Raw genomic sequence first — 72,089 nt, forward strand, 5'->3', positions numbered from 1 at the left:
GCCTCACTATGTTAAATTTAATAAAGATGTCTTTTCATATTTTCAGATTCTGTGCCAAGTTCTTGTTATATTAGTAAGTATTCCCTGAGATTAAAAATTACAGTTCTTCAGTGCGCGATACAAACCTGCAAATAAATAGATAAATAAATAAATAAACGCCTCCTATATGAACTGGCTGAATACACAAGGCAGAACCTTCTCGAAATAAACACCCAAAAAACAAAGATCATGGTAATAACTCGTCAACGCAAAGCACCACCGCTTTTTTTCCTAGACAATAAGAAACTGGAAGTAGTGGATAGCTATAAGTACTTGGGAATACAACTGGACAGACGCCTTAACTTCTCCCAGCATTTCGATGCCATTGAAAAAAAGGGAATGGCCCAGTTACATGCATTCAATAGTATTTCCAAGAAGCTAAAAGGCCCCTTGTTTAATCCACTTCTGACAGTTATCAAAGCCAAGCTTCTCCCTACTATAGCCGACGGCAGTGTGTTATATCATGGGAGAAGTGCGCAGCTTTTAGACAAAATCCAAACTAGAGTCTACAAGCGGTTATTCAGTTTACCGGGTGATGTCTCTCCGGCACAGGTCCGACTCGAGTTTGGTCTACAATCCCAAGAACTGCAAAAATGCAAAACAAATACGAGACCATTAAATTCTGGTATAACGTCTGGATGCACAGGGAAACAGAAATCAACTCTGCCACGTGGGAGCCAATGCAAAACTATCCCAACTCCCAGTACACCAAGTTTTTGAAATCATCTCTCCCCACTACTGAACTCGTTTCATTATGGCAAACTAAACTCCCCGTACCTTCATTCAAGCAAGTTGTCAAAAAGGCTACAAACAGGCATTCGTTGATCAACGACAAGTCTACTCTTAGTCACTGTGCTCATGCCTGGATGATAGTACAATCCTATAACACGTCCAAACCTGCACCCTACCTCGGCTTCTCCTTCTCCCATATGTCAAACTGAAATACCTCAGCTTAAGGATGGGTAACCTGCCAACAAATGCAGATCAACCAGATTGGAGAAAATTAGACTCCAGGGAGTGTGAATTATGTGGGGCCGCAAAACAAGATCTCATCCACCTATTTTGCATTTGTCCAGCACTGGACCAGGAACGTCGTCACTGGTTAAAGGCAAAGTATAATGAACATGGAATACCGACTTGTCGCTCAGCCATTATACAAGTCCTGTGTACGGCAGACCCACAATTAATCTGTAGATAAGTTAAGTTTGTTCTGAAGTTCGAGAACAAAAAGAAGTGTCAAGGTAGAGCCGTGAAACATTCTGATAACTTTATAACTTAACGCAGCTATAAGAATTCGATATGTGCAATCATGTAAGAAGATTATGAGGTAACAAAAAGAAGCAATAAGAACTTTGTACTCTCAATCACTCAATAAGCCAGATAAGGGATCTATTTAAATCAAGATTAACTCTGTGAAAAAGTGACATTTTATGCTTAGAACTAACACAATGTTGGATTATGTAGTTCAGTGATAATTTCCCCAATATGTATTTTATTAGTATTTTTATATTAAAATTGTGCACGCATATTAATCGACGTATTTTTACTTTTTGTAATGGTTTTTATTAACTATACAATAAAAGTGTGAGTACTTCCACTGAGAGGAAGAGTGGAGAATGGCTATTATGTGCCAGGGGTTAAGGACCAATGATATCTGGATGGCCTGGTCCTGGCAGTGGACAACTAGGGAGTACCAGTGGGGTAGCCTAGTTGGGCCTGAGAGTTTTTTTTTCAGAGGGAACCATGTGGGTTCAGAGAGGTGTAGAACCGGAGGGTGTCCCTGCAGTGCGGGCCCACGTCCGTGTTCTATCGCCCGAAGTAGGGAAGCCCATCAACGTAGTGATTGGTCTACCCTGCATTTTGTTTGGAAGGGGGTTGTGTTGGAGTTGGCTCTTTTTGCAGGTTCACCCCTAAACTTTTAGCATTTCTCCCAGCCCTTTTCTCTGTGTAGTGTTAGTGGTTTAAGGCCGCTGGGCACTTTAACCCTGTGGTCCAGTGTAAAGTGCGTGCGCTCTCTGTTACATTTAGTGGGAGTGGGAGTGGCCTGCCTTCCCATAGGAATGCATGGGGGATTCGCTGCTCAGTGTGTGTCAGTGGTAAATCCTGTTATGAGAGGAGCAGTATGGTCAAGTCTGGTATGTATGAAATTGTGAGAATAAATGCTGCTCAATGGTGTGCGGAGATTTATTATGACTATGTAAGTAATGCCACTTTTAGAAGTTAGCATTTCTGTGTGCTGTGTCCACCTGCCTGATGTGAATTGCATGTCTGGTTTTGGAGGGACAGGGCAGGCTGAGCCAGACGTGGGTTGAATAGAGAGATCTGCAGTTGGAGTATGGGGAGGGGTGACCCTTTAATCTTTGCAGGGCTGTGCCTGGTAAGGTGAATGATGGATCCACCTTCCACTGTGCGGCTGATGGCAGACCCCCTCTTCCTCAAAGGCAGGATGCAGCCTTGTAAACAAAGTTCTCCAGGACCACACCGAACTGGTTCTGGCTTGCTTCAGTGACTTGTGACTTTTGAGAAAGTCTTTTGGTGGTATAAGTAAAGGGGCTGTGACCCCATGAAAGTGTTCAGTTCTATGGTGCTCTTCTAGGATGATGTGCTGCTCCTGATCCTGCTGGGGCATGCTGCTGCTGGGGCCCAGGAACTGCCACGAGGGCTTGCCTCCCTGGCCCCTGCATTGCCCCCTTGATTGCAGAGGGCTTTTTCTTTTGGAGATATGGCTCCTTGCACCCTGTGAGCAATATATTTTAATTCTTTCCTGGAGGAAGAACGTGTTACTTCTGGATGCCAAGACGAACCTCTGTCCGAATAACTAGAGGGAAAGGACGTTGAAACTTTCATCCATCTTGCTGAAGTAACTACCAAAGGGCCTGATTTGAGCTTGCCTCCTGCTGAAGTCTCAGGGACATTAGACTTCACCCATCAGCCGTCCGGATTCCTATTTGAGGGGAATTCTCCTCGCAGGTGAGGCCTCTGTTGAGAATTCCAAAGCCTCTGTTTCTACTGTGGGGAATGCGGGCTGAAAGTCATCGTTATCACTATTGTGGGCCGCCACAGCTGAGGAGCTGTTGCCGCTGAGAGCCCGCATTTGCCTGTGTTACCAAAGTCATTGTTATCGCTATTGTGGGCCACTGCAGCTGAGGAGCTGTTGCCGCTGAGCGCCCGCATTTGCCTGTGTTGCCAAAGTCATCTTTTATCGCTATTATGGGCCGCCGCATCTGAGGAGCTGTTGCCGCTGAGAGCCCGCATTTGCCTGTGTTACGAAAGTCATAGTTATCACCATTGTGGGCTGTCGCATCAGAGGAGCTGTTGCCACTGAGAGCCCGCATTTGCCTGTGTTACCAAAGTCATCGTTATCGCTATTGTGGGCCGCCGCAGCTGAGGAGCTGTTGCCTCTGAGTGCCCGTGTTAGACCTGGCATCTTTGGCGTGGTTTCCCCCTATCTTTTTGCCTCTACCTCCTGTATTTTTGATGCTGTACTGGATTTCGTTTTTGCTGGTTTAGATGCTTTGGACACTCTGCCACTGCTGATCAGTGCCAGAGAGTAAGTGCTCCCTATGTAAATTGTTATTATGATTGGATATACATGATTGGCATATTTGTATCACCATGAAGTCCCTCCCTTGTCATCACAAGCCAGGGCTGGTGATGACAAATGCTACTAGTGGGCCTGCAGCACTGATTGTGCCACCCACATGAGTAGCCCTAAAATGGTGTCTCAGGCCTGCCACCGCAGTGCCTGCATGCAGTCTATGAACTGCCATGTCCTCCTGGTCAGTGTCCCCACTGACCAGGCCTAACCCTTCCCTTTTTGTGCACATTGGTCACCCCTATGGAAGGCCCAAGGTACCCCCTGGGCAGGGTGCAGTGTATGTGAAAGGTAGAGCATGTACTGGTGCAGGTGCATGCTCTGGTAGTGAATGACAGCCATTTTAGTTTTTCACTATTGTAAGGCTATCTTGCTCCATAGATTAACATGGGGGATGCTGGCTACAGTGGCTACCAGCATTTCTTCTCATAGGAACAAGATAGGACAAAAGAGTCTAGTATCCCTGAACTCAGAATTTAATAACACATCTTTTAGAAAGGTTGTTTTTAAATCCTGTGTTTGAGAACAGCACTTTTAGAAAGTTGCTGTTCTCTTGTCTGACTCTTCTGTGTGCCTTGGGCTGTTTGTGTATTGACTGTCTGGTTTGAGAGTGACAGGGGCTGGGGATTCCCCAGGAGGCTGGCTGAGTCAGCCCTAGGCTGAATGACTGCATTTGCAACTTGAGTGGTGGGAGGAGATAGCACCTGGGCCTGAATAGGGCTGTGCCTGCCTTCCACAAGGCTGGCTCCACCTCCTGCTGGGCGGCTGACGACCCTGCCCCTCACTCTGAAAGGAAAGGAGAAGCCAGGAAAACAAAGTGCTCAAGCAACACCCAGAACTGGTTCAGACCGGGCTCAGGGCCCACTTGTATAAGTACAGGACCCCTGACAACCGAAAATTAGATCATCCTGGAATCAAGAAGGAACCTCTGCCAAGGAGAAAGCTGAAACTGAAGAAGGAAGATTGTCCAGCTGTTGCTCTGCTGGATTGCCCTGCTGTTGCTTTGCTGCCTAGGCGAGGGGAAGGACTTTGCTTTGTGCTGTGTCCCCTTGCTTGAAGGAATCTCCAAGAGCTTGAGAAGAGCTGGTTCCCTGTTCTGAAGTCCCAGGAACAAAAGGACTTCAACCCCAGCTTCCCCTGAGCTCTACTGAGAGAGTCCTGTCCTTCCTGGAGTGCTTGGCCCATGTGTGGTACCTGTGTTGGGAAGCTGGAAACTAAGCTTGAGAGACTTTGCTAAAGAAAAGTTATCGCATCGCTCGCTGCGGAGCGCATCACCAACAGTGCGAGAAGATTCCCGCTGCTGCGAAGGTCAAGATCGTCACAGCGCCTGTTGCCACTGTCAGAGCCGTTGCATCCTTCGTTTGCGGGACGCACCCGATCGGTGCGGGAAGTCTAACATCGCTGCGAGTGTCGTCGCAGAGCCTGTCGTCACTGGGTGAGATCGCCGCACCGCCTGCTTGCGGACTGCATCATGTCGCTGCGAGAGTCTTCGCCGAAGCCAACGCATCGAGGAGCTGCGAGAGAGAAGATCACCTCTGGTCCGCGCATCGTCGCCCCGGAGATCGTCGCACCTCCAAAGATCGTCACATCGTGCCTTTGCGAGAACAAACTTCCTACGGAACCTACGCACCGGAATCCATACAAGTGTCCTTCCTCCCCATACAGACCGTATTCGTCGCAACACGCCCGCTGCTGCAGCGGGGCTGTCGCAAACGCCTCCCCAGGGTCTCAGAAGCAACGCATCGCTTGTTTTCCACCGCACCAGCTTCTGCTTTTGGAACTTTGTCGCAGTTAAAGGTACTGTGAGCTAAACGTGATGCAACTGTGAACTTTTCACGTAACTGTGGATTATTTTATCGCAACCTAAAGAATTTCAACGCAACCTGAAGAATTTTTTATCGCAACCTTAAGAACTCTTTTGAAACCAAATTCTTGAACTGTGTATGTTGGATTTTTGTTGTTTTGGTCTTGTGTAGTTTAGATTAAATACCTTTATTTTTCTAAACTGTTGTGGAGTCAGTTTGTGGGGTTTTCACTGTGTTACTGTGAGTGTTGGTACAAATACTTTACACATTGCCTCTGGTTAGCCTAGACTGCTCGTGCCAAGCTACCTAGAGGGTGAGCAGGGGTTATCTCAGAGGGTTTCCTCCTTGCCCTGACTAGAAGCAAGGGTCCCTATTTGGACAGTGGTACCTACCTCTGCCAACTAGAGACCCCGTCCTACGAGAATCATCGCTATCACTATTGTGGGCCACTGCAGCTGAGGAGCTGTGGCCGCTGAGTGCCCGCATTTGCCGTCCTATGAGAATCATTGCTATCGCGGGCCGTTACAGCTGAGGAGCTGTGCCGCTAAGTGCCCGCATTTGCCATATTAGGAGAATCATCGCTACAGCTAGTGTGGGCCGCTGCAGCTGAGGAGCTGTGCCGCTGAGTGCCCGCCTTTGCCATACTACAAAAATCATCGCTAGCAATGTTGTGGGCCGCTGCAGCTGAGGAGATGTGCCTCTGAGTTCCCACCTTTAAGCCCCGTACTTGCACAGCTGTGAATCACTCAGTGCTAGCTGCATCGTCTAGGTCTGCGCAAATGCGCATATGGATTCTGCTGCATTGGCAGCTGCCCTGACACTTTGGACATAGGGCATTTTGAACCCCTTTGAGAAGGCCGGTTGGCCAGAGCGACTGTCAGGTTTGTAGGGCGCCAGGCCCTAATGTGATGGATGTGGTGCTAGGAAATGTGATTTATGTAGTATGATTTACACACCCTGTTTTATGCCTCTAAATGTGGTTTAGGATTGTGAGGTTTTGCATACTGTATTTATGTTTGAGTTATCCTCTACTGTGGTTTATGCTAGTGAGATTATTTCCTAAGGTGAGTTATGCTTAGGAGGTTATGGTCTAATATGTTTAGGCTTATGAGGTTGGCGCAGGATATATTTCACGCCTAATGTGATACAGTGGATAATATGATTTATGTTGCAGGATGATGCTGAGTCCAGTGTTTGCCATTAATTGCTGGTTGTGTTCCAAGCTTATTATATGTTCTCCGTTTACTAGATGGTTCTGACAGTGGTCCAAGTGGCCCTGTCATGTGTATATAATCCCCTGTAAATATTGCCTAGTGCCAGTCGGCACAGTGTATATTGTGTGATTACTATTCTAATGTATTTTATGATAATACAAAGGCTATTTTGTATATAACCTTGTGTGGAGTGCCTTTTGTGGTGTGCCTAGTATGTTGTTGCTTTGTGGGTTGCGCAAATGCTTTACACATGGCCTCCGGGATAAGCCTGACTGCTAGTGCCAAGCTACCAAGGGGGTGAGCAGGGGTTATCTTTGGCGTGTAACTTCCCTGCTCTGACTAGAGTTTCTGCCTGGATAAGGCTCAAGTCCTAGCCAACCTGAAATCCCATTTCTAACAAGTCTCATCTAAGGGCTCAATTGACATCCACCAGCTGGTTGGAGTCACGTGTTGGGAGCCTTCACTAAATATTCAGTGATGACAAAATAATCGTATTTCTTCCGGGAGCAGCGCACGTCCGTCTGACAGCTTCTTAGACGAGCAAACGTAAGACATTAAGTCCGAAATCATGGTAAGGTAGAAAAAGACAAAAAGCACACACTTCTTGGCAGCAGGGATGTCAGAGGTATATCACTGGATGTGATAAAATCTCTATTATAAATGCTGCAATCTTCCAACAAATGCTTGAACCATCCCTAGGAATGTGGCAAAGATAACTTAACAAACAGAAAAGTAAAGATGGGAGTTGGAATGTCAGCTGATCCAGTGTGAACAGGAAAGTATTGTCAAGAAGAGTGTGAATGGAGCTGCATTTGTTATATACTTCCTGAAGTGTTACCTTTATTACATACATCTTGAAGAGTTTCCTTTTTCATATACTTCCTGAAGAGTTACAGTTGTTATACACTTTGTAAAACTGAAGTGACAGCAGCATATCCTGATCATTTCTTTTTCCACAATGTCTTCTTGTTTAAATGAAATCTTGACTGTGCGTCTTCCTAAAGCTACACCTCTAGCGAATGGGTGTTCCGTGAGTGCCCTTTCTTTACTAAGTTATCACCTCCTTTTCTGAATTAAGATGTGGCATGCGCAATAGAACATTCAGTTAAATATCTGTGTATTGTGAAATATCTCTTGGTTACTTTAAAAAATGGTAAAGAAGAGATGGCTTTTACAAATAGTTAAATATTGTGTATTTACATTCTCTTACATTTCCATTTAGTGATTTTAAATCTCTTTACATCCAACAGGAAACCAACCTTGAATGCACAAATGATTGTGAATAATGACTTTAATCGTGTAAATGTGCAAAAAGCGGTCAGAAAAATTAGCTCCAATATTCAGGTAAAGAGCTGCACAGTCAGAGACTGAGGAACCTGAACATAAACTGATAGATCCTGGAAGAAGCAGTCACGAGCAATTCAGTGGATTTAAGAGTCTGAGCTGTGCACCTCTACGCCACAAGACGAAGAAATGACCTCTAGAAAATTAACGCAACAACAATAACTAACCACTGCCTGTATAAACAAGTCTCCAAGATTTAATGATTGGATCGGTGTGAGGTGGATACAGCATTGCTCTGTTTCCTGTAATGATGGTAGACCACCATTCAGTGTGCTACGCATATTGTAAACAATTTCTGGCTAAACCACAGGAGCAAGAGAAAAGCATAATGGAGTAGAGCCAGACAACTGAAGGATCTACTGATCTACTAGACTGTCCCAATTTGCATCGACCTGAAGGAAGACTAATCTTCACTCGTAAACATGCAAAACCATTATACAATCTAAAGACATAACCACATACAAAGAAGTTTTACTTGCCACAAGTATAATATATGTAATTGGTGAGTCTTGCATTTCGTTGTAAAATCTGAAATCAAGCATCCAAAATATCACACACATACAGGGAATGTGAGAATAACACAAGTGCTTTATCAACCGTGTTAGCTCCTCAGAAAACGCAGTACTCTGATGCAGACAAATATAAACCTGACCCAGAGACACTACCCAAGAAAGAAAAATCATTCAAAAGCAGCAAGAGCTTTAGTTTGTCATCACTACTAAAGAGCCATCAGCAAACACACACAGGAAAAGCAACGTGCAATTGCAATGAATGTGTGAAGAACTTTAGTCAGTTAGCACTCCTAAAAGATCATCAGCGGACACAAATGGGGGACAAACCATACCATTGCACTGAATGTGTGAAGAGCTTTCGTTGGTTATCACAACTCCAAATACATCAGCGAACACACACAGGGGAAAAACCGTACCATTGCAATGAATGTGTGAAGAAGTTCAGACAGTTATCAAATCTACGAACACATTTGCAAACACACACTGGGGAAAAACCATACCATTGCAATGAATCTGGAACTCGTTTTAGTGATTCCTCAACTCTCAGGATTCATCAGCGAACACACACAGGGGACAAACCATACGATTGCAGTGAATGTGTGAAGAGCTTTAGTGGGTTATCACATCTTAAGAGACATCAGCGAACACACACTGGGGAAAAACCATACCATTGCACTGAATGTGTGAAGAGCTTTAGTGAGTTATCACATCTACAAGTACATCAGCGAACACACACTGGGGAAAAACCATACCATTGCAGTGAATGTGGACGTAGTTTTAGTCATTCCTCAACTCTCAGGATTCATCAGCGAACACACACAGGGGAAAAACCATACCATTGCAATGAATGTGTGAAGAGCTTCAGTCGGTTATCACATCTACAAGAACATCAGCGAACACATACTGGGGAAAAACCATACCATTGCAATGAATGTGGAAGTAGTTTTAGTCAATCCTCAACTCTCAGGAAACATCAGCGAAAACACACGGGAAAAACCATCCCAGTGCAATGAATGTTTCAAGAGCTTCAGTCGGGTATCGAATCTCCAAAGACATCACAACACACACAGTTGAGAAATCAGTGAATGTTTGAAGAACTTCAGTCGTTTATCACACCTCAAAATACATCAGCGATCGCACACAGGGGAGAAACCATTCCATTGTAGCGAATGTGGAAGTAGTTGTAAGAAATCTTCAACATTATGGAATCCTCAGCGAACACACACTGGAGAAAAGCCATTCAAGTGCAGTGAGTGTGTGAAGTGCTTTAGTCAATTATCAGACCTACAAAGACATCAACGAACACACACAGGTGAAAATCCCTAACACTGCAATGAATGTGGAAGTAGTTTTGGTGACCCTTCAACATTAAGAAATCCTCAGCGAACACACTTAGGGGAAAAGCCATTCAAGTGCACTGAATGTGCGAAGAGCTTTAGTCGATTACCAATTCTACGAGGACATCAGCAAAAACATACAGGGGAGAAACCATACCATTGCAGTGGATTTGGAAGTAGTTGTGGAAAGGATTTTCAGCTAACTACTGGGATTAGTAATAAAACCTATAAACACAACACACTTGAATACGTTTAACGAGCAAAGACTGGAGAATATTTGTAGCTGGCTTTGGTGTTCGGCCATTTTGTACAACAACTGGTTCATTGACCGCTGCTAGAGAACAACGTCCAAAGGCACAAGAAGTCAAAGTAGGAAAATGTGACCTGTAACTCTGAGAGTTAATGCTTGCAGTGCACAACGTTTATCCGAAGCCCTGACGCGGGGAAAAAGGATGCTCATTTCGATCATCACATAGGTAAAAGCACCCACCATAGTGGCACATCCCCAGAGGTGTCCAATATCAAGCTGGTCCCTTGGGAAATTTGCTGGCTCACCACTGACTATGTAAATTATTTACAGTGAAATTAATTGTATATGAATATATTTTAGACGTGTCTTATTTACAGAGAATCACCCAACCAACTCTTAACTGGTGAAAGGACAGAATCTGTGCATGATGGCAAAATTATTGATCGGAGAGAGAACTGTTGAAAAGTTTAGTTCTGAATAGGTTTCTGAAAGGTTGAGAGTTAGGTAAAGATTGAATCTTGAGCAGTAAAAAATTCCAGCTCTTAGAGTCTTCAACTATCGACTCCCTGCTTTACATTTCTTGAACCTTGGCTCTGGGGAAAAAAATCTGGATTCAGGAGTAAAGGAACACAAAAGATACTGAATTTTGACACAAATGATATTCAGGTTTGTTTTTACATGTAAAAAGAAACTCTTGTTTTATAAACCGCCGGTGAATGAATGGGCATAAAAAGTGCTGCCTCGTGAGAAAACAGTGAAACTTTGTGATGCAGTTGGGACGTCTTCAGACCACAAATAAGATAGATCGTAGCATTCTGACTCATCTCTAATGTGCTTTTGTGTTGCTGGAGCTGACAAATAAACAGTGCTCTCATAGCCCAGCCTTGTGTAGAGTAAGGAGTTCACCAATATAATATGCATATCAGAAGAAAGGATACATCTTCAGTAGCTCCAGATAGTAGAAACTAATGCTTTCCACCGAGGTCATTTTAACAAAGTGCTGAGTCCGGGAAGTTCTTCCTGCTGCCGAGTATCATCACTACCGCCACCACCCAGCCAGTGAGGAACAGCAACAAGACTGCTGTTCATCATACCCATGCTTATACATAACACACTAGAGGGGTTTGCTCCAGGTTCAAACTCACTTTACTTTCATGTTAACAGCAACAAGTTCTAAACTGAACAAATTATATTTACGAACAAGTAGTTTGTACGGCCATTAGTGCCATAATACATTCTAAACCCAATACTTTATGAATCGGTATTAATGATACATAACCAAACATCTAAACACCACCTATGTATGGACATCCAAGAGCCTTTAAAAACCACACTACAGAGGTGTGTACCAGGATTAAATTCAATTTACTGTAACGTTAACATGAACTAAATTATGATACAGCATGAACAATCATGAGACTATTAAATGTACACAATGATGACTAGATTTTAAATATTTCTCACAAGTGTATGTTTTGATTTGTAATAAAACAAAAAATGTATTTGAATTCATGGTATTTGACTGCTGATTGCATGGAAAGAGATGTTAAATGTGATTTCTTCCCTAAACTATAAAGATAATTTGTGATGTCAGCAAGGAGCCTAGTTTATTTGGCAATAGAGGGGTCAAACCTCCATAGCATGACTGCTTTCAGCTGGGAGTCTAGCGCAGGTGGTATCAGAGTGGACTATTCTCCCCAGTGTGCCTTCTCTCAGAGTGAGAGGCAGTTCTTTGCTTGCGACGGTACCACCTCTGCATCTGTGTTAATGAAGAGAGAAGTGCTACCTGTAATACTGAGATCTGGGCTTCACTCCTGTGTTAGGAACTTAAGTCAGTCGTTTTTACCCAATAAATACCAGATTTATTTTGGAAAACGTAAAATGTGTGTATAGTGGCATTCCTCTGGTTAATAATCCATAAAAATGCTACCGAATGATGAGTACTTGAAAGCATACTCCCATACGAGGGATTTAAATATGCATTTGTCACATGCAAAATTGACTTACATTTTTATTTGAAGGTTCTTATATAGCGCTTCTTTATCTAATAATGCCTGATGGGTTTTCTCCGAGAGCCCCTTCTCCTTAGGAAGAAGTTTTTTTTTCGTTCACAGACCCAATGTGATCTCCAATAGAAAGATGACAGTCTCTCCAACTCTAAACCGGGCTGGTGGGAGGACCGGTGGTTTGGCTGGTACAACGCTAGGTTGTATTTTTGATAGAGTGCTCTGTCTGCCACAACCTGAATCCTGCCTGTCTTTCTTTAGTGATTTTTAGGTCATTTACAATACCAATAGCTCAAACTTTCCTAATGCGAGACCTATTGCATTGCAAATGCTTGTTCTATTTTGAGTTACATTTGAAGACTGTCCCCCTCATGTATAGTTTGACAATGTGTCCACGGTCTGCCAGAGGAGCATGTTTACCAACTTCCACTACACCATTACACTAGCGTCCCCCATGTTTAGCGACCTCCACCAACCTGGCCATCCCTGTGACTTCAGAGGAGCAACAGGAGCTCCTCTAAAAGCACGTAAAGTTTGCTGAGTGGCTGCCATGTTTCACACGGGTGCCCAGCAGACTTTTTTGTTTTACTCCTAAAGTGAGAGTTTGTTTTTTGGAAAAATAATGTGCTTGCTACACTGAGAGCTTTCCACAAGGGAGTCTGGGTCATATTTCCTAGGTTTTTTTGTTTGAGACTGCCTATCTTTTCATAGTGTTCCTGGAGAGAAAGAAGTAGGTCAGAATGCCTACCATTTGTAGGGCAGACGGTCTTCCATTATTGTTTCCTGAAAGAGCCTTATTTGTGCAGTTTCTCGTAATTTGTAAAAACCGTTATATCTGAAGGTTCTCCTTCGAGACCTTGGTTGGAAGCTTGCAGCATTGTGCCAGCTGTTGTGTACAAATGTTGTGTAAAATCAATGCGCCACCCTCCGAGCCTGTGCTGTTGAATTGAATGATATCTAAAAGTAGTGTGCAGCCCTCTTAGACTGCATATGGCTTGTGCAAACCCATTGTGTCTCCAAACACTTGCTGCTGACTGCGGTGTCTTAGTGTCCATGTTCTACCTGGGATTTTATCTGTTTGTCACCATCATTATGAGACGCAGGAGCTGCAGAAAGAAGGGCATGAGGATTCACTAATTTGTTGTTATTAAAATGTTACAAGATCACAATGCCCATTCGCAATTAGTCAAATTGACACACTCAGTTAAATGCTGTGCTCTGTCTCTATTGTGGCAAATATTTTAAGCTACCTAGCATCTTCATGTAAGTCTTACAGAATGGTGCACACACAGATCGACCATTGTGGACACCTCACTTTATTAATGGGAAACAAGTGCGGGACCATCCATTAATTCGACTATTTAAAATGGAATGAGGATAAGCATACCTCCTTTACTGACATATCAGATGTTATGATGTGGTAACATAGTCTTTATTGTGTTAAATGCCCTATTCAGACCACTGACCTGTGTGAGAGAGTTTGCTGCACACTGAGAGGAGAAGCGCAGGAGCGCTATCACCACCCAACGACCGCCACCGCTACCTCCAGCTGCGCTGCCGCCTCGGGACTACCAATCCCGGCATCCCTTGCGGCGGCGCCTAGCCCTGACGCGTTTGCAGCGTCAGGAGGGGCTTCAAGAGAGCTGTGCCCTCGGTGGAGCGGGGGAACCACTATTCAGACCACTTACCAGTGTGAGAGAATTTGCTGCACACTGAGAGGAGAAGCGCAGGAGCGCTATCACCACCCAACGACCGCCACCGCTACCTTCAGCTGCGCTGCCGCCTCGGGACTAAAAATCCCGGCATCCCTTGCGGCAGCGCCTAGCCCTGACGCGTTTGCAGCGTCAGGAGGGGCTTCAAGAGAGCTGTGCCCTCGGTGGAGCGGGGGAACCACTATTCAGACCACGTACCTGTGTGAGAGAGTTTGCTGCACACTGAGAGGAGAAGCGCAGGAGCGCTATCACCACCCAACGACTGCCACCGCTACCTCCAGCTGCGCTGCCGCCTCGGGACTACCAATCCCGGCATCCCTTGTGGCGGCGCCTAGCCCTGACGCGTTTTCAGCGTCAGGAGGGGCTTCAAGAGAGATGTGCCCTCCGCGTTGCGGGACGCCGGGCGAAGCCCGGGCAAAGGGCGGGCCCTCTACGGCCCTCATCGGCAGGAAGAGTCAGGGACAGGGCCTGGAACGCTGCCCAAAACACCATTTGTGAGTTTGTACCAAATACACCTAACACTGCAATTATAGGAAAGTCATCCTGTGTAACAGTATTGTACGGTATAACTTGGGGGTAACCGGTGTTACAATCTCCTAATATGTCGAAGTCAAAAACGACTCAAGCTATTAATACTCTCGACAATTATATGGTCCAGGTTGTTGCAAAAATAAACAGTGATAGGAGATCCTCACTGGGGTTGAGCCTTTCCCCTGTACTGCCATCACCTGATAATATGCCTCCAGACATACCTGACCTTGATATTAGCAATGAGGTTTTTCAGCAACCTGAGAATAACCCATTAACCCAGCTATTAGTAGCTATAGCTGACTCAGACGCTGAGAGTATACCTGATGAAGACATAGTATTGTTAGAAGAGGAGCCCCCAGCACCGGTACCAGCCCCAAGAGTTGCTAAGGGGGGGGGAAAGAGTCTTCCAAAACGGGGCGGGCTTCGCTCAAGAAAAAAAAACGCTCAGATGTATCCCCACCGAAAAGTACTGGAGAAGATGTAAGGGGAATCTCTGGGGGGAAGTTACTTTTGGACGAAGATCAATTTTAAAAACTGTTAAACGCCCTAGATAATAAAATCAAGACCATAACTAAACCCCTTCTATGCAAAATAGATCACCTCACTGAAGAGGTGAACAGGTTGGGGGGACTTTTGCAAAAATCATTAAAGGAAGCAGCAAAAAATCCTAAGCAGGAAACACTTAGAGTCGAGTAAAAAAAAACACAGACAGCACCCAGGACAGAACCCTTGGAAAATACTCCCCTTATTCCTATGCCATCTAACGATATAGGGGGGGGATCCCAGGAGACTGGGTACTAATATCGGTGATTCTGAAAGGCCAAGGCAATGGGACAGGCTGGTAGACTCCAATATAGAGAAGGGACCAGTAGAATTAATTGTAGAGGCATCTCCCCTAGTACTGGTCCTGGCGAATGTCCCACTCCTAGAATCTGGGCAAGTAGAGAACTCATCATCCCTAATAAATAAATCATTGCACTGGCTAGATAGGAACATGGCCTTTTCTCCGGAGGGCATGGACCAGTTGGCACAAGAAGTTGTGAAGGCTAGAAGAGTAGAATGGATCGGGGGTGGTAATAAAAAATTTAGAGGGGATTGTGTGGTGCTACATTTTTCTGATCCTGAAGTGCTGCCAAACATTCTAGCAAACATATATCCTCCCCAGCGCAGATCTACAGAGATAGTTCCTCTAACGCTAGATTTTTTCTATGCAAAGAAAGGGAACACTCTAAATCCCACAGTACTTAGAACAAAATGGAATCCTGTGGTAAGGAAAGGCAAACCCCTTGGTATAAGAAGTAATTGGGGCATGCCGATGGAAAATAGATACTCTGCCCTTTCTGATCTCAACGAGTGTGACTGACTGAATGGGCGGATGAGTGCAGTCAAGGGAAACATAGTTGGGATCCAAGAGGGGGAAACTGGTATTGCTAAGAAGCTTATTGTCACTAACTCTAGTAATGGGAGGACACCCTGTCGTACGGGGGTTCATTCTTGTACTATGGAGCACTTGGCTCCCACTCCCCGCATTATTGAAAATAGCAGGGCAACTAGCCCCCCTCCTACTCTGGCCCAACCCCTGCATGCCCAATATGTATCACCACCGAACGTGAGGGTTAGCCCGTTGAAGGAAGGTCTTAAATTCCTATCCTGGAATCTGGCGGGAATCTTTAACAAACTAGATTCCCCAGATTGGTGCGAATTTATTGACCTCCATGATGTAATTATGTTCCAGGAAACCTGGGCAGTGATCCCTGCCCATCGTCAGGGTTTTTTAAATTTCTTTGTCCCTGCGAAAAAGCATCCAAAAGGGCAGCCCTCAGGGGGACTAATCACATGGGTACGCCAATCATAACAATGTACCATTAGAGCGAGACCCGTTAATAATTGTGACTTACTGCCAATTGTGATAACCTGGGCTGATGGCCAGGAGATGGCCCTCTATAACATATATGCCAGGGGAACAATAGGGGGTAAAGCTTCAGAGGTGGTAGTAACACTTGATAACGATCTGGAGCATCTACCAACGCATATCACTATCCTAGTGGGGGGAGACATGAACACTACATTCGAACCACTAGGCCAGGGGGATAATGAAATGTCCCTGGAGGAAGATACTAAATGGGGAATTCCCCAATTGGATTTACCCGTGGTAAAGAAATGGTCTGAAGTGGCAGTACAAGTAAAGAGTTTGTGTTTGGCCAGGGGGTTGAGGGCAGCAAATGGCCGCACCCCTTCAGACCTTCAGGGTGTTCATACCTTTGACAACACAAGGGCAAGCAGTCGGATAGATTACATCCTTGTAGATGTCAGAGATTGGCATAAGATGATAGATATGAGAGTGACACCTAGATTGGAGAGTGACCACAACCCGTTGTGCTTGCTCTTCAAATTGGACCAAGGAGTAATATTGCCAAATCCTGAAAGGGGCGTCATGCCACTAGATATTATTTCAACCAACAACCAACGCCATGTCAAATGGGCAACTCTGTTGGACAAGCCAGGGAAAATGCAGGATTTATTGGAGGTTGTTGCAAATGAGGTTAGCAGCTTGCAGGATCATTGTAATGCGCCAAATTTTAATAAATGAATCGAAGAGTCACACGTCAAGTTTTTTTCCAAAATACAGGGGTTCTTTTAAAAAAAAGTTTATCAGGGAAAGGGTGCTTGTCCTCGTAGAAATAAAGGATGGTATGACCATTCTTGTAGAAAGGCACGGCAGAACCTCAGCCAAGCGCTGAGGAGTAAAGAAGGAGTGTTGAAGGCCAGGGACGACTATAGAAAAGCTCAAGCTAGGGCAAAAAGGCTGTGGGACGAAAATCAATGGCTAGATCTAAAAAAAGCCTGCGCAGCTAAACAGCAAAAAGAGTTTTGGGCTATCTTAAAATGGGGTAGGGGGGGAATTGCAGATTGTCCAAACAATTATGTGGCTAAGGAAGCATGGGTGGATTTCTTCAAACCGCAATATGCTGATAACTCGCCTCCGGGCTGCCACCCGCCCCCCAAAATGGTATTCTATAGTTATGAAGTATTCACATTGGGGGATGTAAATGTAGCATTGGACGGGTGACCAGAGGTAGGGCTCCAGGAATTGATGGAATACCGGCAGATGTATTTTTATCCGACCGGGCTAACTGGTGTCAATATTTTGTTTGGCTTGTAAACTCCATCGCTCAAGGAGCTGCGATACCAGTTTCATGGAAGGGCGCAGAGATCATTCCAGTTTTCAAAAAAGGGGACAAGGCCTTACCAAGTAATTATAGACCCATCAGCCTTATCGACTCTGCACAAAAGCTGATGGGTAGAATGATACAAAATAAAATACAAACTTGGATAGATGATAATGATATCCTCTCCCCGTACCAAGCTGACTTCCGCCCCCTAACTAGCTCTGTCGACCAGGTATTCCATTTTTTAACCCTTTACTGGAAAAACGTGACCTTGACAAATGGCCCATTATATGCCGTTTTTGTCGACTTAAAGTCAGCATTTGACTTGGTACCTCGTCAAAAACTATGGATTGTTCTTAGCGAGCTTGGAATCAGCCCGGAATTATTGACATTGTTAGTGCGTATGCACGAAAATAACTACGCCAGGATTAGGTGGGGTGCACAGGGGGACGTCACTGATTCTTTCCCTGTGGAGCGTGGGGTGAGACAGGGATGCGTCATGGCCCCCGCCTTATTCTCCCTTTATATCAACGGCGTAGTAGACCATCTAAAGAAATCACCAACTGATGCCCCTATGCTAAATGGGGAGCGGGTTCCAGTATTAATGTTTGCTGATGACACTTTACTGGTCTCGCGGACCCCTAGCAGATTACAAAAGACAATTGAAGCATTTGGAGATTTCTGTCGGATTCGGGGCCTGGAATTAAACACTACAAAGACCAAGTTCATGAACCTAAATCCTGCTAAGCAATTCAAGGGCAAAATAAATTTTAATGGGTCTGTTCTGGAAGAGGTGAATGCTTTCACTTACCTTGGTATTTCCTTGCAGGGTAGTATGAACTGGAAATCACACATTGATTCTGTGGTCTTAAAGTTCCATCAGCTGGCTGGGGCCATAGCACAAAAATATAAATCTTCGCTAACAAAACCCATCCAGCCTATTATGGAGATTTATAGTATGAAAGTGCTGGGTGCCTGCCTTTATGGATCAGAGCTATGGGGCTTTGCCAATTTGAGTGTCTTGGCTATTGCAGAGAACAAATTCCTTCGCCGGTTGGTTGGTGTCCCGCAGAGCACTCCATCGATCCCACTCCTATATGATCTAGGGAGGAAAAAGATCGAGGATATGGCTCGATTGCGCCCACTTTTATATTGGAGGCGCATAAAGACAACACCTGAACTGGACCATTATGCATCTGCTCTCATGGACATTATTAGCTCTGACCGGTTCCATAAAATAACTTGGCTTAAAGAAATTAGGAACTTGCTACAAAAACTGCATTTAGACCACTTATGGACTACTACTGACCCTTCCGCCTTTCCATCTAAGGTGTTGTTGAAAAAAATGTATTGGGACATGGTACACCAATCGGTTTTAATTTCCAATCAACCCTCTATGTTGACATCCCAGTATTTGGAGACCAAATTAGCCCCAAACTGTGAACAGTACTGGGATCTGATCACAAAACCCTTGGACAGAAAGCTGTATTTTCAGTTCAGAGTTGGTTGCCTACCTCTAAATGTTTTTACTTTAAAATGGTCACCAAGTAATGTTAATACATGTTGCTACTGCAAGGTCCACGTTGAGGATATTCCACACTTTTTGTTTGTATGCCCCCTGTATGCTGCTCCAAGAAGTAGATGGCTAAAACCAGTGTGCAAGAATTTGGGGATAAGAAAATACCTAGAAGCACTGAGAATATTAAGATCAAATTGTGCCCCCAATCTTGCAATTGCCCTAGCCAAATATTTGGGTTGGGCCTGGATCATCCGCACCCGCACTTTAACTGCGATTAATCATGAATGATGAAAAGTTTTTTGTTTTAAGCTAGATTTATCTTTTATGTATTAGACATAGTGACCCTGTACTTTTAAACTGTATAAATTCCTTCTAGAGGAAAGAATTCGCCAGCATTTTGTATTTAATGTGTATCTTAAATTGATCTTAACTTAGTATAGTAATTATTTATGTTTAGAATAGGGATAAAATGCTTTTATGACAATGCTGTCGAATAAAGTATTGAAACTCGGTTAAATGCCTGGCCTGAGAATCCCGATCTCTCTCTGATGGGTCTATCAAGTCTAATTGGCCATGCTTTTGCGTTTCAGACAACAATCCTTTTGGATGTGTTGGCTAGTCAGTGTTCTCCTGGAATGCTGTTCTCAATTTCCAGCTGTACAAAACATTTTTAACACCAGTGGATTATCCTCCCTTTCCTGAGCGACCAAATCTCTGTGTAGCTACATGTCTTAAAGACTAGGAAGCTTGAACATCTGGTCTCAAAATGCTTATTTAATTTAGGAAACTGCATTGTCCTCTATCCTAAAGCACATATATTTCATTAGAACAATCTTCAATCACAAAAATACAAATACATATATTACTAAACATTGTTTACATGATTATATAGTTATCACAAACAATATTATTTTCCCAACCACCACCAGCCGGCAGTGCACGCTTCCACCAGGCACACACACACCACCAGCCGGCAGTGCACACTTCCACCAGGCACACACACACCACCAGCCCAAAGTAACATCAATAAGGTTTTTACCAGGGGCGGGCGCTTCAGGGGTCGAGCGACCGGCCGTGGATTCAATCAGACCTCCAGAAGCTTTGATCAAAGTGGACGTGGCGGAGCCCAGCGATCCAACCTCTACTCCACTCGAAACCGTGGTGGCAGAGGCAGGCAGCACAAGGAAGGGTATTGAGGACAGAAAAACAGCAGCGATGCCTCCTATTCAGGTAAACCTGATTCAGTGTGGAGGTCACAGTGGGAGGCTGGATTGCCTTGTTTCTACACAGGTGGGAGAGTTTAACGAGCGACCCGTGGGTACTTCGGACAGTACAAGGTTTACAGATTGAATGTTTTATGCGGCCCTACAACATACACCAACCTCTAAATTTTTCCAGTGCAGTTACTGCTGGGTAGGTGCGTAATTCAGATGAGACAGGTGTTTGTACACAGTCCTCAGGCCTCCATGTTTTACATGAGGTGTAATGCTTCGCCAACTATGATTCAGAAAGAGTATCATTTTAACCCCAGCGACTGATGTGTTTGTGTTTTTTGGGGCTTTTCATAATCTGGGTAGCTCTGTCTTACTAGAGAGAGTGAGGGATGTGGCAGCCGCTGGTTTAAAGACGAGCGGTTGAATCTGCAGCGGAAAAACCTATTCAACTCCAATCTAACTCCTCAGCTGACACCCATACTACAAATCGTATAAACTAAAGATACAAACCAAGATCAGGCTGCAATAAACAATAGCGTCACTCTGATTGAATGCTGGATGCATCACAACATCGCGGCAGACACTTATTGACTGTAACTCATGCCACGCTTAGGAGGTGAGAGATGAGTGTGTCAGTCCATCGTTCAGGAGGAAGAGAAGGTTGGACTTTGTAGGTACACTTGGGAGAGAAATGAGTCTGTCAATCCATTGTTCATGAGGAAGAGAAGCTTGTACTTTTAGGAGTCTACTTCATAGCCAAGATGCACATGAAGACCTGGAGATGCGTTTTTAAATGTGGTGCATTTTCCTTGTTAGCGCCGGGCGCCGCTTTTAAAAGGTGTGCCAGGTGCAACCCGGGAAAGCGCCTTCTTATGTTCAATGGGCTGCCCCCCGGGGCAGCTGCAAACTCGTGCTGCCTTGGGGGCTTCGCATTCAGTGAAATACAGCGCAGCTTTGAAGCAGCCATCCTGTGTTTCACTAGACAGGTGGCAACCCCCCTGCACTTTTAAGAGGGGAAAGAGACCACCTTGCAGGTGGGTGCAGTGAATGACTGCATCCGCCTGCAAGGGGATGTCTCGGGGGTCCATAAAACCCCCTTTTCCACCCCCCAGAGGGCTACTATCTGGTGGTGTACTGACATTGCACCACCTTTTGGGTGTCTTTAGCTGTCATAGCAACTCCTGACACCTTCTTTGCCTCCGCGCCCGTGTCTATAATCATACGCGGGCTCAGAGCCAAAGAGATTCCCTCATTTGCAAGAAGCCACGCCCCCATGCAAATGAGGGAACGTCCTCTGGTAATTGCACTGGCGCTATATGTGCGTCAGCGCTATCTGTATTACAGAAAGGGCCACCCAAACTTCTGCAGCCATTCCGGTGATGCCAAAGTGCCATAGGCGCGTGCAAAGCCGGGACGCATGCCCATTGAGCCCCCAGGGCACTTTCATAATACGGCACCTGCACGGATACGCTTATCGGAGTTGTGTAAAGAGTTCCTTTTCCCTTCATTCTTTGCTCTTCAAGTTAGAGTTGTATGTTCCAGTTGTGCAGAGCATTGGGGCTTTATGCAGTCAGTCAGCAGATTTCACACTCATGCAGACAGTACATTGAAATGTAAATGTTGTAATTATTTTTTGGTTTGAATTCATTTTAGGCTATGGGACGATGACCAATATAATTTCGGTCGTCATTAAAGAGGAGGAGGAGGAGGAGGAGGAGAGCCATCCCACTACCTATCCGAGGCCAGAGGAAACACAAAACGTCAGTTGTGCTCCAGGTAAGAAATGATGCTTTCCTACATAGAATCACGCGAAGGCTGACAGCTCCAGCTGGTATTACAGTGACACATGCCTCCAGTAAGTGTCTGCCTATCATCAATTCTGGTATTAGGGGAAGAAGAGCATCAACCAAGCACCTGGCCATCTACACTTCCGGGTCCGTATTATGGAAAGTGGCCCAGGGGCACAATGAACAGGGTTGCCCACTTTATGTGCCCCTGGGGCACTTTGGTATTTCTGAAGGGGCCACAGCCGCTTGTGCTGCCCTTTTTGTAATACAGATAGTGCTTGCGCCAATATAGTGCCAATGCTATCACCAGAGTGTGTTCTCTCATTTACATGGGGGCATGGCCCCATGCAAAGGAGGGAATCCCTTTGCATTCTCCCTTTGGAGATGCGGGCGCACAGGCAAAGAAGCTGTCAGGAGGTGTGCTGACAGTGAGCCTCCTGATAGCAGGCCTCTGGGGCGGGAGATGGGTCCCTTGGACCAGTAGGGCCCCCAATGTTGTACATGTGTCACCTCCTGCACTGACTCCTTCCCCCTTCACCCTAAACACAGCAGCACAGCAAGATCCAAACCCCAGGACACTTGGTACACGAACACTCAGACGGATAAATCACCACTGCAAACAACTGGAGAGCAAACAGAGAACGAGCCAGGACAATGCAGACAGGAGCACCTTTCAAATCCATCTTGAGACAAGTCCACCAAAGGAACTAGACCACCAAACGTGCCGCTCCGGTGGATCGCATCAATGCCAGCACCAACAGAAGCAAAGAAATGTTCACCGTTGTGAAGGATTTGACCTCCCAGGCTTCTGCCTTCAACTCAATCACCCCCTCGCAGGAGTTCTGCAACACTTGTTCAGTTCTTCAGCAACATAATCACCACTATCTACAGCAACTTCAACCCTCAAATGGACCGGACGGACCTCTCCAAAGGCCTCCTGATCTTATCCAAATAACTTATGCTCGCGATCACCCCATAAGAACTGCTCCCACCGTGAAGTCAATCAACTCAGGAGCCCAATCAGAACCCTGCCTCACCACACCATCTCCAGAGGACTGAAATCTATCAAGCCATACTCACACACATTCTGAATGCTTCCTCCTCTTCCACAACCTTCCCAGATGCTTGGAAATAGGCACTGGTTCTCCCATTGCTGATGGAACCCCCCACTGCCCCGTCAATGCTTACCAACTGAAGACTCATCTCTCTGCTACCGTTCCCGTCCAAGATCTTTGAGAAAATCATCAACAAACTCCTCACTGAATACCTCAATGACCACAAACTTCTCAACATCACTCAGTCTGGTTTCAGAGCCAACAACAGCACAGAAGCTGCCATCATCGCTGCCACAGATGACCTCTTCAACGTAGAAATGATCTCTCTAGCCAGCATCATCCACTCTCCCAACATCCTCTCCTATGCCAACGACACGCAGCTCAAGCCCTCCCTCACATTCAAGAATGACTGAAATCAACCAATCGATGAAGACCAGTTGTCTAAAGCTGACAAGACTGATCTCTTAGAAGAGCACTTCACCAGGGTGCTTTACGTGGTGGGCAATAGTTTTTGGACTGACACTCACCCCCACCATCCACACCAAGCACCTTTGGCTTGTCATCGACAGCAAACTCGACATGACAGCTCGTCAGTGCCATCACCACCTCATGCTTCTATACCCTGAAGATGCTGAAGATGATTTTTGAACGGCTCTCAATCAGCACCAGCAAAACCGTCATGCGCACCCTGGTCACAAGCAAGCTGAAATATGAGAACATCCTCTATGCCGGGATCAACAAAAAACTCAGAGGCCTGCAGACTATTCAGAACTCTACGGCCAGTCACTCTCAACCTCCCATGCCAAACTCACATCATTCCAAACCTGAAGGACCCCCTCTGGTTCCCTATACACAAACGAGCACAATTCAAACTCCTCACCCACACTTTCAAGGCATTACATAGCACTGGCCCAGCATGCCTCAACAATTACATCTCATTTCACAAACCTTCCAGACACCTCTGCTCGTCCGCACTCCTTGCTCAAATCCCACAGATACGAAAAACCATATCTGTCAGTCACACCTTCTCCTACATCACTTGTAAAGTGTGGAATGACCTGTCACTACACATAAGAACCTCCCCCTCACTTCTTGAATGGAACAATAAGATGAAGACCTGACTTCGAGTAGTCCCACTAGTCCATAGGTTTGGCTCGACTCAAACCTGCTCAGGGCCACGACAGTGCCCTCAACAAATCTACATAACATAACATGGCATAGCACATGACATAGCACACGGTCTTCTGTAGCTGAATTGCTTCTTACCTGAGCCTGCGAGGGGACAGTGTGCTTTCCCTGTGAGACGCAAAAGATATTGCCAGGACAGTGCCCTCCCGCCGCCGCAAGATACACCTGGCCGCCGAGTGGAGGAAGCAGGAAAAACCACAAATCCCAGGGGGCATAGCGGAGCCCCACGTCACCTCCCGACACCGGAGGCGCTTCAAATTGCGCGCTCTCCCCGCATCGCGGGACGCGAGCGGGACGCCCGGACAAAGCCCGGACAAAGGGCGGACAGTCTTAGACAGTCCGAGACAGGCCGCGACTGGACTGGGCCGAACACTCTGCCCCTGCTAAGATCGAGGCATTTTCTTGTAGTAAGCTTATACTGCCTTACCTTATTAAATCCTATAGAGGATTATTATTGTTGTGCCCTCCCTTTTCCTAGTTAGAGTACCGTTCATTCTATGTTATAAACTCCTAATATTCTTCTGAGCGTTAACCTGCAATTGTGTAGCATGCCGAAAGAAATAACTCCAACCACGTCCAATACGATGGATAACTATTTGGTCCAGGTGGTAACGAAAATTAATAGCGAAAGTCGACAGTCATTAGGATTAAGTCAATCTCCAGTTCTCCCTCCCCTGAGCCCATCTCCATCATCTCTATTGCGAGGTACATCATTGCCGACTGCTAGTAGTGAGGCTCCTGAGACCGATCTTCTTGCCAGTGGCAAGTATGATCATAGCGCACTTATAGCGGTTGATCCAGAAATTGACCCGGTAACTGACCCGGAAAGTGATCCTGATTCTGACCCTGAGACACATGTCCATGTCATAGAAGAAGATCTTTCCTCCCCAGAGCAGGAAACTAGGGCAGTCAGAACATGTAGAAAGATCCAGCCCAAGCGTGGCGGGTTACGGTCAGGGTTGAGGAGGAAAAGGGCCTCACCGCTACGGAAAGCTAAGGATAAGAGTATGGATGTTGGGGAGGATAGTGCAAAGCATATTATGGATGATGAGCTATTTCTTAGGATAGCTGATATGATTGAGTGTAAAATCAAAGCTATTATCAAACCAATGGTGGCCAAAATTAATAAGCTTACTGCTGAGGTTAAAAAAATAGGCGGGATTCAGAATAAGGTTGTGGGGGAGGTTGGTAACATAGCAACTCTAGTTTCAAACCTAGTAGGTATAACTGGGGAGAATGTTGCGAGTGTGGCAGAGGCAGGGAGGAGTAAGACAGCAACTATCCCCCCTGGTCAGGCACCAGCAAATGTAGATAATCACCCAGTAGTAAGAGAGGATGCTTTGTTAACATCAACCATACCACCTGTACCATATCAGGAGACAGACTCTCCCCAATTCATAGTAGAAGCTTCACCTCTGGTGTTGGTACAGGCAAATGTACCACCTCTGGTACCTGGGCAGTTAGAATCCCCAACATCTCTCTCTAGTAAGGCGCTGCATTGGCTGTTAGGTAACGTGCAGATGGCTCCAGGAGGGACACAGCAGTTAGCAGGGGAGACTAAGACAGCTAGAAGGGTAGCCTGGATAGGGAACAGACCGAAAAAGTTCAAAGGAGACTGTGTAGTGGTGAACTTTTCTACTTCGGCTGTGCTCCCTAATGTTTTGTCAAATATACTCCCCCCTCAACGCAGGAGTGGCACTGTTGTTCCCCTCACCTTAAAATGTTTCTATGGTGAGCAGCAAAACGTGACTTATCCTAAGACGCCAAGGTGGGACTGTGGTAAATAAATAATTAATTACCGGTACTATTTTTCTATGCATTAAATAAAACAGATAGCTCAATAAATAAGAGGCAGGATCCGGGATATCTGAGTTGAACAGGCTTTAATCAGGCACAAGGGAAGGGGCAGGATCGGAACAGCCTGAAATAGAATGGCATGGAATGGCAGCTGCAACATTTCATTGCATACATTAGGCGTAACAAGTGACAAACGTAAGATAAGAACACATGGGCGTAAAAAGAAGGCGTGTACAGGGCGTGCACAAAGACATGTGATGAGAACGTCACAGAAGCGTCATAAATGGGTGGATACACGGAGGGGGCTACCTGGGCAGCTGGAACCTTTAACCTAGTGGTGCGCGCAAACGGACCATGACGTGTATCTGGGGAGAGCTGGGGGCTCTGACTTCTGCACTAGAAGAGGAGACTAAAGTATGCGATGTCAGGACGACATGTACCTATAGCATATCTGGTATCTTGTGTTTGGAGTACATGTTGATAGAATCTAAAAGTCATCAGAGTAAAGGCTACTGGACACTAAGGCTGAGGCGTGCATATATTCTTCATGTATTGCATGTGCTATGAATCTTCTATGGATATTAATACAGTAATTCTCTTGCATGGAGACAGGAAGACTAGACTATAGCTGAAGATGTTTATGCGGTTCGTTTGCTTAGGAATGTGAAGACGGAGAGCTGAACTGATAACTGTAGGCATAACATATTCTTGGCAGGCAGGCAGTAAGCGAAGGGTCAGGGATGCAGGTGGGGGCTGCATCGCTCCTCAGAGTGGGTTCAGGAGACTGGAGCTTGAATCTGGTGTTCAGGTCCTTTGAGGCCTAGAAACGGGGACAACTCGATGAATTAACGTGCATAATGTAGAACGTTGGCAACATAGGCCTTGAAGCCTAATTCACATTGCTTTCACAGGGACTGGATAGCTAACATACTAACGTTGGACACAACTATAATTGCGTCTTTATTCGGTCATGGGGGGATATATGCATATTAATCATGCACATATTACATAGGATGGGGAACACGTAGGCACACATGACAAGGCAAAATTCAATTTTCCTCATTCCTTCCTTGTGCTCTACGTTTCCATCAGGAAACATCAATATTCATGATACCATCTATCATTTCATATAGCATCATTTGCTCGTCTCGAATCTTCTTGGAACGGGACTTTGGACTAGGAATACAGGATGTAGCGCACAAGCCGCAAATCGCAGGGCCACATTGTAAACAGAGACAGCAACTGAATATGATCATTACTGCTATACCCAGGAATGACAATACTTTCCATCCCCGGGCAGATATTATACTCCAGAGCCAACCGGACCACGTCCAGGTGCCTGGATTCTGGTGTAACTGATGGGCTATTTTATGAATCTGGTTATAGCTGAATAAACAGACGGTGCGTTATTAGGAATGAAAATGCAGCAACTAGATCCGATGACTCTACAAGCTCCGCCCCTATCGGCCAGTATGACGTCAAGGACGAGACGATTTTGGAGCACGACAAATCTCATAGCAGATTGCTCCTCTGTTAAGTTACCTAGAGCGGAAGTAGTCTCATTCACTACTGCTTCAAGGGTTCTTGTTAGCCTACGTATTAACTTACTATTCTGGACAGGACCTATGAAGAAAAAGAAACCTTTATTGAAATCTTGATACTGTTCTAAGGCAGTTTCAGTCTGATCGACAATTGGGGACTCGATCTCTCTTCTAGGTCTAATGTGTACTAGATGTGTGTTTCTGTGATAATCGGATGGGGCTAGGAAAACTGGTGGCAGTAGGAAGGCAATGTAACATGTTCCATCCCAATCGAGGGGCAGACGTACATATGCGGTCTGACCACATACAAAATAAGAATGACGTGAGGCTTTGAAAGTAGATTTCCCACTGTCACTATACTTGACCACAGTAGTACAATCACTATGTCCTAGGTGTATTGAACCATTCTTTCGGACACATAATTCGCCTTTCACTGGTAGAACTGTAATAGCAGGCAAATCTGGAGTAGTCTCGGACTGAACATTCAAAACCATGAAATTCGAGGAATAATTACCTAGATCATATACTTCATTTTCTAGATCTAACCCTGTTCTATGGGAAAGACCTTCCTTGTCTGGAAAACATGTTCTATTCAGAAGGGACATATCGTTTGAGGATGACGTTAACGTGGACCATGCTCCACACGAACCATTGTGTGAAAACGGATAGGGAAAGAGTGGCAGAACTCCCTTCGGTGTCTGGAAAGGGGGGAGTCGACCACACACCCAACAATTTGTGGCATTGCTGGTCTGGTGTGAATAGTGTAACATTCGGATAAAAGTATTATTGCGCATAGCAAGACGATAGGATAACTCGTGAGGAGGCAGTTCACTGAATGTGTGCTCTACTGTAACATTAGAGGAAAAATGTACATGAGAAACAGTATGAGGAAAATATATATGTAAAACATAACTTATGCCTGTAATCGTAAAACTCAGAAATAATAAAATTAAAAGAGTAACAATGCATCGACTTCGAAGATTCTTTCTGATAACGTATTCTCTTAGAGTTCGACTAACTCTCTCACTATGTGGGTCTATCTCATACATGTCAGGAACCTGTCTAACCGTTTCACCCGAGAGGGACTTAGACAATTAAACTGGCTGACTTACTAGACCGTAATTTTTCTTTATACTCCTGCTGCGGAGTTTTCTCTAACAGGGGAAGTTTAGAGTCAGTATCTGGGCAGTCCTTGAGAACGGGGCAGTCCTTGAAAAAAGTCTTTGGACGGAGTCCATGAAATCGTTTCACGTGACTGGAATGCAACCACCCTCTGCGGCCCTCCACCTTGATTGCTGTCCTCGTGGTCATCAGCACGAGTTTTGGTTCTTTCCAGCGGGGCTCCAGCGGACTTGAACGATCAAAATTTCTAATCAAAACGAGGTCGCCTGGTATGACCTCGTGCGGTTTCACTTGGGTGTTGTCTGGAAAAGCAGCGGCGACCTGTGAACGACAAGAGAGTAGTGCAGACATCAAGGAAGCCAGGTAATCTGTCAGCATATTACTGTCAACATCAGTTATTTTACGTGGCCTAGGTGTACCCCACATGTTTGGGGGACGACCGAAAATTACCTCGTAAGGGGACAGACCTGAACGGGAGTGAGCGACCATTCTCATGTAAAAAAGGGCGACTGGCAGTGCTACCATCCAATCTACGCCTTTCTCTGCGCATACCTTTGCAATGCGGATTTTCAGGGTCTGATTATGTCTCTCTACGAGACCAGCTGCTTCGGGATGTCGTACACAGTGGAACTTCCACTGGTACCCTAACAGAAGAGATACTTGTTTCATGAGTTCGGAGGAGAATGGCTGGCCGTTATCTGAATACACGACCCTCGGTAATCCATAGCGGGGGAAATACTCACGAACCAACTGCCTGGCAGTGGTCGCGGCAGTGTAATCTGGGACTGGATATGCTTCTGTCCATCTGGACAAAGCGCATACAACTACGAGGACATATTTGAAACCTCGACATCGATCCATCTGAATATAATCCATCTGGAGGACTTCAAAAGGGTGGTCAGGAGGATGGATTCCACCTAGTTCCACCGGGACACCTTTACCTGGATTGAACTGACAACAGATCATGCAGGTACGCACTTTCTGCTTGGCGGCTGCTCGTAAATGCTTGTTAAACCAGAGGTTCTGAATACTGTCTAACAGGATACGGTCTGGTGTCAACTGCCTACCCCTCTTGGACAGTAAGTGTCCAAGGTAGACCACTTGCTGGACACAGAATTGCAGTTTCGAAGGGGACACCTTGTGCCCCATCTCGGCCAGGAAATACAAGACTGTAAGTGACGCACGTTCGCAGTCACGTTCAGAACGGGCTGTGATCAATAGATCATCGACATACTGGAGCAGGGCAGTGTCAGTTGGCATGTGAATATTGTCTAGTTGTCTTTTAAGTGCTTGACTGTAAATGCTAGGACTTTCTGTGAAACCTTGTGGAGCTCGTGTGAATTTATAGCTTCTTCCGTTTAAGCAAAATCCGAAAAGAAACTGACTGTCTGGATGAATGGGGACACTAAAGAATGCGTTCTTGAGATCAATAACAGTAAAGAACGTAGCCTCGGAATCAATGGCAGTCAATAGGGAAGAAATATCCGGAACCACTGGGTACTGGGGTATGATACATTTATTAAGTTCTCGAAGGTCAATCACTAATCGATAAACTGGAGGTGCATTGGGATCAGTACATTTTAGAATCGGAATGATAGGAGAATTACATACATTGGAGTCAGTTTCTACAACTACTCCTTGAGCAATGAGCTCGTCAATAATTTTTGATAAGGCTGCTACAGCCTCAGGTGGCAATTTGTACTGTCGGATTCGTGGTAATACAACACCTTGCTTCAGAGTGACACAATAGGGTGTAATGTGCATACAACCTACATCAGTTGGACCTTGCGCCCATAAATGCTGAGGTACATTCAATAATCTTGGATCAAAATCGCGTAATACATAATGACCTTTGAAATCACGTAAAAACAATCTCACTCCTTCTGGGGAGCAACAAATTACTGCTCCTAATTCTTTCAGGGTCTTAATACCTAGTAAATTTTCTGGACAAGATTTCGTAAGTAACAAGTCTGTAGTTCGGGACAATGGACCAACTTCTAGGGTAACTGGTTTCGATATTTCATTAACAATAGGCTTTCCTGAAAATCCAAGGGAAACATTTCTTGAGCCTGAGAGTGGAGCCCCTGGAACCTCGTCATGACTGATGGTAGTCCTACTTGCCCCTGTATCAATCAGAAACTTTCTGTCTTTCCCTAATACTTGACTGTGTACATAGGGACCCTCTTGATCTACAGGAATCTCGATGAGAGGCAAGCCACCCTCCCTCTCTAGGCTGTTTCATGAATACTGTTGTTATTCTGGATATTCTGACTGTGCATACTGGTACATCTGTTGTGTAACGTGTTGTGTGGCAGCTATAGGCTGCGGTACTGTAACTGTCTGTTGTGCGTTCTGCGGTGTCTGGGCATTCTGCGGAACTTGTTCTTGTCTAGGAGGACGTGGTCTCTCTTTTGTCTTACCAGTAGCTATGTTGTGTTTCAGAACTGCACATTCATTTATATAATGACCTAGCTGTTTACAATAATTGCATGTCCCTTTAACGGGAGCTGTAGAATGACTAGTTTGATTCGGACCCCTCTTCTGACTGTCTTGTGGAACAGACTGTGCAACCAGTACTTTCATTTTCGTGTCTTTCATACGTCTCCTTTCATGTTCTTGCTCTTCCCTGATTCTGTTCTGGTGATACTGGAGCATCTGGAGCATTTGTGACGGAGTATTAGCTTGCCAGGTACTTTCGACTTTCAGTACTCGATTTTTAACTTGTGGCAAAGAATTCTCAACTAGTTTGGTAACAAAAAGATGTGGATACGATTCACTACTTGTTTTCAGACCGCTATTAATAATGAAACATTTCTCAAATCTAGAATAAAAATCACTAGTGTCTTCGTCTTGTTTCTGTTTACAGGCTGAGATGGCATCCCAGTCTTCCTTTTTCGTGGCTAGTAATCTTGGCAAGACTTGTATTAACAACTCGGGCAATGCTTTAGCTTTTTCCCCAAGACCGGTACCTGGAACTCGTGTGTTATCTTCAGTCTCTAATGCGGTCCAATCTATCTTTTTCTCTCCCACCTCCCATTCTTTTTCTTTAAGTTTTTCATATATGCCCGCAGGCAACAGGACCTTTAACATTTTAATGATATCGGGATACGTGTATTCTCCCATACGGAGCATATCCTTTAATTCACGGTGGAACCCTGCTGGATCTTTATCGTGACAGGGTATTAACTTTTTCATTTCTAAGAGTTCTATTTTCGTGATAGGGGTGTAAACAAATACTCGTTCTAGATCATCCCCCGCTCCTTTAACTGGATGTACTTCTCGCAACGGATTCTGTCTGTCTATGTAGAATGATTCTCTTACTGGGGGTGGAACAGGAACAAAATGTGGATTCAGGAACGTTCTGTATTTGTGGCGCTGTTCCAAAATGACACTAATTAAATCGGTACCTAGACCTTTCCATCTGTTTAGGAGTAACTCGTTCAGTACATCATACAAAGGACCTGGGTCAGAATGCTGATCCTCATACAGTGTAATGAGGTGCTGGATCATATACATACCCACCAGACGCTGTTCGGCTGGGGGCAGCTTCAGAAACGTTTGGGCCACTATTTCGTCTGGAAACGTGGCAGAATCACTAGTCCATCGGACTGCTGATCGGGCTAGTTCTTGTTCATGCATGGTACTAAGCTCACTATAACCTATTCGTAGTTTCAGAATCTTATCAGTGGCCTGGAATACTTGTTCAAGAGAACGCTGTTCTGGTACGGGAGGAGGAAAAACGTTCTTGTAATCTAGACGTGAATGTCTGTCGGAAAATCTAGTTCTACCTACATACGCTATTCTGTCGGGATTCTCGCTGTCTACCTCTTCACTTGAAGAGTCATTCTCTTTCTCGGTTGCTCTTATTGCTTTCTCCTTCTGGTGTATACTTATAATTTCCTTACGAATTTTCCTGTACATACTTTCTATACTACCTTGTGTCTTATGTTTTCCCTCGGCTATATTGTCACTCCATCTTGTCAGGGCTTTCATCTCGTCTTTGTCTTTATCAGGATAATCCTGTTCTCTTATTAAACAGTTAATCATAAATTGCAGAATCATACTTTGAATCTCGACCTTTCTGTGTGCCATAGCTTCGTGAATACTTTCTGAATTCTCCCCTGTACGGATAAAATGATATATTCTGTCTAGATGTTCCTTCATATCAGGCAGGGTGGCCAAAAAGTTGGCAACCCGTCTTAAACGTACTGAATACAATATCATGTGATCTTCACCTGGTACTGAATCATATATGCAGTCAGTAAGGTGTCGCTTGAGGTCTGCGTATGTAGTCACCTTTGGCGTGTGCTGTAACGCTGCGTCTCTCAGCGTCATTCGTTTTACTTGAGGCGGGGTGGTAGGAGCACCTCCCCCCGCTCCTCCTGAACTAGAATCGTCAGTTAATACTGAATGTGCTGGTAAAGTGACTGGCAAAACACGTGGTGTGGACTGGTCCGGGGGTACTGGCACATGGACAGGGTTCCCTGGACCAGTGACTGGAGGAACAGGAATTACATTATTAACCGGGTGCTGAGGTTGAGCAGGCGGAATAGAATTTGCATATTCTGGGACTGTATCATCCAAATAGGACGAAAGAAAAATTTCAGCTGCAGTCGGTTTATGACGTAGCTTAGTCGGGACCAATGGTGGCGGTAAATTACAGGGTACTTCCGGGGTTGCCTTCGGCAAGCCCTCGGCAAGAAGAGGATACATACCTTTAATAAGGGCATTTCTCTGTCTGTCTGACTGTTCTGCTCTAACTCGTTCACCTTCTTCTAGAAGTTCCCTTTCTTGGGCTTTTTCTGAGGATTCCCTACTTAATTCTGCTTTTCTGAATTCTTTTTCGGATCTTTTATGAGATTCTTTACGCCATAATTCTATGGCATCTTTCTGGGATTGTCTGGATTTCTTTTTCCATAATGCTTCTTCTACTCGCATGATGCACTCGGCATCCCATGTACCTGATACAGGCCATCTATATTTCTCTTCAAGATTCTTTGTATAATCTACCCATAAGTCTAGATATAATATGGCATCTAAGCCATGCTTGTGATACATAAAATGTCCAGGACTGTCCCTGGGAGGGACAGGAACTGATTCTTCAAGTAACCCTTTTCTGGTTTTTATCTGACGTAACTTTGAAAACAGAGGCATATTTGAGTCTTACTCGAACTTGGACTTAAACACAATACACGATAATCACAGTAATGAAATGGCAAACAAATCATTCATACCACGACATAAAAAAATACATTAATACCAGTTCGAACAGAATACTACCTGCTACACCGAAAACATAACCCTTGAATTTCTCGAGAACAGACTTACTAGAATTACTGGATGCACTGCTAAAACAGTACAGAACATACCGGTCTCATAAAGAGACACGTCATACCGTATCCACCTAGATGGACACGTCGGACTGGATCTGCGTACCCAAACCCATCGGACCAGGGACAAACTAATGAACCTGTCTAGATACTTCCCCCCGCGACGGTACTCACCGGGAAGCAGAACTGAAGGCCTCGGACTGGACTGGACTGCTACGACATCTGGTTACTACGCATGCGCTTCGAACTTCGGGCTTCAGAAACAGGTGGGCCTCCGGATACCTCGGACCTTGCTCTCTCGGCTTGGGCTCTGGTCGGGACGAACCGCATTCCTCACCGCCTCGTCTGGATGCCGGACCGCAGTCTCCGTCTCCTCCGTGGGCCTGAGGGAGACTTGATGAAGCAGAAATATCTGCACGTGCACGGTAGAGTTCCGTCACGGCTGTAGAAGGGTCAGGGGGCCTGCGTTACATCTCCGGCGCGTGGGGAAGGGGCTCGTCCCTATTCGGGCGCCATTATGTGGTAAATAAATAATTAATTACCGGTACTATTTTTCTATGCATTAAATAAAACAGATAGCTCAATAAATAAGAGGCAGGATCCGGGGTATCTGAGTTGAACAGGCTTTAATCAGGCACAAGGGAAGGGGCAGGATCGGAACAGCCTGAAATAGAATGGCATGGAATGGCAGCTGCAACGTTTCATTAACAGCACATAGTATATATAGGAAAACATTACAATTTCATTGCATACAGTAGGCGTAACAAGTGACAAACGTAAGATAAGAACACATGGGCGTAAAAAGAAGGCGTGTACAGGGCGTGCACAAAGACATGTGATGAGAACGTCACAGAAGCGTCATAAATGGGTGGATACACGGAGGGGGCTACCTGGGCAGCTGGAACCTTTAACCTAGTGGTGCGCGCAAACGGACCATGACGTGTATCTGGGGAGAGCTGGGGGCTCTGACTTCTGCACTAGAAGAGGAAACTAAAGTCTGCGATGTCAGGACGACATGTACCTATAGCATATCTGGTATCTTGTGTTTGGAGTACATGTTGATAGAATCTAAAAGTCATCAGAGTAAAGGCTACTGGACACTAAGGCTGAGGCGTGCATATATTCTTCATGTATTGCGTGTGCTATGAATCTTCTATGGATATTAATACAGTAATTCTCTTGCATGGAGACAGGAAGACTAGACTATAGCTGAAGATGTTTATGCGGTTCGTTTGCTTAGGAATGTGAAGACGGAGAGCTGAACTGATAACTGTAGGCATAACATATTCTTGGCAGGCAGGCAGAGCCAGGCCGGGCACCGCGCTGCGCGGCAGGAAGTAAGCGAAGGGTCAGGGATGCAGGTGGGGGCTGCATCGCTCCTCAGAGTGGGTTCAGGAGACTGGAGCTTGAATCTGGTGTTCAGGTCCTTTGAGGCCTAGAAACGGGGACAATTCGATGAATTAACGTGCATAATGTAGAACGTTGGCAACATAGGCCTAGAAGCCTAATTCACATTGCTTTCACAGGGACTGGATAGCTAACATACTAACGTTGGACACAACTATAATTGCGTCTTTATTCGGTCATGGGGGATATATGCATATTAATCATGCACATATTACATAGGATGGGGAACACGTAGGCACACATGACAAGGCAAAATTCAATTTTCCCCATGATGAATAGATGGGGTGTGGGTGCTCCAGCTAATGAATGGGGGATTAGCCTAGGAAATAGGTTTGGGATCCTGTCAGGCCTAAATGACTGCGACTGACTCACGAGGGATCGCAATACGGCATGTATTAGATTATCTGAGGTCTGTGGAATGGGTGACATTATAGCTCAGAGCACCGCCCTTACAAGTGACATCCCCACGCCCAGACTAACATAACTTAATTCTGCTTTTCTGAATTCTTTTTCGGATCTTTTATGAGATTCTTTACGCCATAATTCTATGGCATCTTTCTGGGATTGTCTGGATTTCTTTTTCCATAATGCTTCTTCTACTCGCATGATGCACTCGGCATCCCATGTACCTGATACAGGCCATCTATATTTCTCTTCAAGATTCTTTGTATAATCTACCCATAAGTCTAGATATAATATGGCATCTAAGCCATGCTTGTGATACATAAAATGTCCAGGACTGTCCCTGGGAGGGACAGGAACTGATTCTTCAAGTAACCCTTTTCTGGTTTTTATCTGACGTAACTTTGAAAACAGAGGCATATTTGAGTCTTACTCGAACTTGGACTTAAACACAATACACGATAATCACAGTAATGAAATGGCAAACAAATCATTCATACCACGACATAAAAAAATACATTAATAACAGTTCGAACAGAATACTACCTGCTACACCGAAAACATAACCCTTGAATTTCTCGAGAACAGACTTACTAGAATTACTGGATGCACTGCTAAAACAGTACAGAACATACCGGTCTCATAAAGAGACACGTCATACCGTATCCACCTAGATGGACACGTCGGACTGGATCTGCGTACCCAAACCCATCGGACCAGGGACAAACTAATGAACCTGTCTAGATACTTCCCCCCGCGACGGTACTCACCGGGAAGCAGAACTGAAGGCCTCGGACTGGACTGGACTGCTACGACATCTGGTTACTACGCATGCGCTTCGAACTTCGGGCTTCGGAAACAGGTGGGCCTCCGGATACCTCGGACCTTGCTCTCTCGGCTTGGGCTCTGGTCGGGACGAACCGCATTCCTCACCGCCTCGTCTGGATGCCGGACCGCAGTCTCCGTCTCCTCCGTGGGCCTGAGGGAGACTTGATGAAGCAGAAATATCTGCACGTGCACGGTAGAGTTCCGTCACGGCTGTAGAAGGGTCAGGGGGCCTGCGTTACATCTCCGGCGCGTGGGGAAGGGGCTCGTCCCTATTCGGGCGCCATTATGTGGTAAATAAATAATTAATTACCGGTACTATTTTTCTATGCATTAAATAAAACAGATAGCTCAATAAATAAGAGGCAGGATCCGGGGTATCTGAGTTGAACAGGCTTTAATCAGGCACAAGGGAAGGGGCAGGATCGGAACAGCCTGAAATAGAATGGCATGGAATGGCAGCTGCAACGTTTCATTAACAGCACATAGTATATATAGGAAAACATTACAATTTCATTGCATACAGTAGGCGTAACAAGTGACAAACGTAAGATAAGAACACATGGGCGTAAAAAGAAGGCGTGTACAGGGCGTGCACAAAGACATGTGATGAGAACGTCACAGAAGCGTCATAAATGGGTGGATACACGGAGGGGGCTACCTGGGCAGCTGGAACCTTTAACCTAGTGGTGCGCGCAAACGGACCATGACGTGTATCTGGGGAGAGCTGGGGGCTCTGACTTCTGCACTAGAAGAGGAGACTAAAGTCTGCGATGTCAGGACGACATGTACCTATAGCATATCTGGTATCTTGTGTTTGGAGTACATGTTGATAGAATCTAAAAGTCATCAGAGTAAAGGCTACTGGACACTAAGGCTGAGGCGTGCATATATTCTTCATGTATTGCGTGTGCTATGAATCTTCTATGGATATTAATACAGTAATTCTCTTGCATGGAGACAGGAAGACTAGACTATAGCTGAAGATGTTTATGCGGTTCGTTTGCTTAGGAATGTGAAGACGGAGAGCTGAACTGATAACTGTAGGCATAACATATTCTTGGCAGGCAGGCAGAGCCAGGCCGGGCACCGCGCTGCGCGGCAGGAAGTAAGTGAAGGGTCAGGGATGCAGGTGGGGGCTGCATCGCTCCTCAGAGTGGGTTCAGGAGACTGGAGCTTGAATCTGGTGTTCAGGTCCTTTGAGGCCTAGAAACGGGGACAATTCGATGAATTAACGTGCATAATGTAGAACATTGGCAACATAGGCCTAGAAGCCTAATTCACATTGCTTTCACAGGGACTGGATAGCTAACATACTAACGTTGGACACAACTATAATTGCGTCTTTATTCGGTCATGGGGGGATATATGCATATTAATCATGCACATATTACATAGGATGGGGAACACGTAGGCACACATGACAAGGCAAAATTCAATTTTCCCCATGATGAATAGATGGGGTGTGGGTGCTCCAGCTAATGAATGGGGGATTAGCCTAGGAAATAGGTTTGGGATCCTGTCAGGCCTAAATGACTGCGACTGACTCACGAGGGATCGCAATACGGCATGTATCAGATTATCTGAGGTCTGTGGAACGGGTGACATTATAGCTCAGAGCACCGCCCTTACAAGTGACATCCCCACGCCCAGACTAACATAACTTAATTCTGCTTTTCTGAATTCTTTTTTGGATCTTTTATGAGATTCTTTACGCCATAATTCTATGGCATCTTTCTGGGATTGTCTGGATTTCTTTTTCCATAATGCTTCTTCTACTCGCATGATGCACTCGGCATCCCATGTACCTGATACAGGCCATCTATATTTCTCTTCAAGATTCTTTGTATAATCTACCCATAAGTCTAGATATAATATGGCATCTAAGCCATGCTTGTGATACATAAAATGTCCAGGACTGTCCCTGGGAGGGACAGGAACTGATTCTTCAAGTAACCCTTTTCTGGTTTTTATCTGACGTAACTTTGAAAACAGAGGCATATTTGAGTCTTACTCGAACTTGGACTTAAACACAATACACGATAATCACAGTAATGAAATGGCAAACAAATCATTCATACCACGACATAAAAAAATACATTAATAACAGTTCGAACAGATTACTACCTGCTACACCGAAAACATAACCCTTGAATTTCTCGAGAACAGACTTACTAGAATTACTGGATGCACTGCTAAAACAGTACAGAACATACCGGTCTCATAAAGAGACACGTCATACCGTATCCACCTAGATGGACACGTCGGACTGGATCTGCGTACCCAAACCCATCGGACCAGGGACAAACTAATGAACCTGTCTAGATACTTCCCCCCGCGACGGTACTCACCGGGAAGCAGAACTGAAGGCCTCGGACTGGACTGGACTGCTACGACATCTGGTTACTACGCATGCGCTTCGAACTTCGGGCTTCGGAAACAGGTGGGCCTCCGGATACCTCGGACCTTGCTCTCTCGGCTTGGGCTCTGGTCGGGACGAACCGCATTCCTCACCGCCTCGTCTGGATGCCGGACCGCAGTCTCCGTCTCCTCCGTGGGCCTGAGGGAGACTTGATGAAGCAGAAATATCTGCACGTGCACGGTAGAGTTCCGTCACGGCTGTAGAAGGGTCAGGGGGCCTGCGTTACATCTCCGGCGCGTGGGGAAGGGGCTCGTCCCTATTCGGGCGCCATTATGTGGTAAATAAATAATTAATTACCGGTACTATTTTTCTATGCATTAAATAAAACAGATAGCTCAATAAATAAGAGGCAGGATCCGGGGTATCTGAGTTGAACAGGCTTTAATCAGGCACAAGGGAAGGGGCAGGATCGGAACAGCCTGAAATAGAATGGCATGGAATGGCAGCTGCAACGTTTCATTAACAGCACATAGTATATATAGGAAAACATTACAATTTCATTGCATACAGTAGGCGTAACAAGTGACAAACGTAAGATAAGAACACATGGGCGTAAAAAGAAGGCGTGTACAGGGCGTGCACAAAGACATGTGATGAGAACGTCACAGAAGCGTCATAAATGGGTGGATACACGGAGGGGGCTACCTGGGCAGCTGGAACCTTTAACCTAGTGGTGCGCGCAAACGGACCATGACGTGTATCTGGGGAGAGCTGGGGGCTCTGACTTCTGCACTAGAAGAGGAGACTAAAGTCTGCGATGTCAGGACGACATGTACCTATAGCATATCTGGTATCTTGTGTTTGGAGTACATGTTGATAGAATCTAAAAGTCATCAGAGTAAAGGCTACTGGACACTAAGGCTGAGGCGTGCATATATTCTTCATGTATTGCGTGTGCTATGAATCTTCTATGGATATTAATACAGTAATTCTCTTGCATGGAGACAGGAAGACTAGACTATAGCTGAAGATGTTTATGCGGTTTGTTTGCTTAGGAATGTGAAGACGGAGAGCTGAACTGATAACTGTAGGCATAACATATTCTTGGCAGGCAGGCAGAGCCAGGCCGGGCACCGCGCTGCGCGGCAGGAAGTAAGCGAAGGGTCAGGGATGCAGGTGGGGGCTGCATCGCTCCTCAGAGTGGGTTCAGGAGACTGGAGCTTGAATCTGGTGTTCAGGTCCTTTGAGGCCTAGAAACGGGGACAATTCGATGAATTAACGTGCATAATGTAGAACGTTGGCAACATAGGCCTAGAAGCCTAATTCACATTGCTTTCACAGGACTGGATAGCTAACATACTAACGTTGGACACAACTATAATTGCGTCTTTATTCGGTCATGGGGGGATATATGCATATTAATCATGCACATATTACATAGGATGGGGAACACGTAGGCACACATGACAAGGCAAAATTCAATTTTCCCCATGATGAATAGATGGGATGTGGGTGCTCCAGCTAATGAATGGGGGATTAGCCTAGGAAATAGGTTTGGGATCCTGTCAGGCCTAAATGACTGCGACTGACTCACGAGGGATCGCAATACGGCATGTATTAGATTATCTGAGGTCTGTTGACCGGGTGACATTATAGCTCAGAGCACCGCCCTTACAAGTGACATCCCCACGCCCAGACTAACATAATGGGCAAATGTAATATCTTAGTGGATTTGGAAGGGACAAATGGCCGAAATCAACCACTTGATTGTATTGCTGACAACACAGCAAAAAACTAAATTGATTTAAATCTGGAGGCATTAGATACTAGTCTATGCGGGGGTATACTACCCAAAGAGGGCAGGGTTAGTGTTGACCCCCGCACCAAATCTGACAGTATTAATCCTCTCGCCCAATCCACTTTGTTGTCATGGAATGTGGCAGGGCTGAGAAGTAAGGTAGCATCCCTGGACTGGCTAGCCTTTTTGGATAATAAGGATATAATCCTCCTTCAGGAAACATGGCAGGTAACCCCGGAATTTAAGCAAGGATATTTAAACTTTTACACTTCAGCCATTCCTAGCTTACGGGGGAGACCGAAGGGAGGCTTGTTGACATGGGTTAAGCAGGACAGTAGATATTCCGTTACTCAGCTGGTCACAAATAGCCCAGATATTCTGTTAATCAGACTTAAATGCTCAGATTATAAGGACCTCTTTGTCTTTAATATCTACTCCAGGGGGCTCCCAGGTGACAAACCCACTGAAGCAGTTGACCAGCTAGATATTCTACTTGAGCGGTATCGCTCAAAAGGTAACATTATTGTTGCAGGAGATTTTAATTGTTGCTTTGAACCCCTAGACAGCTATGATATGGACCTTACAGTGGAAGAGGACTATATCTGGAAGACCCCTCAGCTGACAATACCACCTATTAAAAAATGGTCAGAGGCAGCATTACAACTTAAAGTCCTATGTGTGGAGCACGGGTTACGTGCCACTAATGGAAGAATGGGTTCTGACAAACAGGGCGCCTCTACCTTTAACAACGGTATATCTCATAGCCGCATAGACTACATCCTTACAAACAAAGAGAACTGGTCCAGTATTGACGATATGCGGATAGAGGAACGGGTAGAGAGTGATCATGACCCATTAATCCTGTCATTTAGGTTATTTGACTTACTTAAACGCGAGGGCCTGTGTGATTGTGTGGAGACAGCCCTCTCAAATAACCACAGACTAATTAGATGGGCTAACTGTGTAATGAATGAGGAAGGTGTTGCTGCCATGAGGGATTTGACTATCCAGGCTATAGTAGAATTAAGGAACAATTCCACTGTGGAGGCAGTCGTATCAAATGTTAGTCGGATCCACGATAGTTTTTTTAATCAGTTAAGATCCTTCTTCGTCAAAAAGGTGAATAAAAAACAGAGTAGGCCAGCAAGGAAGGAGGATCAATGGTATGGCAAATCCTGTAGGGTTGCATATAGGGCCCTATCAGATGCAGTAAAAACCAAAGATATAGCTAAGATTAAGATTGCCCGAGTCACGTATAAAAAAACGCAACTTAAGGCAAAAAGTGAATGGGACAATGAATACTGGAGGGAGCTCCTGAGTGCTAGCAAAGAAAGATCTATGTGCTCCTTTTGGGATATGGTCAAATGGGGTAGGGGGATTAAAAGAGGTGAACCTACTAATTATGTTTCACCAAATGCTTGGGTCTCTCACTATGCGTCCCAGTTTGCCGCTGTGGACGAGGAGGGAGAAGAGCGTGAGGCTCTTCTAAAAGCAATTGAGGGCGCAAATCACCTTTCCTTCACCAAAGCTGATATCATTAAAACTTTGAACAATATCCCAAAAGCTAGGGCACCAGGCCTGGACTCCGTTCCAGCAGACCTTTTTATGCATGACAAGGATCTCTGGGCCTCTGACATCCACCTGCTTGCTAATGGCATTGCGATGGGCTCACCAATACCAGAGTCCTGGAAGGGTGCCGTGATTATCCCAATCTTCAAAAAGGGGGAGTGCTCGGACCCAGGAAACTACAGGCCAATTAGCCTTATTGCTTGCATACAAAAGGTAGTGGCAAGGCTCTTACTGCAGCGTATTCAGGGCTGGATAGAGGAAAACGATATTTTGTCGCCTCTACAGGCAGGGTTCCGTAGCCATACCAGTACGATTGACCAAGTTTTTAGATTGTTTTATTATATTGGCGTGTAGTGTTACTGGGGGGGGTGTATGCTCTTTGCAGCTTTCGTTGATCTTAAATCAGCGTTTGATTTGGTGCCTCGTACTAAGCTGTGGGCAGCCTTACAAGAACAGGGCATCCCATTGGATATCCTGTCACTCCTAATCAGATTGCATGAAGATAATTTTGCCCGAGTCTGCTGGAACCAGCAGGGAAGTGTAACTGATAAATTCCCTATCGCAAGTGGGGTACGCCAAGGGTGTGTACTTGCCCCTACACTCTTCTCACTATACATCAACAGGGTGATCAGCTATTTTGAACAGCAACCAACCTATGCCCCCAAGTTGGATGGCAAGCTGATCCCCCTGTTGATGTTTGCTGACGACACGTTATTGATTTCGAAGACACAGCAGGGCCTCCAAAAGGCCGTTGGAGTCTTTGAAACTTTCTGTAATGACCATGGTCTTGTCATTAATACATCTAAGACAAAGTTCATGGTCCTACACAAAAATAAATACGCCAGATGGAAGGTGGTTATGGATGGGGTTCAACTGGAGCAGACCCAAGTATTTAATTATCTGGGCATAACCTTATCATCCAAATTAGACTGGAAACAGCACACCAACCAGCTGGTCACGAAGCACGCACAATTGACAGGAGCACTCACTAAGGAATTTTACTTATCTCATACCAGGCCAATCACCCCGGTTTTAAAGATTTACGACGCCAAAGTTGGAGCAGCAGTCCTTTATGGGGCGGAACTGTGGGGGCTCAGTAACTTAAAAAGGTTGATGGGTGCGCAAAATAAATTTTTGCGCAACATCACAGGCTTACCGGCTTCCACTCCATTGATCCCTCTCCACTATGATCTAGGGTCTCATGGCCTCGAGGATATGGCCAGATACAGATCGGTTGCCTACTGGAGGAGATTATGGGTCACCCCAGAACTTTCCCAGTATGCACGGGCCTTCCTCGAGGTGAGAGACTCCGATAAGGCCCATAAAATACTATGGATGAAGGAGGTAAAAGCAATATACAAGGCTATGGGATTATCTACATTGTGGGATGACCCAGTAGGGAATCCTTTTCCACCTAGAAAAACATTTTGAGACCTGTACTGGAACATGCTGGAGGCAAAGAGATTTGGCCGCTGTATTGAAACATCCTTTACGGCAGATTTCCTAGAATTTAAGCATTCTCCGGCCTTTGAGGCTTATTGGGACTGGATTACCATCCCAGGGGACAGGAAGAAATATCATCAGATTAGGGTGGGGACATTACCACTAAATGCTCTCACTGCAAAATGGCGTGGGGGACAAGGTTCGGCCTGTCCCTTTTGTCCCGATCAGCGGGAAGTCATTGGGCACGTTCTCTTTGCCTGTCCAGAATATAAGGTACCTAGGAGATCTTGGTTAAAACCTATTTGTGTCCAGTTAGGTCTCAAAACGGGTTGTGAGGCTGTCAGGATTTTACGAACTGACAACTCCCAAGCCGTAGTTATAGCCATAGCTAAATTCCTCCACTGGATGTGGATAATTCGGGCCCGTAAAATTAGCCTACAGTAATTTCGGCCTATGACACCTGAGACTGTAAAATGTTCTTAGTGATTAATGTAACTAGTGATGAATTTTAAAATATTTTCTTAAAGAATGAAATGAATTATATATGCATGTTCTTTTTTTTTCTTCTTTTTAACATAACTTATTTAATGACTGTAATCTATGGGTTTTATGTTTGGCGGTAGGCCAACAATTGTTAATTGAGAGTTGAAGTGACGAACTGTGGATTTTACTAGCTGTCAATGAAGGGTAATTTTAAAATTTTAAATTGTAAAACATTTTTTTTTTATTTTTTTTTAAATGGCCAAGGCTGTAACTGTCTTTTATGATTGGAAAAAATCGAAATAAAGACTTTTTGAATTGAATTGACTGTCCAACATGCGTCCTTCATTTGACTGAGGTGGGTCTGTCACATGACTGACATAAGTATGTCTCATGAGCGACAAGAGTCTGTTATCTATCTGACATTACCTGAGTGTCCAACATTTGTGTATCAAAGGAATCATTGTTACTGCCTCTCATTGTAACATGCAAAACATTCCTGTAGCAGTACTGCCAACCACTGACATGTAATACCACACATTGGTGCTTTTTTATGTAAACTATTTTCCTGTTTTTTTCCATTTCTTTTTATTCAGCAGCCCTCCAGTCAGAAGAAAGTAGTGTGAACAAGGGAGAGACCAGTACATCCACAGAGTGTAAGATGTTTACTGACAATTTCATCCTAAATCAACAACACAATCTTCAGACAACAGAAAGACGCTTGACCAGTAGTGAGTGGGAGAAGGCATATAGGACTAAGATATTTTTTGCGGCACATCAGAGACCCGACAAAGGGCTGAGACCCTTTTCCTGCACAGACTGTGAAAAACGCTTTACTCTAAAGTCTGATCTCGTAATTCACAGAAGAATACACACAGGAGAGAGGCCATTTCAGTGCACTGACTGTGGGAAAAGCTTTACTCAAAAAGGAAATCTTCTAAATCATCAGAGAACACACCCCGGGGTGAGACCATTTCACTGCACAGAATGTGGGAAAAGGTTTACTGAAAAGGGACATCTTCTAAGACACCAACGGATACACACTGGAGTGAGGCCCTTCAAGTGCACGGAGTGTGAAAAGAGTTTTAGGGTGAGAACAGCTCTTACACAACAACAAAGAATACACACAGGAGTGCGACCCTTTAGCTGCACCGGGTGTGTAAAATGTTTCACTGATAAATCTGCTCTATTACGGCATCTAAAAATTCACAAAGGGATTAGGCCCTTTCACTGCACAAACTGTGAGAAATGTTTTATCGATAAGACCGCTCTTTTACAACACCATAGAATTCACACAGGAGTGAGACCTTTTAACTGCACCGAGTGTGATAAGAGTTTTACTGTGAAACCATCCCTCGTACAACACTTACGAATACACAGAGGTGTAAGACCCTTCAAGTGCACTGTGTGTGAAAAGAGTTTCACTCTGAGCACAACTCTAATACAACACCAGATAACACACATGGGAGAGAGGCCTTTTAATTGTACTGAGTGTGAGAAGAGTTTCACTGCAAAACAAAAACAATCTCTTTCACGACATCTGAGACTCCACGTGGAGAAGAAAGATGGAGTTGGTGTAACGGAGAGTGCAGCGCCTTAAGGGCACAGATCCTTTCACTGTGCTGGCAACACCCTGTTTTCTGCTAACATTCATTGATCTTATGTTCTGCACTGACGTACAGCATCGTTGTTGTCCCTTGATTCATTCAGAGACAGATCTTCTGACGTTTGACTTCTTCTTTAACAGAGTGAACTATAATTTTGCAAGGATTACATGTGATTTTGTACTATTGTAGGTGGGCTATGAACAAACTGGCTCATAACATGTATCTTTTTTATCTGTTGTATCTTAGTAGGGAATAATTGCATTTAACCCGTTGCATGCTGATGACGGAACCGCTCCGTCATCAGCTGCGGGTGCGCTGTGCTGATGACGGAGCGGTTCCGTCATGGCCCGCCCGGCACCCCTGCGCGGCGCGAATTCCGCGCCTGTGCTGAGAGTTCTATTGAGCGGGGCGGGCCATGACGGAACCGCTCCGTCACAAGCACAGCGCAACCGACGCTGGTGACGGAGCGGTTCCGTCACCAGCATGCGCCCGCCGTATTTCCGCCCCGCCCCCTTAGCACTCAATCAATCAATCAATCAATCAAAGCATTTATATAGCGCACTACTCACCCGGGGGGTCTCAAGGCGCTAGGGGGGGGTCCGCTACTGCTCGAACAGCCAGGTCTTGAGCTGCTTCCTGAAGGCGAGGTGGTCCTGGGTCAGGCAGAGGTGGGGAGGGAGGGAGTTCCAGGTCTTGGCGGCGAGGTAGGAGAAGGACCTTCCCCCTGTGGTGGCTCTTCGGATGCGGGGGACTGTGGCGAGGGCGTGGCCGGTCGATCGAAGCTGGCGTTTGGGAGCGTAGAAGTTGAGGCGGTTGTTGAGGTATCCTGGGCCTTCGTTGTGTAGGGCTTTGTGTGCGTGGGTGAGGAGGCGGAAGGTGATTCTCTTGTTGACCGGGAGCCAGTGCAGGTCTTTCAGGTGTCTGGAGATGTGGTTGCGACGGGGGATGTCCAGGATGAGTCGGGCTGAGGCGTTCTGGATCCGCTGGAGTCTCTTCTGGAGTTTAGCGGTGGTTCCGGCGTAGAGGGCGTTGCCGTAGTCCAGACGGCTGGTGACGAGGGCCTGGGTGACCGTCTTGCTTGTCTCGGTAGGGATCCACCGGAAGATCTTACGTAGCATACGCAGGATGTTGAAGCACGACGAGGAGACGGCGTTGACTTGTCCGGTCATGGAGAGGGAGGAGTCCAGGATGAAGCCCAGGTTGCGTGCGTGGTCTGTTGGTTTGGGTGCGTTGCCTAGGGCGGAGGGCCACCAGGAGTCGTCCCAGGTGGAGGGTGAAGATCCCAGGATGAGGACTTCCGTCTTGTCCGAGTTCAGTTTGAGGCGGCTGTTCTTCATCCATTCGGCTACCTCTTTCATCCCTTCATGAAGGTTGGCTCTGGCGGTGGCGGGGTCGTTGGTGAGGGAGAGGATCAGCTGGGTGTCGTCGGCATAGGAGATGATGTTGAGGTTGTGCTGGCATGCGATGGCTGCGAGGGGGCTCATGTAGACGTTGAAGAGGGTTGGGCTGAGCGAGGAGCCTTGAGGGACGCCGCAGATGACTTCGGTGGCTTCTGATCTGAACGGGGGAGGCGGACTCTCTGTGTCCTTCCGGCGAGGAAGGAGATGATCCACTCCAGTGCCTTCTCCTGGATTCCGACGTTGCTGAGGCGCTGCACTAGGGTGCGGTGGCAGACAGTGTCGAAGGCCGCGGAGAGGTCTAGGAGGATGAGGGCCGCTGTTTCTCCGTTGTCGAGCAGGGCTCGGATGTCATCGGTCACTGCGATCAGGGCGGTCTTGGTGCTGTGGTTGGCCCGGAAGCCAGGCTGCGAGGAGTCGAGGGATCCGTACGTCTCGAGGAAGGCGGCCAGCTGCTTGTTGACGGTCTTCTCGATGACTTTAGCTGGAAACGGGAGCAGCGAGATGGGGCGGTAATTCTTGAGGTCGGTGGGGTCGGCTGATGGCTTCTTTAGTAGAGCGCTGAGTTCGGCATGCTTCCAGCTCTCCGGGAAGGTGGTGGTGTCAAAGGAGGTGTTGATGATGTCCCGTAGGTGGGATGCGATGACAGCGTCGGCCTTGTTGAAGACGTGGTGAGGGCAGGGGTCGTTCGGAGATCCGGAGTGGATGGAGTTCATCGTGCGGACGGTCTCTTCGGAGCTGATCGGGGTCCAGGCGTGGAGGGTGGTGGTGGGGGGCGGTGGTTCAATCGTGGCGTGCGTCGGTTGAGTGCAGAAGCTGTTGTGCATGTCCGCGATCTTGTTGTGGAAGTAGGAGGCGAGGGAGTTGCAGAGGTCTTGCGAAGGGGTGATGTCGTTGTTTCCGGCGTTGGGGTTGGAGAGCTCTTTAACGATGTTGAAGAGCTCCTTGCTATTGTGTGCGTTGTTGTCCAGTCGTTCCTTGAATGCGGTTTTCTTGGTGGCGTGGATCAGTTGGTGGTGTTTTCGGGTGGCGAGCTTGAGGGCAGTCATGTTGTCCGGTGTTGGGTCTCTGCGCCAGGTTTTCTCGAGTGCTCTGCAGTTCTTCTTGGAGCTCTTGAGTTCGTCGTTAAACCATGGGGCTTTCTTGCTGCCAGGTCGGCTCGGCGGGGCCTTCAGAGGGGCGAGGTCGTCTGCGCAGTCGCTGATCCATTTCGTGAGGTTGGTGGCCGCTTGGCTGGGGTTCGTTGTGCTGGTGGGAGGGTTCTTGCTCAGGGAAGTAGCGAGCTGGTCGGCAGTGATCTTGTTCCAGCTTCTGCGTGCAGCCTGTTGCTGGTGATGGTGGATCGTGGTCCTTCTGAAGCTGAAGTGGACGCAGCTGTGGTCCGTCCAGTGGAGTCCGGTGGCGTGGCTGAAGGCGAAGTCCTTGCTGGATGAGAAGACCGGGTCGAGTGTGTGTCCAGCGTAGTGGGTGGGGGTGGTCACCAGTTGCTTGAGTCCGAGGTTGGCGAGGTTGTCCAGCAGGGTGGTGGTGTTGCGGTCGTTGTTGTTCTCCAGGTGGAAGTTGAGGTCCCCGAGGAGGATGTAGTCAGCGGAGGAGAGGGCGTGCGGGCTGACGAAGTCGGCGATGTCCTCGCTGAATTGTGTGCGTGGTCCCGGGGGTCTGTAGATTAGGGTGCCTCTGAGGGTGGTCTTGGGGTCGGTGTGAATCTGGAAGTGCAGGTGCTCGGCGGGTGTGAGGGTGTCGTCGGTGTTGGTCGTGATGCGGATGGTGTTCCTGTGGATGATGGCGATGCCTCCTCCAGTCTGGTTGATGCGGTCCCTCCGGATGATCTTGTAGCCGTCTGGGATGGCGATGGCGATGTCGGGCGCTGAGGAGGCGTTCATCCAGGTTTCTGTGAGGAAAGCAACGTCTGGGGCTGTGGTGTCGAGCAGTTTCCAGAGCTCGACGACGTGTCTGTGGACGGAGCGGGTGTTGAGCAGGATGCACTTGAGGTGGTTGATGCAGGGGTTCGGCTTGGTCGGTGCTGGTGTGGTGCAGGTCCGAGTGCAGGTGAACTTGCAGGAGTGGCAGCAGAAGGGTCCATGGGTGCGTCTCGGGGCGGCTCGATAGCAGCCCGGGATTCTACCGGCGTTGAGTTCGGTGGCGTCGTAGGTCCGTCGGGTCGGCTTCCGTCGGTGGAGGCCAGGGGTCCTAGCACTGGGCGCTGGCCAGGCGCGGACGGGCGCAGACGGGCTTACCTTTGGCGCACAATCGGCGCGTCTGCTGCGCGGTCGCTCAGGGGGCGTCATAAGAACGGAGCCGGGAGGGAGGGTTCGCTGGGAGGCGGGAGCGTGTGAGCCAATCGGCTCGAGGGGGGGCGGGGCCGCAGGCAGGTAGCGGCGGGAAAGTCTGTGCGGGCTTGGCGGGCGGCCCTGCGGCGGCTGGGGCGCAGGGAACGGCGAGCAGGCAGCAGGAGGCTCAGGCGCAGGCAGCAGGAGGCTCAGGGCAGGAGAAGCGAGGAGCGTGGGCGCGACCAGGCCGAAGGCGCAGTGTCAACCACTGATGAGTACTTTGAAGACATCCTAGGTAAGAGAAACACCTGAAAGACAATTCTGTAATATGCACAGGGCAATAGGCAAACAAAAAAGTGCAATAAACAGAGATTTGTTTTCAAAATGCTACTTTTCCCATCAAATACAAGCTTTTTACAGCAATACAGATGGAAATAATGTCACAGTTTTGCTATTCATGAATTTTCACATTTTTAAATTTAGAAGTGAGTGGCCTGCACTGCCAGGAGGGTAAACAGAATTGGAAGTGCCCGAATGAGTGATCAGGTTGGCCCAGTGAAGGAGGAAGGAAAGCTGGCATGCATTTGGGGATCCCGACCCAGCTGCTCGCGAGGGCGCGCTGTTTCAAGAACCCGCAGCCAGTAATTCCAGCTTAATCCATGTGGGCCTATAAACAGTTACTCCCATTACCGACCTTGTAAACAAATTTACAGCCTGTGAAATTTGAAAACCTCACGTACCGACCCCGGGATGTGAGGATAACACAAATTAAGCAACGAGGGAGCGGGGTGGAGGCAAATTTACAAAGCTGCGAAAGACTCCTTCAATGGAGAGACCCAGTGACGACAATATGCAGAGCAAATGCAAACCATTAGTCCACCCCCCACCCCTGAGCCCCCTTCAATTGCGGTCCAAGCAGATACAGGCTGCAAATTTATAAACATTAATAGCCGCCGCAGTGAAGGGGTTAAAACAGTCTATCCCTGCCTCTTGCAGTGCAGGTAAAAAACATTTCTTTGTACGGAATTCTTTAAAACAATTACAAAATGGGCCCCTTGGCAGTTCCTGATAATCTTGTAATGGAAACAATCACAGATTTAAAATCATATAATACGCTAAGAAATAATTCAGTTTATAAAGTACATTTCAACCATGTATGTCTAATGTATTGCAAATATAGAATGCACTGAAAATTCTCTCTTCTTTTTTATTTGTAATAGGACTTCCCTTGTATAATATATTTGTTGACATTACCAGTAAATATTGACACTTTTCCACAGTAAATGGATATACATCAGATTTCACTTTTGCCTTGAACCTGACATGCTGTAGAATATGTCATGTAAGCATCACACGTACATTACAATAACACGTACATTACAAGTAACACGTACATTACAAGTAACACACGTACATTACAAGTATCACAGGTACATTACAAGTATTACATGTACATTACAAGTACCACACATACATTACAAGTACCACATGTACATTACAAGTACCACACGTACATTACAAGTATCACACATACATTACAAGTATATGTTACAAGTATAACACATACATTACAAGTATCACACATACATTACAAGTATCACACATACATTACAAGTATTACACGTACATTATAAATATCACATCTACATCACAAGTATATATTACAAGTATCACACATACATTACAAGTATACGTTACAAGTATAACACATACATTACACATATCACACATACATTTCAAGTATTACATGTACATTACAAGACTTTCACGTACATTACAAGTATCACACATACATTACAAGTACTACACGTACATTACAAATATCACATGCACATCACAAGTATATATTACAAGTATTGCGCGTACATTACAAATATCACATGTACATCACAAGTATATATTACAAGTATCACACGTACATTAAAAGTATTATACATTCATTACAAGTATCACACATACATTGCAAGTATCACACATACATTACAAATATATATTACAAGTATCACACATACATTACAAGTATCACATGTACATTACAAGTGTATATTACAACTATCACACGTTCATTACAAGTATCACAGGTACATTACAAGTATTACACATACATTACAAATATACAAGTGTTACACATACATTACAAGTATTACACCTACATTACAAGTATTACACATACAGTACAAGTATACACTTACATATCATGTATACAAGTATTTCACCTACATTAGAAGTATATAAGTATTTCTGCTATATTACAAGTATTACACGTATATTACAAGTATAGAGGTACTACAAGTATATTTGAAGTATACAAGTATTACACGTACATTACAAGTATTCAGGTATTTCACGTACATAACAAGTATCCAAGAATTACACGTACATTACAAGTATAAAAGTATTCTGTGTTCAGAAATCTATCTCATTGAAGTAGGAGTCCCCGAGTGTTCTTTCCAACTAGCAACGTCCATGGCTACTGGTCTGCCCAAGGCATGAGCCACACTGTGCACGTAATCCACATTTTGCAGTCATCGGACACGGTTCCTATTAAAATAAAGTGGTTGGATGAATCCCCATCACTTCGGAAGAAGAGACGGATAATGGAGGTCATTCAAGGGTATTATTCAAACAGCTGATTTACTGAAGGGAGCTGAGTTCTTGTTATTCAGTTTGCACAGAACGTGTGGATTGCACGTCAGAATGTTGACATTGCAAAAAATTGACTCCTGTGTTGCAAGGAATTCTTCTGGCATTAGTGAGTGGACCTTAGTGAGAGTAAAATATCTGCTGTATTTGTAATGGTCTTCGCACATGCCTGTATACGGTGAGTGAAAGCTAACCTGTTGCATTTCTAGAGGCAAATTGGCAGGATTGTTTATTTGTAGTTAATATTTTATCTGATCAGCTTCCTTGTCTCTTTCTGTAGTACACAGGGACAATATACCAGGGAGATTCCTTCAGCAGAACACATTTTGCAGGATGATTTGGATGCTGGCACTGATAAAAACAGTAAACGTATGTTTTTTCTGACCAGTACCGGAGAGGCCTCACTGTGATATTATAAACATGTTCTTATGTCGATGCACACAAATAATATGAGAGGGACCAAAATATATCTTTGTGAATGATATTACAGAAATAATTCCTCGTAATTCAGTCGTAATCAGTGCCTGCAAGTCTTTCATTGTGCAGCTGTTTTTCAGGGCAACAGTAATTTTTAAAACAACTGTTCTCTATTGCTGCAATGATCGCAATTGAACCTTTCATATAATGTATCTGGCTAAACAGAAACATCCTGGTGATATACTCTTCGTTAACTACGAATATATCGTCTGAAGGACAAACCAAGATGAATTGAAACAGGGCTTACCGTGTCTTTGCTGCACTGCTGAGAGAGGAGCTGCCTTGCCTTCCGCCTCCCGCCTCCCGCCGCACGTCTCCAGAGTCTACAGGGAGGCTGCCGCTGAGGAGAGCGGGCACCGGGGAACTTCATCCCCTATCCACCATCAGGACAGCGCACTCGGCGCTACGTCATCCAGCGCCAGGAGGCGCATAAATTAAGTGCCACACCTGCAGAGCGGGGGAAAACTTCCGCTTTTGAAACAGGGCTTACCGTGTCTTTGCTGCACTGCTGAGAGAGGAGCTGCCTTGCCTTCCGCCTCCCGCCGCACGTCTCCAGAGTCTACAGGGAGGCTGCCGCTGAGGAGAGCGGGCACCGGGGAACTTCATCCCCCATCCACCATCAGGACAGCGCACTCGGCGCTACGTCATCCAGCGCCAGGAGGCGCATAAATTAAGTGCCACACCTCCCTCGCGGGACGCGAGCGGGACGCCCGGGGCTAAGCCCGGGCAAAGGACGGGCCGTCTGTGGCCGTCCGAGGCAGGCCTAGGTTGGGTTGGGCTAGGGTCCCTGCCCGAAAATTCCTGCGAACTCTTCCTGGACACAGACTGGCTTGGACTGCATTGGGTAACTGAAATAAATACTGAGTTTTGTGAGTAAACATATTGTTCTGAGTGTATTGCCCATTCTAACTATGCCCGGAAAAACACTAACCCCAGTCAATAACACCATGGACAATTATCTCTTCCAAGTTGTGGCAAAAATAAATAGCGACAGGAGATCCTCGTTGGGATTGGATTCATTTAATCAATCTCCTCTGAACGATAAAGAGATAGAGGATCCTTTTGCACTAAATAACAGCAGTACATCTGGTGTGGTACATGATTCTCTTAATGATATAAACACCATCCTGCCTAGTGGCATAGTGGCTATTACAGAAGATAGTAGTGACAGCGAAGTGGAGACAGTGATATCCACCAATAAAGAGTCTCCTCTCCCTGCCCCAGCCCCTGTTCCAGCCCCGAGGGTTAGAGGGGGCAAAGGAAAGGTTATGCCTAAACGGGGGGGTTTAAGGTCTGGTAGAAAGAAAGTTGCAACCCCACCAAGGAAAATTCTTGAGGAGGAGGAGGTTGATCTGACTAATGAAGCTTATGTGACCCTCTCCAATGCTCAATTTAATAAACTATGGAGCATGATGGACATAAAAATTAAAGGTATAGTCAAACCCTTGGTTAGTAAAATAGACAAATTAACCGCTGAGGTTAATAGATTGGGTGGCTTATTAGAGAAAACTCTGGTGGAGGTAGAAAATCTCCCTGAAGAAGTTGTGACTAGGGTAGAGTCATTAATGAGTAAAACACCCTCTGGCGAAAATTGTGGACCTACTCCTATCCCTGCGCCAAATCCGCTAATGGTACCACTGACGAATCCAGTTGGTAGTGCTCTAGGTGGTGTACCCCCTGTTCCTACCACTGCTGATTTCAATACTGGGAAAGGGTCTTTTGAGCTTGTGGTAGAAGCTTCTCCATTAGTTCTCGTTCTTGCAAATGTCCCCCCATTGGTATCTGGGGAGGTTGAAACTACATCATCTTTAGTACATAAATCTCTCTCGTGGCTTACTAACAACATGGTAATATCTCCTTGGGGAAGGCAACAATTAGCTGAAGAACTTGTAAACGCCAGAAGGGTAGAGTGGATTGGTAATAGGGTCAAGAGGTATAAGGGGGATTGTGTTGTCCTTAACTTCTCTGACCCTGAGGTATTGTCAAACATCTTGCCCAACATCTTACCTCCACAGCGAAGATCAACTACGATTGTTCCACTGACTTTGGCTTTTTTCTACTCTCGGACAGGAAGAGGCCCGAATCCTAGTATTTTAAGAACAAAATGGAATGTGGTGACCAAAAGGGGTAGTAATTATGTTGGTTTTACTGAGGGGGGACTAGGCTTGGAAAATAGATTCTCTGCCCTCTCAAACCTGAATGCCTGTGATTGACTACCATTTAACCCTAAGCCTTTGTTGCAAACTACATTTGATGTATGCACTACAAGGGAATTTGGTGATCTAGTAGGCGCTCGAACTGAGAATGTCAACCCTGTGGTCACGGTTGGACCAATCAATGAAAATGAAAATAACAATGGTATCGATGACATGGTGTTGAGTGGGTTTGTCTCTAGCCCTAAACTTGAAACGGCATATGGTACTGGGAACTTATTATCCTGGAATGTGGCTGGGCTATGCTCCAAGCTGGTCTGCGGAGACTGGTTTGGGTTTGTTAGCAAGTATGATGTTTGTATTTTCCAGGAGACATGGGCCTGTGATTTCTGTTTTTGCTCTAGGGTACTTAAATTTCTATGTACCAGCCATCAAGGGCCCAAAAGGGCGTCCGATGGGGGGCCTTACTATATGGGTCCGACAGTCCCTAAAGGCTGTAGTAAAAAGTGTGGCGCTTGATCAAAAAGATATCCAGCTCATTAGGCTCACGAGTGATACATCCATTTCCCTTGATATCTATAACATATATGCCAGAAGTGGAAATACAGGAAAATCTGAGGTCCTTCTTACCCTGTATAATCTACTTGAGACACATTCTAGTAGTAAGAACATAATAATTGCAGGCGACTTAAATCGCACGTTTGAACCTCTAGATACCGGCGAGGCTTCCTTAGGTACAGAGGAAGATAAGCAATGGGATATTCCCATATTAGATACTACTCCAGTAACTCGCTGAACTGAGGATATCTTAGTTCTAAATGCAATGTGTCTCGAACATGGGTTAAGAGCTCTGAATGGTAGGACAAAGTCAGATAGAGTACCAGCTATGACTTTCAATAACGGGAGACACCAAAGCCGCATTGATTATGTTATTTGTAGCATGCCCCTTTGGTCAACTGTTAGTGATATGGTTGTAATGGAAAGGCTTGAGAGTGACCATAACCCTCTATGTGTTTTTCACAAATGGTGGTTGTCCGATGGTATTGTTTCTAACCCCCGTGATGATTTTCTACCCCCACTGATTGTACCAACAAATGACATGCGCAGGTTGAGGTGGACAAGTGTCAGGACAGACCAGCAGGTCTTAGAAAAAATAGGAGTTGCGACTGACAAGGCTATCATGGCCCTAGAGTGTGTGGCAGGGGATCCTCCGGGTCAAGATGACACTACAAAAGTACATGAGAATTTCTTTAAAGAAATTAAATGTTACTTTTTAAAACCTGTAAGTAGAAAGAGGGTATGTGCTTATAGAGCTGCTAAGTGGTATAATCATGATTGCAAGGTGGCACGAACCTCTTTGGGAGCCGCAATTAAGAGTAAAAATGTGGGGGCTATTCGATCTGCCAGGAAGAATGATAAAATCTGCATTGCTAAGGCGAAAAAAGATTGGGACGAGGCCCATTGGAATAAGTTGAAATGTGCAAGTGATCGAAAACATTCTAGAATATTTTGGCACATTGTAAAAGGTCTGAAGAGCCAAGTAACAACAATGTCCCACAGGATGCCTGGGTTAAATTCTTCAGTGACCAGTACGCTACTAGGGACCAGATTGTAACTAGTACCTGCCCTATTCATTTATTTGCAGAAGACAATGTCTTCACGCAGAGTGAAATACTGTCTGCCATCAAAACTGTACATAGCGGTCGTGCTCCCAGGCGCAGATGGGGTCCCAGCGGACGTTTTTCTAAATGACACTGGAAGGTGGTGTAAATATATTTACTTGCTAATAAACCACATTACCAAGGGTGCAGATATCCCGGTATCATGGCGGGTGCTGTAATCATTCCTGTGTACAAAAAGGGAGATCGTGCCCAGCCTTGCAACTATCGCCCAATCAGTCTAATTGATACTGTCCAAAGAATTGTGGGACGAGTGATTGTAAACAGATTACTTGACTGGGCAGAGGAACACAATATTTTATCTCCCTTTCAGGCTGGGTTTCAAAGGGCAACTAGTACTGTGGATCAAGTCTTTCGATTCCAATTGATCCAGTGGAGGACCGTGGTGCTAGGTGGAGGCAGTCTTTATGCGGCATTTGTCGATTTGCGGGCTGCCTTCGACCTGGTACCAAGGGCGAAGCTGTGGGAAGTGCTTGCGGCTTTAGGGGTCCCAGGGGTCTTGCTGACCTTGATCGTGAGATTACATGAAGGTACTTATGTCAAAATTCAATGGGGTGGGTATGGCAATGACACTGCCGAATTTCCTGTTGAGCGTGGGGTTCGGCAAGGGTGCTCAATGGCACCAACACTGTTCAGCCTTTTCTTTAACGGTATTGTCCCCCGCATGCAATCACAGGTTGTGGATGCACCTTCTCTTGCAGGTGTAAAAGTTCCTATTTTAATGTTCGCCGATGACACGTTAATTTTATCTAAAACCCCAAGTGGTTTGCAAAAATCATTGGCCAATCATTGGCCATTTTTGATAAGTTCTGTGGGGATTACGATCTGGAGGTGAATGCGTCTAAAACTAAACTCATGGTTTTTAATCCACATAGAAATTTTAAATCCAAAATTATCATGAGTGGAGGCATTCTTGAGGTTGTAAAATCATTTACTTACCTGGGGATCCATATCTCTAATGATAATAGATGGACCCAACATTTAAACATTGCAACATTAAGGCATAAGCAACTAGCTGGTACCATTATAAAGGAGCATAGGAAATCGCTGACCAAACCAATTAAACCACCCCTGATTATATATGAAGCAAAAGCAATTGGGTCAGCATTGTATGGGGCTGAGTTGTGGGGGCATGAAAATCTGCATGAGCTTCAAATTACAGAGGACAAGTTTTTAGGAAACTTACAGGTACTCCACAGAGTAGTCCGTTATTGCCTCTGAGATATGAGCTTGGCAGGAAAGAAATCTCGGAAATGGGAAAACTACGACCGATTCTATACTGGCGTAGGCTCTGGACTACGCCTGAGCTCTCCCACTATGCGGATGGGTTTATTGATGTCATTAAAGCAGATCGCTTTAATAAAATTAGCTGGTTCAAATCACTAAAATTTGCACTATTTGAACTAGGGCTAAATACATTGTGGTTTGATCCAGCTGGGGCATCATTTCCCACTAAGTCAACCCTAAAAAATATTTTCTGGGAACGGGTTGCTAATAGGAGTTTGCTCAGTACCAACAGCGGGTCCATGACCATCAGCTTTCTCGAGGTTAAACTGTTCCCTGTATATGAATTGTATTGGGATTACATATCCAACCCTATGGATAGGAAATTGTTCTTTCAACTGAGGGCTGGCTCTCTCCCTCTCCGTAATTTAACATCTAAGTGGAGGGTAGGAGGTTCAGCTACTTGTCCAGTCTGTGGGGAAGGAAACGAAACCCTTGGTCACTTTTTGTTCTCCTGTAAAGTATATTCTGCTCCAAGGCGAGTCTGGTTGGCACCTATGTGTAAGAATTTGGGTACCAAAAGCAGTATGGTAGCTTTGCGTATTGTTAGGTCTACTACTCTGACTTGGATCACAATTGCCACCGCAAAGTACTTGGGGTGGGCGTGGGTATTAAGGCAGAGATTGCTAGTAGGGTAACTACTCTCTGCTCAGTCGTTCAGAGACTGCTAGACTATTGTCTATTCTCTGTATTGGTACAATGTACGTGTCATCTTGAATGAAATTTTGACGATTTTAGCTTAATGATATTGTAATCTTTTTTAATCGTTATTTTAATAGTAATGAACTTTTACACCTGTGATTATGTATATTTGCTTGGTAGATAACTGTCTTTTTTTTTTTTTTAACGAGGCATGTGCTTATGTCAAATACGACTTTTGTAAATTTAATTGTCTTTTTATTACATGTTTGTATGTCTGCTTTTATGAGTAATAACTCGAATAAAGCACTTTTGAATTGAATTGTTAAAGGCAGTAATTCTATGTGAGAGCAGGATGAATGTCATTATACTTTAACACTCTCAAGAACGCCTTCTTGCATTATAATATTGAAGATGTGTCCTTTCCTCCTTGTTCTCTATGTGCATATGGACAGATGCTCACTTAATTTACCACAGAGAGCAGGACACTGACTTGACTGTGACACATATGGGGCTTACAGGTCATGTGCACTCTTTTGAGTAAAACAAGTTGGCTACCGTGGTGATTGATAGCTGGGTCTGGTGGCTTAATAGACAAATGCGTCCACTGTAGGGGCCTGTGTTTGACCTCATGGTCATAGGTTTAAATCCCGGTGGTTCCACCCCGCCTTTAATCGTTTTGAGTTTGATAAAATGAGTACCATTGAGTTGGGTAACAATAAACCTCTATTATTCAGTGCCAAGAGGCCCTTCTGGGTGAACGCACACTTTACAAATACACGTTATGTTATTGCTGACCAGGAGAGTGACTGGGATGATTCACAAAATCTGCTTGTGGAGTAGCAGGCTAGTGATTTGATCGCAAGCTGAGCACAATAGTTTTGCTTCCCAGGTGACATGACTCAAACTGCGGCTCCAGGAGAAGCGCAGGGAAATAATCCTGTTTCAGCAATGATGGCGTTGGATGCCTCTTTACCAGCCGTACAAGTGGAATTGCAAACAAACGTCGGGAAATCCGAAGGTTAACTTAAGAAGATGAACAATGTAGACCACAGGGAGAACCTTGGCCCTTGCCCCTCCTTGAGCACCTTAGTCACAACCTGGGCCCTATATTCACTCTTCCTTTTTTGAAACCGGTTATCCACCTCAAGTGTTTCTGAGCCCTAAAACTCCTCATTCCAATCAAGTCACTGCCACAACCTGCGGCTTTAACTCGTCTCCCCCCGAGGGGATCGTTATTAATAGACATAAGCACTGAACTGACCCACCCACGCGTGGGATCCACAAGCAATTCTCACAAAACACACGACAAATCAATTTACGCTTTTATTATGAAGTGCTATATTGGCCAATTTTCAGCTATTTACCTAAAAACTATTTCTAGGTACTCACTAGGTATACAAACTGTTTTTTAAGGATGGATGAAAAAACAGGTACAATGTTGACTAATAGTCTCAAGACTGAGAAGCTGGTAAAACTCTGCTGCTCCTTTAATGTATAGGATACCTCCAGTATCCCATCATGCCCTGGAGATTGCAGGTGGGCCACTTGTTTGTTTTTCGGCTCCTGCTGCAAGGATCCTGGAGCACTGAGCTTCACCTTTAGATGTTTTATTATTGGTAAACCTTTGCAAATCTTTGAAAAATGTGTTCACTAATTGTCTTTAAATACAGGCAGCACATTTTGTTCTATTTCTTGCTGGAAAAAATATTTTTTCTTCACAAAAGGTCGTTTTTTTAACTGTGGGATAAATGGGTTCAAACACACCCTCATGCAGTTTGTATTGTTCGTCTTCCTTCTTCGCAAAGAATTCTGTAAGATTTCAACGAGGCCTTTCAAAGACCGAGAGAAGATACAACCGAAGGGACTTCCTGGATGATCCACAGAAGCTCGAAGAGGCAGAATCATAAAGATCTGATGGACATGGACAGGGCGCTTCTTCTACCTCCACTCCTTCCTCTGTTGCGGCGGTTTGCCTGTGGGGAATATCCAATGAAAGGTCCCTGTTAGAAATGGGGTTTCTGGTCGGCTAGGCTATGCCAGGAAGAACTCCCCACTCTCATCAGGGCAAGCTAGATACACAATGAAAATAACCTGTGCTCACCCTCTGGTGACGTGGCGCAGAGCAGGCAGGTTTATCATCCGAAGCAATGAGTAAAGTATTTGTGCAACACACATAGTAACACAATGAATACACCACAAAAAGACTCCACACAGGTTTAGAAATATAGATGGTTATATTCTGAACAAATAAGACCAAAACTATAAAAATTATATATTTACGTTTTCAAGTTATCTTGTTTGTTAAGTATCACATTCAATGCTTAAAAACAATAACATTAGCGCTAAAACTAAACTGGCTTCTCTTGCGTTCAATACTTTATGATTAGAGCAGGCAAATGAGCTTTTAAAGGGAGTATGCAGTCATGGTGCTACAAGAGCACTTGCGTGTTTAGTCTGTTCCTTGCTGTGCACAGGGTGAATCGAATATGATCCAGGAGCGGCTCATGTCAGGGAAAAGAGAGGGGTGAGGGGGGGGGGACGACGGAGACAAATTATCACATCAGCGGAGCTCGAGGACGCCGTGAGGGAAACGGCACGACCGCTACTTTGCCGGGCATCCAGCAAGCGCCGTGAGGGAAACGGCTGCATTCCACACCAACGGACTGCATTACCCAGCGGCAAGAGGAAGGTCGCCGCCCGTGACGCTGACCACGCGCCTGGAGGCGCAACAAGAGCAGTGAGCGCCAAGCGCTCTTGGGGGTCACATCAGCGGAGCTCGAGGACGCCGTGAGGGAAACAGCACGACCGCTACTTTGCCGGGCATCCAGCAAGCGCCGTGAGGGAAACGGCTGCAGTCCACACCAACGGACTGCATTACCCAGCGGCAAGAGGGAGGTCGCCGCCCGTGATGCTGACCACGCACCTGGAGGCGCAACAAGAGCAGTGAGCGCCAAGTGCTCTTGGGGGTCACATCAGCGGAGCTCGAGGACGCCGTGAGGGAAACGGCATGACCGCTACTTTGCCGGGCATCCAGCAAGCGCCGTGAGGGAAACGGCTGCAGTCCACACCAACGGACTGCATTACCCAGCGGCAAGAGGGAGGTCGCCGCCCGTGACGCTGACCACGCGCCTGGAGGCGCAACAAGAGCAGTGAGCGTCTCCCGCACCGCGGGACGCACGCGGGACGTGCCGGGCTAAGCCCGGGCAAAGGGCGGGCCCTCTGTGGCCCTCAGAGGCCAGAAGAGACTGGGCTGGGCCAGAGACCCTGATTTACGTGAACTGACCCCTTATTTTAATGTAACAAGTGAGACTTCAATTCATTTTTAACATCTGTACATAGTCGCATTGCAATTTAATCACGTATTGTTTTCATTTAGGATGTCTAAAGCCAAAAATGATAAAACAGTTACTGGCCATAGTACTATTGATAACTACATGGTAACAAAAGTTAGTCAGATCAACAGTGAACGTCGGGCATCTCTAGGGAAAGGGCCCCCGGCAACACCCCTGGTTGAGACGCCGCCTCTGATAGCGATGGTCGCTGAGGGAGAGGCCAGCGTTAATGGTGCTGTCAGTGCAGTTAGTGAAAACCCGGTTACACCGACCGTGGTAAGGGCTGAGGTCCATTTAGATAACCAAGATACATCTAGTGAGGATTTGGAGGAAGTTCTGCCAGTTATAAGGCCGGTACGCAACTGTAGGAGAACACAGATAAAGGGGGGTGGGAAAAAGAACAAAAAAACTATTGTTGCAGATTCTGCTATTATTAATGTCCCACTCAATAACCCCTTTGTGTTTACTGGAAACAAGGAGAATAATATAAATGCTAATATTGCACAATTGGTTGCCCTGATAAAAAACCTTGAGTCTACATTGGAATCCAAGGTAGAGGAGGCTATCAGACCTTTAACCTCCAAGATAGACACTCTAACAGCTGAGGTGTCCAGGCTTGGAGGTCTGGTATCTTCGTTCCAGGCTGCAGCTACTGGATTAAGGGATAACTCTGGGGAAGACAGACAGGCAGGGAGGGCCCGAGGAAAAACTCAGTCGAATTTTATTAATACGACTGCTGTACCTACCACTGTGAGTAAGGCACCAACAAAAGCAACCACACCAGCCACCCAAGTAACAGTGGTTCCACAGGTTCAGTCTAACCCTGTTTTAAGACAGGGAACTGATAGTAGGCCGCACAGGAGTAAACGCTATCTCAACCTACCGCCTGACTGTGCGCCATTTGTGCTAGTCTTAACAAATGTCCCACCCTGCGGTACTCATCCTGCCTCACCCAATGACGAATCCCATGCCTCACTTAAAAACAAAACAGTGTCATGGCTTAATAAAAACTGTGGCTTCCCAATTGCATATTCTGATCAGATAGTGGCAGTCAGGAGGGTGAATTGGGTGGGCCCATCGAAAAAAATGGGAAGCGGTGACTGCATTGTTGTGAACTTTAAACATCCCCAACATGTGGCCACCGCTCTCTTAAGAGCTTCGTCATTGATATATAACGAGAGCAGTATTTGTGTCCGACCTTTGGGGTACTTCTATGCTCATCTCTGCCATAACTCCCCCCAACAAAGGCTGTTTAGCCCAGTGGCTGAAACTCAGACCCAGGTCATGGACAACCGCTTTCAGTATAATATTGCTAACCCGAGGGGATGTGGAAACATCACCAACACACAGAATAGTCTTAATTTCATGTGCCAACCTAAGCTTGGGTTTAACATCAATATACAGAACAGGTACGACCTTTTATCTGGCCTGGACATGTGTGACTGACATGAGATCCCTGTGGGTCAGGGCATCCCAATCTCAGATGAATTGGTACCCATTCTGAACTCACAGGATAAAAACTGTGGTAGCAATGTTATCTCGTGGAATATTGCGGGGTTGGCTGCAAAAATGGCAGACATAAATTGGGTCAACTACATTAAGCAATTTAAGGTTATCTGCCTACAAGAGACATGGCTGGTCGAATGTGATCTTTTTCTAGAAGGGTACAAGGCCTACTATGTCCCGGCCACACAATCATTAAGAGGCAGACCTAAGGGTGGACTGGTGATTTTTGTTTCTATTCTTGTTACTTGTAAAATCAGTAGAATTGATGCAAATGATCCTGGTATGATGGGTCTGGTTTTACATGGGGAACATTGCCGAGTATGTCTAGTGAACTTTTATAATGCTGTCAATGTCACCCCAGTATTTAACTCCGTATCTGTCCTGCATGCTTTTCTCACTTCCTCTCTAAAGGATTTTAATCATAACCTTATGATTATGGGGGATTTCAATGTCCACTTGTGTGGAGACCCTCTACACAAATGCATAAATGATTTAAGATGTGAGCGTATGGAGGGACTCCACTTGGATCACACAATGGCTGGGGAATTATGCAATGCTCTCCTAGATAACCTGGACCTCTCCCTGGCCATGACACTCAGGGATCCATTTAAATGTTTTGATACTCCCACCTTCAAGGGGCATGGGAGGGGCACCTTTATTGATCACATGCTATTGTCAACGATACTGCTGCCTTTTCTGGATTCGTTTGATATTGTCCCAAGCGAATTCAGTGACCATAATCCTTTAACAATCCGTCTGAAGGGACCTTGGTTTACTAAGGAAAGACAGATATGTAACTTCGGGAGGCTGGGTACCACAGATAGGAGGTGACGACTCAACTGGTCAATGGTGACTCCAGAATTATTGTACAAAAACATTGTAGATACATGTACTGAGGATATCGTGAACTGCACTCAGGTGGGGGCAGACCCACGACGGGTTCTCACTGCTTATCAAAATCTGTCGGAGAAGGTGTCAGAACTGATGTTGGTTCCATCAAAGACGAGTGTGGAAAAACGTGGGCCAAGATGGTTCAATCATGATTGCTCTAAAGCTGCTCGTAACCTCAGGTTAGCACTGGCAGCAATTCCGAGAGTGCAGGATAATGTCAAATTGTGTCGCAGAGAATGTAAGTCCATTCTTAAATCTCATAAGAAGTCATTAAGAGTAGAAGCGTGGAACGAGTTACTTGACCCCTCTACCTTAAAATCAAGCACCAGGTTTTGGACAATAATTCCTGGCAGAAGACCCGGGTAATGGTCTGGACTGTTGCATTACCAAGGAAGAGTGGGAACTGCACTTTAAACAATTGTACTCTTCTGGGTCACCCATAACAATTGAGAAACTGCCTGATGCTAGGGGAGGTGTTATTAGGTTTACTAATGGAGAAGTTATGGAGGCCATTGAAGGGCTCACCGCTAGAAAAGCCCCAGGGCCTGATGGGATCCTTCCAGACCTGTATAAGTCTGATCCACACTTCTGGGCGCCCATCCTGGCTGCAGTATTTAATGCAGCTGCCAAAGTGGGTTGTCCTATCTCCTGGGGACTATCAACGATCGTTCCCGTATTTAAAAAAGGAGACAAGGGCAGTCCACACTGCTATCGGCCAATTTCCTTAATTGACTCCATGGTCAAAATTATGGGGAGAATTCTACTACAGAGAATTTCATGCTGGGCGACTGAAAATAACATCATGTTGATCTCTCAGTATGGTTTCTGTGGGGGGCGCTCCACCATAACACAGTGCCTTAACCTCTTCCTTGTATTGAGCAAATATACCATTATACAGAAGGGAACTGTCCATCTTGCCTTCATGGACCTTTCCTCAGCCTTCGACTGTGTTAACAGGGGGTGGCTCTGGAGGTCCATGAGGGAGAAAGGTGTGGACACAGGGATAGTTGATTTCCTGGTGGACATGCACAGTAATACCAGTGCTAATGTCAGATACTCTGTAAATGGGGACACCACTGGTAACTTTGACATTAAGAAAGGAGTGCGTCAGGGTTGTATCCTTGCCCCCTTCCTTTTTAATCTGTATATTAACGATTTAGATGATCACCTACAGAAAGTACAGGCAGACTGTCCCAGAGTTGGCAGGCGGGGTATTCCAGTTCTTTTATACGCAGACGATGCGGTTTTAATTTCAAGAACGGAGAAAGGACTCCAGGTGCTTTTAAATGCTTTTAACACTTTTATGTCTGACCGCAATCTATTGGTCAACAACTCCAAATCATACATCATGCATGTTGGCCATAAACCTAAAAAGAATTTTATTTTTAAATTGGATGATGTCCCAATACCAGTCACAGAAACATTCTCATATCTTGGTGTCCTGTTTGATACCAAGCTTAGCTGGGGTCCCCACCTGGCTAAAAAGAAAGGTGAACTGGCAAGGGCTAATGCTTCTGTTTTTAACTTTGCGACAAAATTGGTTAAGAAGCCAATTAATGCAATGATTAAGCTTTACAATGCCAAATCTGTTGCCACAGCTGCATATGGTAGTGAACTTTTGGGATATGTGGCTGGAGAACAGCTGCAGGTTGCTGAAAACAATTTCCTAAAACGTTTACTTTGTGTCCCCACCAGTACACCCAACATGGCAGTACATGAAGAACTGGGAATCCAGTATCTAAGTGATATTTTTTCCTTAAGGCCTCTAACTTGCTGGGTGAAACTGTGGATAAACCAGGACATACCTCTAACCCACTTGATTGTACGAGATCTCATATCTCAGGACAAACACATGCGTGTCCCTTGGTTAAAATATCTGAAAACTTGCTTTTCCAGGCTAGGTCGCCTGAACTTGTTTGAAAATCCCAGCGGAATTGTAAAGGGGGATATAACAGCAATCAAACAGGCCTTTTATAAGGACAAGTTGGCTCAAAGGGAAAGCGAAGAACTTATGAAACCAAGAATTAGGAAATATGTGATGTTAAAAACGTGAAAACATGGAGCCATATTTAATGAGTAGTTTTAACTCTCATGAGAAATACTTGTTGACTAGGTTTAGATTTGACATCTTCCATCATCTTTTAATTCGACCGAAGTCAGACATTTTTAATAAGGTTACAGCACCCTGTGGCTGCGACGGGAAGTCTCCTCAGGATATGCTGCATTTTATGTTTTTATGTAAGTTTTATGAATATCCCCGCAGACGTTATCTTGTTGAACTTTTAAAGAAACTTAATTTTAACCAAATCAAACCTGCCTTTTTCTATTTACAGCTTTTGTATAGTGATAGTGTCTTACAGGTTATGGAATTTCTAAAATTAACCATCAAATTAAGGAATTGCTTAGACCAATGATGATGTACTTACCACCTGCACTTAATTACGTATATGGAACAACTAATTGTCAATGGGCCATGTGTAATATGATTCTTGTATGTGACTATGAATTATTGCATTTTTTTTTAACTGTATTGTATATATGTGTACTTTTATGGTGTGAAATATAACCGAATAAAGTCTCTATTGAATTGAATTGAATTGAATATTCATTATTAGTATATGGAATCACACAACAGTAAAAGTTATTTTCCTCATTATCTTTTTATTTTCTTATTTTATCACTTCATTATTCTATTTCTTTTCATTTCTTTACATTACTTTATGTTTTTGTCTTTTTTTCCATTTTCTCAAAGCAAAAAAGTTTTTTTAGCTAGTACAAAAAATAAATATCATTAAACAAATCTATACAAAAACCACAATCAATACTATTGTTATCCCTGGACTGTGTGCAATAAATACATATACCCCCAACTCAATCATACACATTCACACTCTCACAAACTTCATACACCATACATATGTACATGGTAGATGCCAACAGATGATTAGCGGAACCTATGCATAACCCAGTCTATAAAAGATTAGAGCACAAGGAAATATTAACATTTTTTTGTGACATTTGTAATAAAGCTTGAAAGATTTAGAGAACATATTTGAACCAGTTGTTGTTGAATGGTTGCACAGATTGATGCTGTTGTTGGCGCTGAGTGATGTTGTAGTGGCGACGAGTGATGCTGTGGCGTTCAGTGATGCTGTGGTAGAGCATAGTGATGTTGTGGTGCCCCTGAGTGATGCTGTGGTGGTGCCGAGTGAGGGCGATAGATAGATAGAGTGAGGGCGATAGATAGATAGATAGAGGAAGGGTGATAGATAGATAGAGTGAGGGCGATAGTGAGGGCGATAGATAGATAGAGTGAGGGCGATATATAGATGAGAAATAGCAATGAAGAGAGTGGTGAGAACGAGAAAGTAGACAAGGGTTAAAGGGGGAATAGAGAAAGCAGAAGAGAAGAAAGATGAGAGAAAGAGAGACACACATGTAGCGCAGGAGCAAGACTATGTGAAAGAGAGAAAGAGTGACCGAAAGAGAGGGAGTGCGAGAGAACAAGCGGGAAACAGGGTGAATAAGAGAGATGAACAACTAGAGAGGGAGAGAGAGAGGGGCGGAGACTGTGTGAGAGAGGCAGGTAGATGTCACCGGCAGCAGAGCTGTCGCTGTCCCCTTGGGTCTGTAAGTCTGTAAGTACCCACACAGGTCAGTGTGAGGGGCGCAGCCTTTCAAGCTCTATGTTACACAGGCTAGCTAAAAAAAAAACTCAACTGTTTAAGCAAAACAAATCGGACATTAAAATGAAGCGTAGAAAAGAGAAACGAATGCTAATCCGAAATGCAGTTTTAGCAGGACCCCCTTGAAGCACTGATTGTGGTGCTGGTATTTCAACCTCCTATGTACAAATTGTCACGGTCACGATCAGCACTATTGAGCTGTTTGTAGCAGTGGCGTAGTGACACTTGAAGAGGACCCCCCTGCAAAGTACTTTGGGAGGCCCCCTCCGGACGCACTCAAGCACTCAGGCCTGGGTGCCGTGCTGAGAGGGCTTCTGGCGCTTGGAGCCCCCCACACCCCTTTCAGAAGTTAACATAATAGGCTGAAAACATCACAAATATGCATTTGTACCAAACCGGCAATTCCAAGCAGTAAAGATTTCACAACTAAGTAGCAGCCGCCACAGATTAGCAATATTTTCTCTAACAGCATGTTAACAAATCCATGGACATACACATACATTCCTAAATCCAGTGTAGCATTTGCCGTTTATACTGAAGGTGAAAGCAAAGAGGGACCCGTTTATGAAAAGTTTGTAAATGTCAAAAAACACGAAACATTTTATCAATAGGAACTGTACAGATTTCCAGCATTTTTTTGATTCACACAAAAAAACAACAGCCAAAGAGAACGCAGCGCACCTCTGACCGCAGTTTTCCATTCATACTCCTCGGAATGAGCGCCTGTGGACATGACTTGCCCATTGCTGGTTAGCTACATATTTTTCAGACTTGTAGACAATCCATATGAGAAACTTTGGCAAATGTGCACAAATTGTTCAACATGGAAAAATCCCATCCACTACACCCAATGACACAGGGGAGGTGTTCACTCCCAACAATGCATATCACTTTCGTGAACGAGTAGTGTGCTTTGCATGATGTGAAACTGTGCACCCAATAGATTAGACTACTAGCAAGATTTCAGGTTTGTGGGTGTTTTTGCACGTCCTTTGGGTACTCCTAGCCATAACTTTAAACACAGTCCACAGTACGAGTGGACTCTGCAGTCCAATTTAATCTACAAAAGTAACTGTCTGCAAATCTTGAATCCGTGGATCGAGTAATTTGTGTACATAGGAAAACGGTGATGCAGAAGGGCGAAAAAGTAAAGAGGATTTAAAGACATGGCAGGCTATGAAGATGGCCCGTTTAGTCCAGTCAGTATCTCGGCACTCCAGTGCAAGAGGCCGCCTACCACTGGGGTGTGCAGCAGCTAGGCGCTAGACATGAAGACTGTCGAGGCACCTAATATCACAGCCAATGAACAACTGAGGAGAAACGTCTTATCCGCTTTTGAACCACGATGCAGTCTTTAGCGCCCGGCATAGCCTGTAAACAAAGAACAAGTTAGCAGTTTGAGTGAATGTGGCGTAACATACAGAACACTGCTGCTCCTACGGCTCGGGCTGCACTGGTTGCTATGCCTGGGCATTGGGCAGTGATAACTGGGCGGGGTTTGGCATTGGCGCATATATATATATATATATATATATATATATATATATTTTTTTTTTAAACGTAAAAGACGTGTGTTTGAAAAAAAAATAATACCGTCAGCGGATCGCGGCAATGAAAGTAACCAGTGGGTTTCTCAAATAAAAAAAAACCACATATGCCGTATCCATTTGAAAAACAATGCTGTAAGCGGAACGCAGCAATCAAAGTAACTAGTGTGATTCTTAAAGTAAACATAACAAGCCTGTCCCCTCTTTTAAAGTGTATTCGCCTGCTCTTGCAGATAATTCTAATATTTTCTGAGTACTGCTTTTCTAAAACCAGCATTGTGTCTCAGGTTTGAGTAGCGGTTTCCCGCCTTTGGGATGGTGAATGCATAATCCTGAGTGCGTTTTACGCTTAATCAAACCGGCCGCGAAATGCAATAACCAGGATAAAGAAAGGAAATAAGAAGCAGAAACAGACAGGGAGAAAATAGAATAAAGATACAGAGGTCAAGATAAAAAGAAAGACAAGCCGGTACGTTAGAAGGGAGACAGGCTCTTGGCATTGCTGGGGGGAGGAGAAATGCGACACAGCCTGGCGGCCGTGAAAAGTGCGAAATGAAAGCCTTTGATGCAGCAGGGGGCGGAGCGGATCCCTTTCAAGTGAAGCTGCTGGCGGCACCACACTGGGGAAGCAACAGATGGCTGGCTTTCATGTGCACGCGCTTTTTACATTGAGCCTTGCTTTTCACGGGCACAGCATCAAATCGCCCGATGGTGAAGCTCTGGTCAAGCCCCAATATCTCTCGCAAGCTCAATGCGCAAGCGCATTGACAGGCTCGACCTAAAAAAGGGAGGAAAAAGAATAGAGGAAGCAAAAGAAGAAAGAACCAAATGGGTTCATACAATTAGTAAGGACAAATCCTAACCCAATGTAAACCCTTTTAAACAAATCAGCATACACCTATTTACTTACAGAAAAAAATAAGTAAGCAAAATATTGCTACGGAACTTCTTTTTATCCAATAAGGGAAAATCGGGTGTCCTAGGATATTGTTGAACACTCGTATGTCTTAAGAAAATAAACAGAAATAACTCAAGATTATTTAAGGAGATGTCTAGTTGTCATTTGTAATTTAGTCTTTCTCTCCTAAAATTCAATCTTACCCGGGTCCCAATCGTGTCACTTCCATACACGTTAAATTAGTTTAGTGGGCACTGATGTCACCTTCCTATATGAAACAACACACGGATGCCTAAGAAGAAAAAACACCAGGTATAAGCACACATCCTCCTTTTAACAAACTAAACTCAATGTTGCCAGTCGCTTTTTGATATCCTGTGTCATACTAACCTGTGTAACATCCAAGCACAGGTGCAGATTGCATTGAGATCCTGTGTCATACTAACCTGTGTCACATCCAAGCACAGGGTGCAGATTGCATTGAGATCCTGTGTCATACTAACCTGTGTCACATCCAAGCACAGGTGCAGATTGCATTGATATCCTGTGTCATACTAACCTGTGTCACATCCAAGCACAGGGTGCAGATTGCATTGAGATCCTGTGTCATACTAACCTGTGTCACATCCAAGCACAGGGTGCAGATTGCATTGAGATCCTATGTCATGCTAACCTGTGTCACATCCAATCACAGGTGTAGATTGCATTGATATCCTGTGTCATGCTAACCTGTGTCACATCCAATCACAGGTGCAGATTGCTCTCTCTTCTGAAATGTTCTGCTGATGATCCTGTCATTTCATCACTTTCGTGCCTTGATGTCGTGTTGTTTTAATCTCCTCTGAACAACAAGACAAAGAGCAAACAGATAGACTCCCTCTGCTGGGATCCATAGATTCCTTCTTTATGTTGTTTGCACCTGGGTAGCCTCCATCTGCCCGCTTTTTATTCTTAACCTAGTGTTTCACATGCTACATAAACAAACCTGCCCCGCTATCTTAAATCTAATAAAGAAGCCTTCCAAACATTGAAGCCGAACCGAGGAGCTTTGCACCTAAATCAACCTCAGCGCGTGCTGTGGCACGAGGCGCCTCGCGTGCCGGTGTTCTAACTAAATTTCCACCCCCGTCGTTTTGTACACCCCCTACGTCAGAGGGGTGCGGATACATGCAGGTTCTGCCTGTATATTCGCGCTCCCCTATCTGGTTGTGTGCCCTCCCCTTGCGCATGCGTGAACATGCCCACTACTCCCACAGGGCACTTGGAAGCCAGGATGGCAGAGCATGCAAAGGCAGCGCCGCTGCTGAGGAGGCGGAAACCGGCCTCTTCAGCAGCGCGGGCGGCACCTGGCCGCACTATGCTTCAAGATGCCCCTTGGTTCAGCCCCCCCATTCCCTAGGGAGGGGGGAGTGATAGGGAATGGAGGCAGGGATGGAACTGGACCAGCAGACTCCAAGTGTGGGGGTCTGCTAAGTCATAAATTTCATCTTTGGAATTGGGCTGGGAGATACGGTGGTTTATTAAGCGCAGGCGTCGGGCACAGGGCCCTCTTTCTCCTGGGAGTTGGACCAGAGAAGAGAGGTGCTGTGTCTGCATCCTGTGAGGGGTGGAGGGGGTGGGGAGGGCTGCAGGAGCCCTGGGGCTTGGGTGGGTTATTGAAGCACAGGCGTCGGGCACAGGGCCCTCTTTCTCCTGGGAGTTGTACCAGAGAAGAGAGGTGCTG

At 45.5% G+C, this 72,089-nt stretch overlaps 1 protein-coding gene across 1 annotated transcript; it reads left to right on the top strand.

Annotated features, from left to right (window-relative positions):
* Positions 1-8,698: 8,698 nt before the first annotated feature.
* LOC144806163 (uncharacterized) lies at positions 8,699-46,200 on the top strand. Its single transcript, XM_078672587.1, has 4 exons — positions 8,699-9,513; positions 18,345-18,471; positions 21,902-22,024; positions 44,951-46,200. The coding sequence occupies exons 1-4, from the start codon at positions 8,824-8,826 to the stop codon at positions 45,952-45,954; spliced, it is 1,944 nt and encodes a 647-aa protein (XP_078528713.1). The 5' UTR covers positions 8,699-8,823; the 3' UTR covers positions 45,955-46,200.
* Positions 46,201-72,089: the final 25,889 nt, after the last annotated feature.

The sequence above is a fragment of the Lissotriton helveticus genome (assembly GCF_964261635.1).
Source record: "Lissotriton helveticus chromosome 1_1 unlocalized genomic scaffold, aLisHel1.1 SUPER_1_unloc_50, whole genome shotgun sequence".
Classification (NCBI taxonomy): domain Eukaryota; kingdom Metazoa; phylum Chordata; class Amphibia; order Caudata; family Salamandridae; genus Lissotriton; species Lissotriton helveticus.

What these genes read in the sequence shown, in the direction of transcription:
- LOC144806163 (XM_078672587.1), top strand. Translation starts at nt 8,824, where the DNA reads ATGGGGGACAAACCATACCATTGCACTGAATGTGTGAAGAGCTTTCGT. An exon ending in ACACGGGAAAAACCATCCCA is followed by an intron (nt 9,514 to 18,344) that starts GTGCAATGAATG and finishes ATTTCCTTGCAG; the next exon opens with GGTAGTATGAACTGGAAATC. An exon ending in AAACGTCAGTTGTGCTCCAG is followed by an intron (nt 22,025 to 44,950) that starts GTAAGAAATGAT and finishes CTTTTTATTCAG; the next exon opens with CAGCCCTCCAGTCAGAAGAA.